We start from the raw sequence: 72089 nt of genomic DNA on the forward strand, positions 1-72089 counted from the left end.
ACAGGATAAAAAGAAACAGTAGGGGGGCATGAGTTTGGCATAGTGGTAGAGTGCTTGCCTAGCTTGCGCAAAGACCCTGGTTCGATTCCTCAGTAACATACATAGATCAAAGCCAGAAATGGTGCTGAGACTCAAGTGGTAGAGTTCTAGCCTTGAGAAAATCCAAGGACAGTGCTTAGGCCCTGAGCTCAAGCCCAGCACTGGCAAAAAAAAGTAAACAGTAGGGCCAGGAGCAGGAGTGGATAGTGAAACTCATTACAAAGCCCCATTCTGTGGCTTGCTCCACTGATCCTATTCAGAGAGCTTGAAGACTTAAAAAATTATCAATTCACAAGGTCACTGTTGACCTGTAATGAAAAAGGAAAATGCAGTGTACTACTTTAATTATTCTGTGGATCTACTTCTAAGCTTTCCTTTATTAGCTATCATTTTGATTGACCATTTAACATAACAGTATCTGTTGAGAAAATTTCAGTTAAATGACTTTTTAGAAGTAAATTGGACTACTTACCTTGCTGGAGTTTGTATCCTTAGCTCTTCAGCCTCAGAGGACTGAGCAGCACACTTCTTCAAAAGAACTAAACAAGGAGTCTGCAGAATAATGGGATGAACAATGAGCCAGTGGGAGATGTGGGGATCACATTCTGACAAGATGCTTGAACTTCCTCTCTTAGCAGGAATGGGACAGGAAAATGTGAGAAACATGTATATGACATGAAAGATCATGAATACAGGGGCTGATACACGACTTGTATGGCCAGTATGTCTTTTTAGGATGTAGAGCCATTGACCAGGAATCCAAACACCTATGTCCAGTCACAACTTCCTGACACACAGAGTGATAGCTAGGGTGCATAGTTCACCCAGGAATTTATTGGGAATAAAATCAAAACAGGAGGACAAGTCCTCAGTTCAAGCCCCAATTCCAATACCAGGAAGTACATAAATGACAGATAGAAAAGACAGACTTATAGATGATAGATTGTATTATCATATCTGCACATAGGTATTTGTATTCAGGGAGGAATTATCTGAACATATTAGTATTCAAAGACATCAGCAATCTAAATTGTTATGGAAGTCTAGGAGATAATTTTGAAACTTTTTGTATGGTGACAGTTTATATGACTAGTTTTTATCTTTATATTCATCACTATTCATTGCTTCAGAAGTTTTCTGTGAAATGCTGTGTAACAATTAAAAGAAAAAATAAATACTTGACCTTTCTACTATAAAACTAGCCTCAGGTATCTTCAGCTAATCACAGTCCTTTACTTATGATATTCAAATATCTATTGCTGAAGAAAGCACATAACCCTACATTCCTATACATGTTCTTTCTCATGATCTTTTCTTTTGTTCCAATTAATAGCACTGCTGAGAATTAGTCTCTTCACTAATAACACTTTTCTATGTTTTTTAATCTGCTTACTTCAAAAAGGCGAAAAAGCAGATTACATTGAAATGCAAACTTGCCTGCTCTTGTTTTCTAACACAGTGAACTTAAACATAGGGCCTAAATGTTATCCTTTCCCTTTTTACAATCAAGGCTACCGTTCTACCATTTGAGTCATAGCTTCACTTCTGATTCTTTGCTGCCACTACTGGCTTCAATCTGATCCTCAGATCTCAGCTTCCTGAGTAGCTAGGATTCCAGGCATGAGTCCCTGGTGCCTAGCTCAAAGAAAATCTTTATACATATGTCTTGCCACTGAGCAAAAGATCAACACAGAAAAAAAAGCCATATAGTATGACGCTAAATGAAAGGACCTCCAGGATGTAGAAACAAAAGCCATATCATGAGTGATTGTTGTCCTTGATGTACTATGTTATCTCTCATCTGTTTTACTGTCCCTTGGTTATCTCATATTGTTATAATACTTCACCTTATTATCTGATATATTTTATATATGCTTAATTGGTTATTTGAAATAGGAAAGGGAAAGGGGAAAATTAAGTTGTGAGAGGGGAGGGGGGAGGGAAATGGGAAACAGGACATGAGAAAGGGTATCAATATTTGTGAAGTAATGCACCTTCTATCTTATGAATATAATGTAACCCTACTATTAATTACAATAAAAATATATGGAAAAAAAAGAATTGTGCTTGAGAGACAGCAAGGGAAGAGATGACATTGTCCACAAAGGAATGTACTTTTTACTTGATGAATATAACTAACCCCTCTGTACATCGCCTTTATAATGACAATAATACAAAATAACTAAATTAAAAGAACCATAGAAGGAATCTGTAGAATAATGATATAAACAAAATGAGCTGTGGGGAGTTGTGAAGATCACATTCTGACAAGATGAATTTCCTCCTTCAAGAGCAATGGAATATTAAATGTGAGAAGCCTGTATGTGAAATGAAAGATCATATATACATGGGGCTCCGATAAGCCCTGTATGGCCAGTATGTCTTTTTTAGGATGCAGAGGCCAATGACCAGCAATCCAGTTGTATGTGCAGATACAACTTCCTCAGACACAGAATCATAGCTAGGGCGCCTATTTCGCCTAGTATTTCAGTTAGGAAAAAGCCAAAACAGGAGAGCAAGTCCTTGAGTTTAAGCCCCAATGCCAGTACTAGGAGATAGTATCTGCACATATGTGTATTTATATCCAGAAAGGAATCATCTGAACATATTAAAATTCAAAAGCATCAGCAAACTATCTGGTTATAAGACTAAGTTAGTGGTTAATTTTTCTGGATGATGGCGGTTTCTATGGTTTTAGTGTTTCTTTTTCTTTATACTCATCTCCTAAATTGTTTTATGAAAAACTTTTTGCCAGTCTTTGGACTTGAACTCAGGGCCTGGGCACTGTCCTTGGACATTTTTTGCTCAACACTCGCACTCTGCCACTTGAGCCACAGCACTACATCTGGCTTTTTCTATGTAGGTGGTACTGAGGAATTGAACCCAGGGCTTCATGCATGCTAGGCAAGAACTCTACCACTAGGCTATGCTCCTGGCCCATTCTCCAATCTTTTAATTAAAACAGATTATTTTCTTTGGGCTCACCTACAACAATCCCCTGTGGTTTGGTTCCCAGTTAACTTTTCTACTAAAAATAAAACCTACTTCCACCCATCACACCGTGCCCTTAAATCTCCCCTTATATCCCTCTGTGCCATGCTATACAACTTTTAATTCCTCAGATGTCCTGTCCAATCCCAACGTGTGCCAAACCAACCTCTGCATTGTCAAGTCCCTGGCCAGTCCCAATGATGCCGCTTTGGGTGCAGCTCCTCCTTGACCAGATGTATGGACCCAGGCTTTTCCTCCCCCTGTAAACTGGTCTTTCCAATTCCACAGTACATGCTGTACTCCCACACTTAGTTCAAAACTGTAAACACCCAAGCCCTAAACCCTCATCCAGGCCAACAGAAATGGGCCATTTTTCTCCCAGTTCTTGAGGGAGTAAACTTGGTGTCAATTATGGCATCCTTAGGGCTATCTGGTGGGAGTCCCCACCAATAACTGGGTGAACACTTACTCTCCTCTGTTGAGGGTTCTCCAACGCCCTGTGCCTTTTACAAACTCAAATAAACATAAAAAAAAGCTGAAGTGGTAGAGAGCTAACCTTGAGTTAAAAAAAAGCTTAGAGGGCCCGGGAGTTTGGCCTAGCGGTTAAAGTGCTTGCCTAGCATGCACAAAGACCCGGGTTCGATTCCTCGTTATCCCACATACACAACCAAGCCGGAAGTGGCAGAGACGAGACACAACCAAACCGGAAAAGTGGCAGAGACAAGACTGCGACGGCGACAGAGAGCAAAAGAAGCGAGCTGAGCTGAAGTAAACAGAGCCCAACCGAGTGGTGGCCGGAGTGAGCGGGGCCGGAGCGAGCAGGACCGGAGCATGCGGGAGCGAGCCAAGCAAGAGCCAGCGAGGCCGGAGCGAGCGGGGCCAGAGCGAGAAGGGGCCGGAGCGAGCAGAGCCAGGAGCAAGCGAGAGCTGGCCGGGCCGGAGCGAGCGGGGCCAGAGCAAGCCAGGAGCAGGGCCGGGCTGGAGCGAGCGGGGCCAGGAGCGTGCGGGAGCGACACGGGCCGGAGCGAGCGGGGCCAGAGCAAGCCAGGAGCAGGGCCGGGCCGGAGCGAGCGGGGCCAAGAGCAAGCTGGAGCGAGCCGGGCGGAAGCAAGCAGGGCCAGAACGAGCGGGCCGGAGCGAGCGGGGCCAGAGCAAGCCAGGAGCAGGGCCGGGCCGGAGCGAGCGGGGCCAAGAGCAAGCTGGAGCGAGCCGGGCGGAAGCAAGCAGGGCCAGAACGAGCGGGCCGGAGCGAGCGGGGCCGGAGCGAGCAGGGCTGGAGCGAGTGGGGCCTGAGCTAGAAAGGGGGCCTAGCAGGGCCGGAGCGAGCAGGGCCGGAGCGAGCGGGGCCTGAGCTAGAAAGGGGGCCTAGCCGGGCCGGAGCGAGCGGGGCCGGAGCGAGCGGGGCCAGAAAGAGAAAGGGGCCAAAAAAAATAAAAGAGTTGCTTATGTAATCATGAACAAAAGAACTAGAATAAAGACTGGGTTTGGCTTTATGGTGGCCTCCTTCAAAGCTCACTAACTTGGGCCCAGCACCCACACCACACACACACACACACACACACACACACACACACACAAAAATGCTTAGAAACAGCACCCAGGCCGACTGAGGTCAAGCCTTTAGGGTACAGACAGACAAACACACACACACACACAAACTACAAATGGATACATAGAGCAAAGTCTGCTGTACAAATAACTGGCTCAGGGACTAAAGCTTGAGCTAACAGGAGATGGTTTTTACTGGATTCCTTCCTTCAACTCCACTCAGTCAGGTAAATGAACCCAGTAGGGTGACTCAGGCCTGGGGGTGGGATGGGCCACGGTGAGCCAATCACCACAGGTTGCTTCTGATTGGCTAATTGTAGGAGCGTCTTCATGAATCGTCCAATGAGAAGTGTCCATGGCAAGAGGCGCGCGCTGCGGGCGTGAGTGGGGCTGTCTCCTCCTGAATTCAAGCCCCAGAACTGGCCAAAAAAAAGAAAAGAAAAAAAAATGTAACAGTGGCCCACACTGGCTTTGAAACTTGATCTTGAGATTTGGACTGATTCCAAATTTTTTGTAGATTGTGCAAAGCCTGAGCGGTATGAAAACTGAACTGGACATCTAGTTGGGGTTGGATAACCAACTCATTGGTGTTGTACACAACAGATAATAGTTATCAAAAGTCATGACAAACTCCTATAGTACAGGTTATTGCCTTCAAAGAACAAACACAAGTGGTGTAACAAAAGCCATAAAAAACCTAAAGGACAGCCTCTAGGCCCTGAGTTCAAAGCCCCCAAAGAAGTTGAGAATATACAAAGTTATTCCTGGTACAGAGATCCTAAAATATCTTGAAATCTGATAACCAATTGGAGTGTCTTTGATTCTTTTCATAAGCTGTTTTCAAATACTGTCTGAATGCATGGGAACATGAACTCTGCCAGAGTGCTGCCTCTCTGTAGCATTGGCAGGCTGGGGACTGGCAGCCTGGCACCCCTGACTCACCCCTCTTAAACTCTCAATACTCAAGAAGCTCAGTTTGAAGCTCTCTTTGGCATGAAAGTCCATATCTCCAATTAATCACCAAAAAGGCAGAAGTGGAGTCATGACTCAAGTAGTAGAATGCCAGGCCTGCACAAAACAACTTAAGGAGCCGGCCGAGGTGGCTCACACCCGTAATCCTAGCTACTCAGGAGGCTGAGATCTGAGGATCACAGTTGAAAGCCAGCCCTGGCACTAAAGACCATGAGACTCTTATCGCCAATTAACCACTAGAAAAGTGGAAGTGGTGCTATGGCTCAAGGGGTAGGGTGGTAGCCTTGAGCTGAAGAGCTCAGGAACAGGGCTCAGGCCCAGAGTCCAAGCCCTACAATGACAGAACAAAAACAAAAACAGCTTAAAAGGGATAACACTAGGCTGAGTTCAAGACCCACAGGACTGGCTATCTGATAGGGAAAACATGTTATAGATTGGCCCCTTTAGTGGATAGTGACTATATAGTGAGATGGATTGGGATAAGCCTGAATGCTGTTACAACTGAATTGTCAGCTGCTGGGTAATTAAATCATGTTCCCAAACCACAACATATTAGTTGTCACAAGTGATAACAGATAAGTAGAACACAAGTCACAGCCTTCCCAGGTTGTAGGGAGTGTTTCATGACTGGTTGATTTTAGGCCTCTGGAAAAATCTTTCATGATGGTAAGAGTGGAATAGAAGGCGGTGTAGAGGAATCAGAGTTCCATTTCCTGGCTGCTAAAGTTTTCCTCAGTGTCCCATAGGATGACCTGTGCTGTGTTGTACCAGCCCAGTGCTAGTGGTCTCTAAGGCCTTGAAGCATTGCCGTGTTGGTTTCCATCAAACCATGAGCCACTGAGGCAGCTTCTCCCAGACCCTTTTCTTTGTCTTTTTAGTATTTTGTTTTTGTCCGTGTATATGTGTGTATACTAGTCCCGAGGCTTAAACTCAAGACCTGGGAACTGTCTCTTACCATTTTTGCTCTAGACTAGTGTTCTACCACTCAGCCATAGCTTCAACTTTTTTTTGATGATTGAGATATAAGCCTTAATGGACTTTTGTATCTTGTCTAGACTGGTTTCAGATCTCACACCTCAGCCTCTTGAGCAGGTAGGATTATAGGCATGAGCCACTGGAACTCAACTGAAATGCTCTTTTGCATCTACATTTCAGTAGGTTCTATTATGATGTGAGTGGAAGATGGAAAATTTCTTATTCAGGACTTGAGAGTATAGGATGAAATAGATTTCTTCAAATAAATTAGTTGTTCATTTCAGGCTAAATTTACATAATATAAACAAGTGTGGATTTACTGTGTAGGTGAATACTAGTCCATGTTCACTCTGGTGTGTCTTTCTAATCTTTTTCTGTATCCACACTTGCCAAAAGATGAATTACGTAGACATTCTTTATATATATAAATAGTTCTGTTCTGTTTTTGTGGTATCTTTGTTCAGTTTGGCTATCAGACTAATACTGGCTTCACAGAATGTGTGGCAAAGTTCTTTCCTTTTCCATTTTATGGAACATTCTTGATTCTTCTTTAAAGGACTTGGAGAATTCAGTAGTGAGCACATTTATTCTTGGGCTTTTCATTACAGTGAGACTATTACTGTTGGAACTATTATGACCAGCACTAAGGGGCTCAGGTGCTTTCCCTGCAGGTTTCACTTCTTTCAGATCTCACCCATACAGAGGGGAAGCTAGGATTATAGGCATGAGTTACTGACCCCAGGAGATGGGAAATGCTCATTTCCAGGCAGAACTGGCCAAAAAAAAAAGATGGCTGGTGAATGTTAAATTGTTGATTAGGCAACACAATATATGTGTTTCTTTTGTTGTTATTGTTAATAAGTTGAAGCTCATTTCCAGTTCTGTGGCTTTTAACTCTTGCTTTTGGAATTATTTGTGGAATATTTTAGGAGACTGTGAACTTTGAGGATGTGGCCATCAATTTTACCTTGGAAGAATGGGCTTTACTAAGTCTTTCTCAAAGGAAGCTCTACCAAAATGTGATGGGGGAAACATTTAAGAACCTGGCCTCCATAGGTAAATATTCCCTTACTTAACTGTGAGCTGTTCCTGCCCTTGGTAATGCTGCATGATTTAGAATGAAAAATGGAACATGTAGATGTATATATGACTGTAAATATACCATGATCTCATTATGCCATGAAAAGTGAAGTAGTCATAATATTGTTTCTGTAATGTTGAAGGAATCAATGGTTTCTGTGTTTGTATTTTAGAAAAGAAGCAGGGACAAGAAAATAGTGAAGTTAACCAAAACTCCAGGGAAGAAAAAAGGTAATTGCACTAAGCAGAAACAATACTGTTCTTTCAAATATTGTAGGGTGGCAGGAAATTTTTAAACTAAACAGATAATGCAAATACATAAGGATAGAAATTGACTTAATCTTAGGACATTTTTCTTTTAACATGTATACAAGTGGAGTTCCAAAATTTGTAAATTCAGAAGTCTAAAATATGACACTATGGAGATCATTTGGAGAAGACCATGAAGGCACAGGAGATACTTTTTAATGGTTTAGTGCTTTAAAAAAAGTTCTTAGTTTGTCTGCCTTTTGTTTTTCAGAACTATATTTTTAGAGAGGCTCTATGGATCTGAAGAAGAGAGTCCGTTTAATGAAGCCTTCCAACAGAATGTAGAACATACCATGAATAAGAAAACTCTACCCAGACTTGCATCTTTCAAAAACCATATGTTTGGAGAAACCATCCTTGCTCCTTCACCCATGGGTATGCCTTTCAGAGCTCACACAGGACAAATATCTTTTCAGTATCAGGACATATCAGTATATGTGGACAGCCACAACACTCATAAAGAATATGGGAGAGCTTACAGGAAATTCCATCAGGGGAAAATCAGCTGTGGAATGCACAATGAGGAAAATCCATTTGCAGCTAAACAATGTGAAAAGTCCTTTAGCAGTTTTTTCACAGACAAGAAAAAATTGACACTGAAGTTAAACACTGCTGTGAAAGTATGCATTGTAGAAGATCTTGCCCTCATTCTGGTATTCTTCAAGGGCATGAAAGAATCCACCCTGGTGAGAAACCCTTGGCATATGAGCAATGTGGGAAAACCTCTTTTTCTAGTTCTCTTAAAGCACATGAAAAAATTGACACTGTCAAGAAACCCTATAGATGTAAGCAATGTGGAAAAACATTCGCTTTTTCTGGTGCCCTTCGAAGACATGAAAAAAGTCACACTGGAGAAAACCCCTATGAATGTATGCAATGTGGGAAAACCTTCCCTTTCTCTAGTTACCTTAAAGAACATGAAAGGATTCACACTGGAGAGAAACCCTATGGGTGTAAGCAATGTGGGAAAACATATGTTTTTCGCAGTTCCCTTGGCAGACATGAAAGAAGTCACACTGGCCACAAACCCTACACATGTAAGCAATGTGGGAAAACATTCATTCTTCTCCATTTCCTTCAAAGACATGAAAGAATTCACACTGGAGAGAAACCCTATAGATGTAAGCAATGTGGAAAAACATTCGCTTTTTCTGGTGCCCTTCGAAGACATGAAAAAAGTCACACTGGAGAAAACCCCTATGAATGTATGCAATGTGGGAAAACCTTCCCTTTCTCTAGTTACCTTAAAGAACATGAAAGGATTCACACTGGAGAGAAACCCTATGGGTGTAAGCAATGTGGGAAAACATATGTTTTTCGCAGTTCCCTTGGCAGACATGAAAGAAGTCACACTGGCCACAAACCCTACACATGTAAGCAATGTGGGAAAACATTCATTCTTCTCCATTTCCTTCAAAGACATGAAAGAATTCACACTGGAGAGAAACCCTATGGATGTAAGCAGTGTGGGAAAACATTTGTGTTTCCCTGTTCCCTTCGAAGACATGAAAGAATTCACACTGGAGAGAAACCCTATAAATGTAAGCAATGTGGGAAAGCATTTGTTCTTCCCTACCTTCTTCACAGACATGAAAGAATACACTAAAGAGAAACCTTACAGATTAAGCAATATGGGAAAATATTTGTTCTTATTATAGCTCTGATTACCTAGAGTTATAGGATGAGCCCCTGGCTCCTGGCTGTTTTTGCTCTTTTGAAACAGGATCTCACTATGAGTGTAACCCTGGCTAGCTTAGGGCTAGTGATTTTCCTTCAAGAGGAGAAGCTGTTTCCTCTGTATCCTTACAGTTATCATTGCTATTTTGTATCCTGGGATGAAGAGAGTTCTTGGCATAGACTGCTCTTTTTCTGCAATAATAAACCAATCTAGGAACAGAGCCCCGTGATCCTCTGTACCCTGAGCTTTGGGAGAGTGTAAGTAGCTGTTTATTTAGATACAGGCATCTCCCAAGGTCCCCAGCTGGGGATGGGATCCCTGAGATTTCCAGAAGGAAGTGGGCAGATACCAGCAGCCTGCCTGGAAGATACCAGTAGCTGAGTGAAGGATGGGTGGGTGAGGAGGCATGCCTCAATCTTTCCACTCACTGTAGATCTCACTGTCCCGGGCTGATATGAAACAACAGCATAAAAATATTGCATGCATTTTGTATTACTGAACATGTAACTTTTCTGTGCACACACACACACACACACACACACACACACACACACAGATATGTGTGGCACCAGTAATACTGAGGCTTGAACTCAGGACTGGGCATTGTCCCTTAGCTTTTGAACTCAAGACTATACCTCTACCACTTGAGCTACATCTCCAGTTCTGGCTTTTTTGCTGATTAAATGGTGATGACTCACAGACTTTCCTGTGCACCCCTAACCCCTCCCTGCTTTGATACTTAATCTTCTGATCTCAATCTCCTGAGTAGCTGGAATTCCATGTGTGAGCCTCCAGCACCCAGGTTTACTTTGTTTGGATATATTATACCCAAAACTGTAATAGGAACAGCACTGTTTGCATCAAAACAGGCTGGGAGCTGGTGCCTCATATCTGTAATCCTAGTTATTCAGGAGGACTCAAGATCTGAGGATGGTGGTTGGAAGCCTGCCCTGGAAAGAACTTTCATTGAGACTCTTATCTCTAATTGACCAAAATGAGGAGGGAGGAGAGAGAGGTAAAAAGGAGGAAGAAGAACAGACAAAAGAAACATAGAAAAAATGCAAGTGCCATAAGATGAGCTAAGGCTTGAGTGGTAGAGCAGTACCCACCCCGGCGCCAGGCCCAAGGGGACCCATGTGGGGTTCTGTGCCTCCTGTGCTACACGGAAGGCTGTGGGCCTTGAGGGGCCCTGAGGAACTGGACTCGGCCTGATCCTGCCAGGTGCTGAAGGGAGCAGCATGGCAGAAAGTTGCTGCATTCTCCTGAAGTTCCCAAGTACATCCACTACCCATAGAGCAGAGCAAGGCAGTTTCCAGTCTAGGAACCCAGGCCTCGTCTCCCACTGTCCCCTATGCAGAGTGGGTGTGCCTGAGAGCGTGGGGGCAGGGCCCAGAGGAAGGGAGTGGGGACAGCACAGCCCCAATGCCAGGGCCTCCAGCCAGTCTGCTAGGGTATAGGGGCATCCTCACTGAGGACCGAGCATAGGACGGGTGAGCTAGATCCTGCCAATCACTGGATGCCATTGGGAAGAGAGGAGACAAGTTGAGCTGCTTCCTATAAATTACTCCCAAAGCTGCAGAACTCAATCTGCCAAACTCCAGTTTTATGTTTTTCTTTGGTGGTCTTCGGGCTTGAACTCAGAGCCAGGGCTCTGTCCTTGAGTTTGTTGTTTTGTTCAACGCTCTCACTTTACCATGTGAGCCACAGCACTACTTGCAGCATTTTCTGAGTAGTTTGCTAGATATTAGTTTCATGGCCTTTCCTGCCCTGGCTGGATTTGAACCACTGTCCTTAGATTAGTCTCCCGAGTAGCTCTGATTACAGGCATGGGCCACCATTGCCCATTTTTAGGGTCTGTTGTGTATGTGCACACACATGTACGTATGTAATCACTGAAAACTGTTCCTGGTCATGGATGATCATTATCTGGGTGGTCGTGACCCACGCCCTCATTTGCACTGTGTTCCCACAGGACCCTGTGGACATCTCTGATGTAACATTTAATGCCCACGTGCCTGATTTCTCCTCCAGTGACAGGGACATCTCATTCCAAACATCTAGAATAGGATCAGAATGAAGATAAGTGAACACAAAATTAAAATCATAAGTGTATTCTGAGTGAATTAAACTCAAGTATTTAATGAGTAAGTAAAGTGCATATGCATTTGATTAATATAGCCATACTATTCAAAGGACTTGTATGAAACTGGAACCTGGTAAAATGAGGTAAGTAGGGCTGGGAGAGATGGGAAAGGAGACATTTATCAAGGTGTAGTGTACTTATTAACTGATTTGGTTGAATAAAAACTTCTTTGCACAACTACTTAGAAATAATCACAGAAGAGGGAGCATCAGCTCCTCTCAATCGCACTCTCACTCATCTTGGGATTCCCCTGAGATGGAAAGGTGGTCAGATGTTAGAACTCTCACAGTGACAAGGGGCATGACACTTGCTTGTTGTCTACTTCCTGACCTTCCCTGCATGATGCCTTGAGGCCTTCTCCCTTCTGGCCTCACTTGTTCTCCCTCACCTGGACTGTAGTCCTCTTACCCTGGCCAAGCCTTTCTTCATGCCATCCTTCCACATCCCTGGGATATTAGTTTTCCAACTCTGCCATTAAATGCTACCACAAGGAAATCCAAACAGCAGAAATATATTTCCTCAGACTTCTAGAAGCTGTATGGGAAGCTGAGGTTGAGAGTATTGTAATTCTTGGTTAGCACAGGCACAGCTAACAGAGGAAGTGGAAAATAGGATCACTGTGGAGCCACACTAGAGGCAAAAATCAAAATACCTCAAAATATCCATGTGGAAAAAGCTTCCTGTATGACTTATCAGTTGAACTGGTAAAAGAAAACTTGAGGCCCTGAGTTCAAACTCCATTGATCATTTCCCCTCCCCACCCAATACACATAGATGAGAACTTGGCTGAGTGTTTCAATGGAGGGTTGTTGGAAAATCTGTGTGCCCATCCATCTATCTATCCAGTGATCTACTGATTGGTCTATCTCCCTGTTTTGGATGTGGGCGTATTTCAGATTAATGAGATTTGCTATGTGCCAGTAGCTCACACCTGTAAACCTAGTATTCAGGAGGCTGGGATGTGGGGATTCAGTTTGAAGCCATCTCAGTCAGAAAACTCTAATACTCTTACCCTTAGTTAAGCAGCAAAATTCCAGCAGTGGCACGATGGATCATACAAGCACACTGCTGATTAGAATAATGAGACATGGGAAAGGGAGGGAGAAATGCTAGTATTGAAATTAGTATGCACCTAATTCCATAGGGCATTTCCTTTTTGTTTGTTTTTGGGGTTTTCAGAGATCAAGTTTTTGGTCTGAGTGGGAGACGTAACCAGACTCTATATAGTAGCCATCTTTACCACACAGCTATGTCCTCCTCCCAAAGCACTGTTTCTTTTCATCAAATACCTTTGTAAAATATCTCTTTGCATTTGAACAATTTGATTTGGGGTGCTGAACAAAGAAGCTTACATTGGATTGGGAAAGACATATCCATTTCTTTCCAAAACACGTTCCAGCCTTCACTGGTTCTCTTCCAAGTTTGAAAATGAAACTCATCTGTCATTCTAAAACTGATTTAATTCCTGGCTTAAACAGTCATGGAAAACAGATGTGTGAAGAGAGGACTTCTTATAAGCAGGCTCTTCTGAAAGCAAAAACTGAGAGGCAAAGGCGTGGAATTTGACATAGTCCACATCCTGCATAGATTGTTTTCCTAGAAAGCACTTCAGGCTGCATGTGCACCTGGCTGCAGCGACTTGACCATCATTTAACCTTGTATTTCTACTACTTAACTTCCAAAGAGAAGAGGAATTGTCAGGGTTTTTAGTCCTCGGTCCCTCCTGACCCGCAGAAGAGATAGGGAGAACACGTCCTGACCAGGACGAGCCGAGAAAGGAGTGGGCCGACTGACTGCCCGCACCCAGCCCTCCCTCACCGGAAGACAATCAAACACGTCAGGGAGACCCGTCAAGGCAGGAACTCATTTAATGAGGAAGTACATTCAGCTAATATAGGTTGCAGGGGCCTATCAACACAAAGGTGGGCAGCATGGAGGAGGTCCACATGTTTACTCTCACTCTAGGTCTCAGCAGAATGTGATTCACAATACCAACGGTATAGCTCAAAGTTAGGCATGGTGTTCATACATGACAGCTCATTTCTTTGGGTGGTTATCTGACTCAGTGATGCAGATTTATGGATCAGCCTGACCCTGCACTCTGCTCCCAACAAGGAACAATTATCTTTTGACCTGTATATTGTTGCCTATTTAGTTTCAGAACTGAAAACAAGGACATACTGATACCGGCAGCCTGTCATGTGTATTCTTTATTGTTACACTACTCTAAATTATTTAACAGTCAGATGACAAGTACATGGACTCTGCAGATCTTTACATCAGCACATACGTGAACATCATCACTCATTTAGATGGTACCTGTGAAGAAATTAAACAATACACAGAAATTTAGTATGAGTAGTGTAGAAACATCATTCTATCTACAGGGCTGAGTATTGAAACCATGGCATGTGCATGCTAGGCACACAGATCTGCTATTCGAGCCACACCTCTACCTCTGCTATCTGTGCCAGGCCTCTCTGCAGTACTGAGGTTTACCTTTAGAAGCTTGTGCTAGAGGAAGCCTGAAAAAGCTTTTGGCAATGCTGCTTCATCATGTGAATCTCTATTGTGCCCTCAACATGGCCAGGAGTGGACTGGTGACCCACTGGCTCAAATGGATGATAATATTACCGGGAGGATGCACACACACATACACAGTCCTGGGACCTGAAATCAGGGCCTGAGCATTGTCCTTGGGCTTTCTCAAGGCCAGAGCTCTATCACTTGAGCCATAGCACCATTCCCAGCTTTTTCTATGTATGTGGTACCAAGGAATCAAACCCAGGTCCCTTGTGCATGCTAGGCAAGCACTCTACCACTATACCAAACTCCTGTCTCAACTCCCTAAATTTTGACTGAGGATGTAATTTCATTAGAAAACCATCACTGTTCATTTAGCAGTTATAATCATGCCTGATGCCAAGATTTTAACACTTTACCCTCAGTAAATGATGTCTATACACAATTAATTCAGTCAGAAACCTTGGATTCAGATTGATAAGAAAAAGTTTCCATGGTAGATGTGGTGGCTCCCATCTTTAATCCTAGCTACTCAGGAGCACCTAGGCCCCAGAGTTCAAGCCCTGCAATCGATGTGACTGACCAAAAAAAAAGTTATCATTAAGTGTATAGAAAGGCAGTCAAGTAGCTGGGCACTAGTGGCTCATGACTGTAACCCTAGCTACTCAGAAGGCTGAGATCTAAGGATTGAAGTTCAAAGCCAGCCAAGGCATGAAAGTCCATGAGACTTTTTTCTTCTAATTAACCACCAGAAAACCAGAAGTGGCACTGTGGCCCAATGTTGGAGAGCACTAAGCTTGAGCTGAAGAGCTCAGGACAGCGCCCAGGCCCAGAGTTCAAGCCCTATGACTACCACCACCAAAAGACAGAGGGCTCAGAGTTCAGGCCCCATGACCAACCAAAAACAAAAAGTCTTGGCCAGGAGCATAGCCTAGTGGTAGAATGCTCACCTAGCATGGATGAAGCCCTGGGTTCTATTCGTTACTACCACATACATAGAAAAGGCCAGAAGTGGAGCTGTGGCTTAAGTGGTAGAGTGCTACCCTTGAGCAAAACGTGTCCCAGGACCGTGCCCCGGCCCTGAGTTTAAGGCCTAGGACCGCCCTTACCCCACTTCATCCCCCCCCAAAAAAAGAAAGAAAGAATATCATGTGCAAAATAAGGCAGAAATCCTGAGAGTAAGTCCACTGGCAATTGTCAACAACCCAGAAAATAGGAAAAAGGGGACTTCATGGATAGATTCTTTTCTACCACCCGAGCAAAAACCAAATGGTAGCAGGCACTTCAATATGAAACCTGTGTTCCCCAGTGCCGTGATGTAAGTTGGTAGTACAGAAGCTACTTTCTCTGATCCTTTGTAACTGCAATCCTAGAAAATGTGAACCCATTGGAATAGGGTCTCATACACAAGGGATCCTAATAGGGTTTTCTAAGAGTTCTCTTCACTGGTAACTAGAACAGCAAGAACTCCATCTCCACACTGGTGTCTTGGTCATTTACTCAACTTGCAAAAGGACAGAATGGCACAGACAAAAGCTGCACTGCTGTGACATTCAAAATAGTTCCCATGAACTTGTTGCCTTGTCTCTGTACATCTTTTATATACATCCCTATTTATATTTGGATATCTGTCCTTTTTAAGCAAACCTCTCCCATCATCACTGTGTTCTGGTTCTCTTGAGAACACAGAAGGATTAAATGATTCATAGAAAAATACCATGTGAATTCATACACTTACTTTTTCATCCAAATTAGCTATAATTCACTAACAACTTTATAAACTGTACATGCATGGGAATATTTCCTGCTTTTTCCATGAAATGAGGCCTCTTACTAAATTAAATAATGACCTCTGCAAAACAAAGTTTTTTATGCATAATCAACCAAGAGTTCTTTCCTTATGAACCTATATAATGTTTACTGTGCTTTTGCTGCTTTCCTTATTTTCCATTTCATTAGCTATGTAGGAACTCAAGCTGACATACCACGTGTATTTCTGCTTCCAGGACTCCTCTGCTCCCTCCTTGCTGGTGCTACTCTTGGCTGCCTCTGATTTTTTTCCCCATACCTGGGGCTTGAACGCAGGGCCTGTGCTCTGTCCCTGAGCTTCTTTTGCTCAAGGCTAGCCCTCTACCACTTGAGGCACAGTGTCACCTCTGCTTCTGTTTATTTGGTGCTGAGGACTCCAACCTACGGCTTTCATGCATGCCAGGCAAGCATTCTACCACCAAGCCACATTCCCAGACCCTGCCTCTCTGATTGATAAAAGGATCTGCAGTACTCCCATCCAGTGTGATGGTGGGTCTTTCAAAGTAACTTGAGTTGTGTGGTGCAAAGAACGGATTCAGACTCCATTAAGCTATGTTGTACATAAAATCTGTTTCCATTCCCTCCAATAAGTGTTTATTGCATATAAATCCTGTGACCATCTTCATTTAGTCTTGTAGTTCCTAGGACTTGACTTCCAAAGAGAACAGGAGCAATTATCTTTTGACCTGATCTGTTGTTGCCTATTTACTTTCAAAACTGAAGACAAGGATGTACTGATACCCATAGCCTGTCCTGTATACTGTATGGTTACAATACTCTCAATTGTTCCACACTAAAATGAGCAGCATATGGACTCACCAGGTGTTTGGTTCCAGACAAGATCAGAAGTCATCGTCCCTTTGGGTGCTGGTGTCTTCATTATGAAGAAATTAAACACATACACAAGAATTCAGTCTGCAGCTAGGTAAGTGCTGGTGTCTCACACATGTAATCCTAGCTACTAGGAGGCTGAGATCTGAACATTGTGGTTCAAAGCCAGCCTGGGCACAAAAAGTCTGTAAGACTCTTATTCCAATTAACAGACAGAAAACTAGAAGTGGCACTATGGCTCAAGTGGTAGAGCCCTAGCGTTGAGCTCAAGAGCTTAGGGACAATGCCCAGGCCCAGAATTCAAGCCCCACGACCATCCCCCTCCAAAGAAAATTCTGTACAGTGTAGAAGAAAATCATATTTTTTATCTACAGTGCTGAGTATTGAAACCATGATTGCATGCTAGGCACACGATCTACTATTTCAGCTATACCTCCACCTCTTCTATCCCTGCCAGGCCTTTCTGCAATACTGAGGTTTGATTTCAGAAACCTGTGCTAGATGAAGCTGCATAGGAATGAGTCTAGCTTTTGGCAATGCTGCCTCATTACATGAACCCCTTGTGTGCACTCAGCATGGCCAGGATTGGATTGATGAGCCGCTGGCTCAACTAGATAGTATTTACTGGGAGGGTTGAGGCCAGATGATAGTAATTGGAAGGCACTCACAGTAGGAGTGGCTTTGAAAGGCCATTCCCAATTCACCCACCCAATACAGTTCAAGGGTTAAAGCATCAGCCAGCAGCTCAAGAGAAGAAGCACAATGCCATACTAGTAGTGCATGGGCACACACATGTGTGCAAACACACAAGTTCATGGAAGTAGTTTTGGCTGTGAGTTTAAGGACTTGACACTCAAGTTGCAATAAAAAAATGCAAATCATATGAGACTGTAAAAAATGGTACTAAAGAGTACAATCAACAAGATGAGGGAAAAAAGGGAAGAAAATAACACAAACCTTCATGGTTCACTTATGTGAAGCACAGAGCTCACCAAACTCACAGGATGAGAAAGTTGAATAGTGAGTTGCAAGCTAACAGAAAAGGAGGAAGACAGGGTGGCTTCTGAGCATGGAGGTTCAGATTAAACAAAATGACCCAAAGTTGCCTCACAGCACAGGCAATGCACCTAACACTACCCAGCTGTACAAAAACAGATATGCTGGCACATCGTATGCTTTGGTTTTTATCCTAAGTTTTAAAAAAATCTTAATTCTGGGAGGTCTTTTTTTTTTGCCAGTCCCGGGCTTGAGCTCAGGGCCTGAGCACTGTCCTTGGACTAGAGCTCTACCACTTGAGCCGCAGCACCACTTCTGGGTTTTTTTCTATATGTGGTACCGAGGAATCGAACCCGGGTCTTCATGCATGCTAGGCAAGCACTTTAACCACTAGGGCAAACTCCTGGTGCCCTGGGAGGTCTTCTTTTATGACTAGTTCTCACTCCTTGCTGCAAACCTGTATCATTCTCCAATTCCTAAAACGCAAGGGAACTTTTAACGTTCACATAAGAATTTGATTTTAAAAACAGTTAAATTTGTTTCGTTTGGTATTGAAGATGCTTTTTAAATCATTCTCCTGAGGCCAAACAGGTATGGCTGAAGGGCTTCAAGTCTCTCCAGTAAGAGGTGGTGGAAAACTTTAAGGTTAGTATAATGAACCGCATCAAAGGACATGGCCTATCCTCTCTTGTTTGCTTTCAAGCAGCTCCTTCTTTACTCTCTTTCTTCCTAGAGCAGTATCAAATGTCTTTCTCACCTGTCTCTCATTGTTCCATTTCTCCATTCTCTTCCTATACACTGGAATAGGCTATTATTCCTCTTTCAAAAAGCTGTGGAATAGAAAGACTATATTCTCTACAGGTAAGGAGACTATTGCTTTCTCCTGCTCCAATCTTGTGTGTCCAAGTGAATGAGCAAACTTTTCCACCTCACTAAAGGTAAAAGATGAAAGCCACCGTGGAGCTCCTCTAGGCAAACAGATGATTTCAGCAAAGGAAGTTCTGGGGCTTGAATTCAGGGACTGGGCACTGATCCTGAGCCTCTCTATGCTCAAGGCTGGCACTCTTAAAATTTTAGCCACAGCATTACTTCTGTTTTCCTGCTGGTTACATTTCTACCCAGGCATGCCTCACACTGTGATCCTCAGATCTCAGCCTTCTGAGGAGCTGCAAATACAGGAGTAAGCCGCCAGTGCCTGGCTCAAATCTAGTCTTAACCAGCTGATCTAAGCAAAAGACCAACATTTAGAAATAAAAACTGGATAAATTTTTTTTCATCTTGGTGTTCTAGATTGGGCTGTAATCATTAAAATCAGAACACAGAGTCTGGTCATTTTCTGTCTCTTGGACCTAATGCATGTTTCACATCATTTGTGCCAATAAGATAGTCATCAGCGTAACTGTGCTCTTGGTATAAACAACTCATTCTTCCTTATTTTTCTTGGTCAGCCACAGGGCTTGAACTCAAGAGAATGGATGCTGTCCATAAGCTTTTTTTTTCTCTCAAGACTAGCATTCTATGAGGTAACTGACAGCTTCATTTCTGGCAATTTTGGTGGTTAATTGGAAATAAGAGTGTCATGAACTTTGGTGGCTTTGAGCCATGGATGGGGGAGAGAGAAGAGAAACAGAAGAGAACAAGGAGGGGGGAGGAAGAGAAAAGGGGAGAAAGATAGAAGGAAAGGAAGGAAGGAAAGAAGGGAGGCAGGGAGAAAGAAAGCAAGAGGAAGCAAGCAAGCCAGCCAGAAAGAGAGAGGGAGGGAAGGTGGGGGGATGAAGAGAGAGAGAGAGAGAGAGAGAGAGAGAGAGAGAGAGAGAGAGAGAGAGAGAGAGATGGAGAATAAGAAGAGGAAGAAGAAGAAGAAGAAGAAGAAGAAGAAGAAGAAGAAGAAGAAGAAGAAGAAGAAGAAGAAGAAGAAGAAGAGAAAAAGAAGAAAAAGAAAGAAAGAAGAGGAGGGAAGGAAAGCAAGAAAACAATCACGGAAGCCATGAACAGCCCCGGAGGAACTGGAATCAGCCTGATCCTACCTTGCAGTGAGAGGAGAAGTGTCCTCCTAAAGCTACCAAGAGCATCCATTAAGCTGCCAGCGTGGTGGTTACCAGTCTAGGAACCCAAGGCTTGTCTCCCACTGTTCCCTGCGCAGAGTGGGCGTGCCCGAGAGCGTGGGGGCGGAGCCCAGAGGAAGGGGGCGGGGACAGCACAGGGCCTCTGGCCACTCTGCTAAGGTCTAGGGGCTTCTTCACTGAGGGAACAGCATAGGATGGGTGAACTAGATCCTGCCAACCACTGGGTGTCATGGGGAAGAGAGGAGACAAGATGAGCTGCTTCCTGTAAATGAGCCCCTGAACTGTAGCACTCCTCTCCTAAAGTACACTTTTGTTTTTGTGTGTTGGTCCTGAGGCTTGAGCTCAGGGCCAAGGCTCTGTCCTTGAGCTTGTTGTTTTGCTCAAGGCTCTCAACCACTTGAACCACAGCTCGACTTCCAGATTTTCTTAGTAGTTTGGTGGAGATACAAGTCTCATGGCCTTTCCTGCCCTGGCTGGATTTGAGCCGAGGTCCTCAGATCTCAGCATCTTGAGTAGCTAGCAGTACATATGTGAACCACTGGCCTCCATCTGGAAGTCTGATTGTGTGTGTGTGTGTGTGTGTGTGTGTGTGTGTGTGTGTGTGTGTAACTATCTAATATGTTATTCACTGATGATTATTTTCAGGGTGGTGTTGACCCATGCCCTCATTTGCACTGTGTTCCCACAGGACCCTGAGGACATCTCTGTTATAACATTTATTTTTTTATTGTTGGAGTGATGTACGGAGGGCTTACAGTGACATTCATCAGGTATTGGGTACATTGCTTCTTTTTGTGTTTGTGTGGGTGGGTCATGGGTTTTGAGCTCGGCCTGGGCACTGTCCCTGAGCTCTTCAGCTCAAGGCTACCTCCCTACCCTTGAGCCAAGCCCCACTTCACGTTTTCTAGAAGTTAATTGGAAACAAGAGTCTCAGGTCCTTTTGTGCCCGCACTGGCTTTGAACCTTGATCCTCAGATCTCAGCCTCCTGAGTAGCTAGAATTATAGGCGTGAGCCCCCGCTCCCCCTCTCCCCCAGTGTACCTTGCTGCTTTTTTTTCAATATTGTCTCCAATTTATTATCTTTTCCACAGTACAAATTTTTCACAAACCATAAGTCCTTTGCAGTTATTCAAAGTCTGTAAACAAGGGTCTGAATCCCCACACTCCCCACCTCAGTTTCAGCTTGTGAATGTTTTAAGTCCTTCAATCAAGCTTTAGCTCTTCCATTCACATAAGGAATCAAGAGGTTTCTCTCCTTAAATTATTTATATTTTTATCATACAGCCTGAAATGTAGTAAATCCCAGTGAAAGCCCTGGGGAAAACAAAACATGATCTTTACAGCAGGACTCGAACCTTTATATTAAATGCATTTTGAAGAAGCGTCCCATAATAAAAGCATGGGTTTTCATTTCCAGAAATCAAGTCTATTAGATTTTTTTTCCAGTCTGGAAAACAGTAGTGCAATTAGTTTTACTTCTTTTAAGTTATATAGTCCATCATGTAAATAGCTCTGTGGAAAGATAAGAAGATGCTCTGGTAAACAAGAAATTTTTGCAAGCCCATGCTGGCTTACTAGTCCATTAAAGCTTGTAAGTCCATAGTGGCTTTCAACAAAATATTGTATATACATCAACATCAAAAATGCAGAAATAAATAGGCAGGAAATGACTGTAAACTGTCTCATCTCTTCATGATTTTTCAGTAATTGGCTTGATGAATTGGCTATGTAGTCACTTAAATAAGCAGACAGTAGACAGTTGCCTTGCAGGACATTCCACTATGGCATCCAGTTTCAAAAGCCCCAATGGAGTTAATTGCAGTCCTAAAATTAAAACAAAAATAGGGAGTAGAGGATGGATGGAAAAAAAAGTGTACAGGTGCTACTGAAATGGAATCCCAACAAAACAGCTAGGTAGGTCACTTAGACTTCTTAAAAAGGCTTTTGATTTTTGATGGCTTTTTGCTTTTCTCTCCATTATGACAAAGGTCATGGGGGATGCTGCTTATCCTGCTAAAACTTGGGGCTTCCTGAACTGGTTTGCTTTCGTTGCCAGTGGAGGAACATGATGTGTGACGAGGTTTAGGCACTGGGATGCCACTAGAGAGCTGGTTCATGCTACAGGACTTCTCCAAGATGCCGTTGTACACTTTGCGTGCAGGACTGAAGATCATACTCTTCGTTTCTGTCAGACCTACACAATCAGGAGAGCCCAGGGAGAGATCTGCCGTCACGGGTGAATCTCCTCTGGAAGAATCCCCTAGGGAGAGCTCATCTCTGGATATCTTCCGAGGAGACACTGGTTGGTATATCTCGAGGCTTGGGGGAGGAGACTGCTTCCTTCCAATGGAAGAGTTCAAGGAGTCACATTCTGAAGCTGTGTCTGGCACTTCCCATTGCCTCTAGGCAGTGAAATAAATGGCCTCCTCCTCTTCTTCATTCCGATAGAGTGCAGGGCAACTTGACACTGAGAGGATGTCTGGATCTGGGGAAGGCAATGAGTGCTGGGGATGCTGAGGCAGGTGAGGATGATGAGGATGGGCTGGATGAGGAGCATGTGGAGGAAGCTGGGCTCGCTGGGACTGTGATGAAGAGGGCACAATGCTAGGGTGAGAGCAACACAAGCTGCTGCTTCGGGCTAAAGATCCAGCAGGTTTAGCCACAGTCCCAGGAAATGGAGACACAATTGGGGGTGTGTCTTCATCTAAGTCATCAACCCCTCCAGCAATTGGGTAGGGTGGAATGGAAACTCGGGGCAGCACTACCCAGCTGTGATCTGAATAAAGGGAAGAGGTCAGGCTGGGGAGTCCCGAGTTATGGGCTATCTGAAAGCCACAGATCTTCTCAATCTTTTGGCAGCGAAAAAGTCGTTCTCGTAAACAAGTTGTCAACTCTGAGAGAGCTTTCTTTGCTTCCAGAATCTTGTGATCTACTTCATCTAGGGAGGAGCTATGAGCAACGTGCAGCGTCCCAAAGATGGTGCTTCTCTTCTTTTTAATTTTTTCTGCCTCATCCTCAGCGATAGCTAACTGCATTTCAGCATTCTGTCTTTTGATGTTGTAGTACTGTACTTCTACTTCATGGGTTAACTGAAGCCATTTTTGAAGAGCATCTGGAACAGACCAGCTGCTTTGCAGTTCAAATTCTTTTTCAGCCTTTTCTAGAGCCATGCAACCTGCTCCAATTCCTGCTCTGCATACTGACGTCTGCTCAGTTCACACTCAGCTCCTTCCCTGAGCTCTCTCAGCCGACAGGCCTCCTCCTTGGCATAATTGATTTCATCCATCATTTTGCGCTCTAGATTTTGCTTCTCGACAGCAACATTTCTGTTTTCTTCCTGTGCCTTTTCAAGCCTCTCTTGTAAGTCCATAAGAATTTGTTCTGCAGTTTGTAGACTCTCTAAGTCTTTCATCATTTTTGCAACATGTTCTTTTGATGTCTTATTCTGTGTATAAGCAAACCAGCATCCTCCAACACCAATTAGAATAGAAACTGTGAGAATAAAATCCTTCATCCAGTTATGGGGTGGACATGTCAGAGGTCCAAATAAAGCCACATCCAGGGCCTTGAGCTGTAGTTTCTCTCTGTGACTCCGGTCATTGATTTTCAACTGAGAAATAAATGAAAGCTCATGTACTGCGATCCTGGGAAGTGTTGTTCTTTGACATTATTGTCTCTAAAATTCTTCTCATATTGTGGGAGTTCCACAAATTCTATCAACCACTGAAGGGGATCTTCAAGGGTCCAGTTATGAACTTCCGATGCTTTCCATGGCTTCCACAAATCCTCAACAGTAATAGGCTTGTCTTCTCTGTGCAGATGGCTATGCGTATTAGTCGCCTCTTTATACTTCCTATCTTCTCTGATAAATTCCGCGCTTTCATCTACTTCAATCCCACCATCTTTGTCATCATCCATTTGTTTATGGATCGTCTGAAGAGCTTCCAGACTAAATCTATCTTCTTCTGTGAAGCATGGTGGACTCAGTGCCATGCAGGGATCTGTCAGCAGCGCCAGGCAATCGCCTGCCACTGGCGCTGGAGAAGCGGCCGCCCAGTCCTAGCCAGTCGACCTTCGCCCACGGAGGTGTCTGAGCACCAGGTAGCATCCGTCCGTGGCTCCAGCCACCAGGAGCCCGAACACCAGCAGCGCAGCCCAGCGCAGCCCAGGCAGCCAGCCCGAGGCAGGGGCCGCCGTCCGGGAGGGATGCAGGGCTAGGGGACCTCGTGGTGGCGGCGCCCTGGCTGCTGGCCACTCGCTGGCCCTGTGAGGCTCCACCATGGCTGGCGACTCCGCAGGCCGCCCCTGCCACCCCAGACACTGTCTCCCGCAGGAAGCCAGTCTGGTCCTCGGGATGCCAGCGGCCTCTGGAGCTCGGGTCGCGGTGGCGTTCATTGACTCCGGTTATTTTTTTTTTTATTAGTGAAAGGGTTACATGATATTTGCCAGATAGAAGGTGCATTAATTCACATACATTGATACCCTTTCACATGTCTTGGTACCCGTTTCCCTCCCCCCCCCACACTCCCCACCCGTCTTGGTTTTCCCCCCTTCCCTATCAAATTTCAAATATCTAAATACAAATAAATTCAATATATCAGATAACAAAGTGAGATACTATACCAATATGAGATAACCAAGGGACAGCAAAGGAGATGCCAGTCCAGGGTGTGGACTCAGGGCCTGAGCACTGTTATGTGGTAACTAGGAATTGAACCTGGGTCTTCATGCATGCTAGGCAAGCACTCTACCACCAGACCAAATTCCCGGCCCCTCATTTTGGTATTTTTTAATGGCAGTCCTGGTGCTTGAACTCAGAGCCTGGGCACTGTCTTGAACTTTCTCAAGGCTAATGTTCTACCACTTGCGCCACAGCACCACTTCTGGCTTTTTCTATGTACATAGTACCAAGAAATTGAACCCAGGGCTTCTTGCATGCTAGGCAAGCACTCTACCATGAGGCTATACTCCCAGCCCTCATTTTGGTATTTTGTGCCTCTCTCTCTCTGTCTCTCTGTCTTTCTCTCTATTTGTCTCTCTGTCTCTGTCTCTGTCTTTTGCAGGCCTGGGGCTAGAACTCACAGCTTGGGCATTGTTCTTGGGCTTTATCAAGGCTAGCACTATATCACCTGAGCCACATCACCCTTTCCAGCTTTTTTTTGGTGTACGGGATACTGAGGAATTGAACCTAGGGCTTCATACATGCTATGTGAGCACTAGACCATTAGAATACCACTGCTCCCAATCCCGGCCCTACTGTTTCTTTTTATTCTGCTAGCTTACTTGTGTCAAATTAATAACCAAACTGTTTCTGTGTGTCCATCTTACATGATACTCAGTATATATTTAAATGATGAAGGCCTAGGTCATTGAAGTAATAGCTGAAGGAAAAATAAAAGTATTCCAATAAGAATTACATTGAACACTTGGAGGAAATATACTTTTGTTATTTCTTACTTAAGGATCAGTGTTTCTTTTGCTGTAAATACTATGATTTATCTGACTTTACAGGATGTGACTCAGTATATTGCATCAGAAGAGCAAGACAGTTGTGAGGAAACATATCCAGCCTTTGGTATGTTCATTATTTATATTCTATCTTCTCGTATTATTTTCAATAATATAGCCAAAGGAATTTACTTCCAAGACTATCCTGAACAATTAATAGGTCAAATCAGCAACTGCTATAATTATTTTTGCAAGTATGAGTACTTACTAAAACACTTAAGAAATATCAGCATCAGCGGCGCCAGGTGGCTGCTTGGGGCTCGGCAGCCCCTGTCCGGGGTCCTGGCCGCATCCCCGGCAGACTGGCCCTGTGGCCGTGGGGGGCCTGCGTCCCACCTACCTCGAGCCGGCCTGAGGGTGGGCCGAGGTCGCGGGAGACCAGGGAGAACGTGTAGACGTGTAGCGGGGATCGCCAGATGACTCACCTGCTGTGAACTTCGATGGCTCCTTGGAGTCGGCAGAGGCCCGGGCTGGTAAAACCCTTCACAAGCATGGATTTGATCTGACTTATTCAAACATTTTAACAGCCCCACGGTTGCCAGGACTCTCAAATAGGCTTTAGCTCTTTTCACAGCCCCAGAGACTGGTGAAGTTCTGCTCAAGTTTCACCTCAAAACCTAATCTTCTGCAGACCTAATTAATCTCGTTTTCTTTTAGAATGCCAAGAGCAATGCCTAGAGGGAATTAATAATGTTTTTAGTATCCCAGCTTGTGAGATGCCTAGTGATGTAATTAACCATCTGGGGTGGTAAGTCAGGAAACTACAAAAGTAAAAACACTGCAACGTCAATTAAGGTGATCATGGAGCCGAAATGTGATTAGCAGAAACCCAATCAATTTTATTTTAGACTGTTTGGTGGACTACCACAAAAGAAATGGTCAGCTGAAGGCAATGAACTCCCATTTTGTCCAGAAAGACAAGATGATAAAGAGCTCCTACAAAACGAATGCACATTATATGGATCTACGGTTTATCACATGGCATCTGCCATGTACAAGATAGCAGGGCTACTGGAACCCATGATAATAAATGGGAAAAAGAAGCAAAAGTTGGCAGAGCCCAGCAGAACCCAGGATAGTCCAGGGAGAGGGCTGCCCTAGCTTGTATCAGCTGCAGATTTCCTGAAGAGGAAATAACATTTATATGCCATTAAAGAGTACTTGCCTCTTCAGTCTCCAAAACAAAAATAAATATCAGCATCATATTAAGTATGATCTTTAGAGTTATGCTCAAAATGTATGATTGATTTGTGCTTCTGATAATAAATATGCCTCATGTGATAAAAATTTAAATCCAAATCAAAGACTGACTAATTAGTCAGAATTAAGAATCCTATTTTGTCATTAACCCTTAGCTTCTTATCAAAGGGAAATAATTCTTAATGGCTCCCAATTCATAATTTCATATTAAAATCATTAATGCCAAAGACTGGAACAGAAATATATCATGTGGTATACGTACCTTCAATGTGTGGATTGAGGGAGCGAAGAGTCTGACATGTGTCTGAAGGAGATGATTGGGAAGGGTGCTGAATATTACAAAAAACCCAGAATATTTCATTTTAATGAATTGGATCAGAAAATACAACCACATTTTTATAGACTGATATAAATATAGCTTAGCATAGATTCACACTGGACTTTCTGCTGTGAGTATACACAGATGAAAGACCCTGTATAGACTATAACCAAGTGGAAGAAAACCATTAATCCATATATCCAATAGAAACTTAGAATCATGGTTTCATGCCATGTTAAAATTGTGTTGTGTATTCAAAACTGAATCAGTTTCCCTTTCTGAATATTTACCTATGGAGACACCATCAGGAAACAAACCATGCATGTTTGCATTGTATTGACATGACAGAGAAGGAATCTGTCAGCAAAGAATTTTTAGCTCTAGAACCCCTTCCAGTGAAGATGTTGAGAAGGATTTACATTTCCTTTGTTCCTGAGATGGAAGCCAGAAGGAAGAAAATTCCCTACTCAGACAACAGGTTCCCTAATATGACATGGATCCTCCATGGAAAGAAAGCTGACAGACGAGTGAATCTCTAGGAGGATCATCATCCAGGGAGACAGAGCAGAGCATGCCTAGGTTCATCATTTTATCCTGACAGTCAGGGGTTGAGCAGGTGTCAGTTAGAAAGATACCCATTATCCTGGCATCTACATTGTTATAATGAACAGAAAAGGAATGACAGCAGGAGGACAAGGAGATTTCTCACATTTAAGAAGTAGCTCTTCTTGGGCTAGGAGTTTGGCCTAGTGGTAGAGTGCTTGCCTAGCATGCATGAAGACCAGGATTTGATTCCTTGGTGCCACATACACCGAAGTGGTGTTTTGCCTCAAGTGGTAGAGAACTAACCTTGAGGAAAAAGCCTAAAGACAGTGCTCAGGCCCTGAGTTCATGCCCCAGGACTAGCAAAAAAAAAGACGTAACTCTTCTTACCATATACAGCTTATACTTTTGTTAATCAAGAGGCTGGGAATTGGTAGGTCCAAGTTCAAAGCCAACCCATCACAAAAGTCTGGGAGACTCCCTATCCACAATAAGTAGTAAAAAAAAAAGGAGGCAGACAGTGTACCTCATGAGGTAAAGGCCAAGTGTGGTATAGAAAGGCGAGAAAGGGTAAGAGAGGCCCTCAGTTTAAAGGCTGAAACCAGGTAAATCTGAAATCCAAAGAAAGAAAGATAAAGGGATTAAGCAAGCAACTGTCCTTTTGCCTTTTTTTTAAAGCTTATTATACTTTTTTTATTCACAGAGGAAAGCTGTAAATGGTATTTTCTTCTGTTTTTGGCTGTTGGGCTTGGATTCTGGGCTTGGGTGCTGTCCCTTAGCATTTCAGTTTAAGGCTACCGCCCTACCCCTTGGCCACAGTGCCATTTCCCATTTCCTAGTGGTTAATTGGAGATAAGAGTCTCACAGTCTTCAGGGTCTTTAGTGCCTGATCTGGATTTGAATAGAGATTCTCAGATCTCAGACTCCTGAATAGCTAAGATTACAGGCATGAGACACTGTGCTTGGCTGTAGTTTCTTTCTTTCTTTCTTTCTTTCTTTCTTTCTTTCTTTCTTTCTTTCTTTCTTTCTTTCTTTCTCTTCCTTTTTATTTTTGCCAGGCTTACAACTTGAACTCAGGGCCTGAATACTGTCCTTATGTTCTCAAGGATAGTGTTCTAGCCCTTGAGCCACAGCACCACTTCCACCTTTTTCTATGTATGTGATACCGAGGAATCAAACATGATACGTGATATGGGATAGGCAAGCACTCTTACCAATAGGTCAAACTCCTGGCTCAAACATAGTATTTAAAGCTAATGTACAATCTAAAATATATCAACAACTCAAAAAATTGAATCACTCCAAAACTAACCTCCAAAGTAACAACCATCCCATTAAAAAATGGGCCAAAGACTTAAAGAGAGTCTTCTCTGAAGAAGAAACAAAAATGGCCTATAGACACAGGAAGAAATGCTCAACATCTCTGGTCATAAAAGAAATGCAAATCAAAACAACTCTAAGATTCCACCTCACTCCAGTTAGAATGGCCAGGATGAGGAAAACGAATAATAACAGATGCTGGAGGGGATGTGGCCAGGAGGGATCACTACTACACTCTTGGTGGGAGTGCAAACTCATTCAACCACTATGGAAAGCAGTGTGGCAGTGCCTCAAAAGGCTAAACATAGAACTCCCCTATGACCCAGCAATTCCACTACTTGGCATTTACCCAACCATCCAGAAACAAGGGCATACTAAATCCACTAGCACAACAATGTTCATTGCAGCACTATTCACCATAGCAAAGATATGGAACCAACCTAGATGTCCCTCAGTTGATGAGTGGATCAACAAGTTGTGGTATTTGTACACAATGGAATTCTATGCTGTTGTCAGAAAGAATGACATCGCCCCATTTGTTAGGAAATGGAAAGACTTAGAAAAAATCATATTAAGTGAAGTAAGCCAGACTCAAAGGAACTTAGGCTCAATGGTTTCCCTCATTCGTCATAATCAGTAGAAACCTTGGGCTCTACTAGCAGAGATCTGCAATAGAGCAAAATCTTGATACGTAAGGACATATAGTATGAAGCTAATTGAAAGGACCTCCAGGATATTGCAACAAAAGCCATATAACGAATGATTGTTGCCCTTAATGTACTATGTTGTCTCTCATCTCCTTTGCTATCCCTTGGGTACCTCATATTGTTACAGTCTCTCACTTTGTTATCTGATATATTGAATTTATTTGTATTTGGTTATTTGAAATTTGATAGGGAAGGGGGGAAAACCAAGAGGGGTGGGGGGTGTGGGGGGGAGGGTAATGGGTACCAAGACATGTGAAAGGGTATCAATGTATGTGAATTAATGCACCTTCTATCTGGCAAATATCATGTAACCCTTTTATTAATTACAATAAAAAATTTAAAAAATGAAAAAAAATAAAGCTAATGTACAGAAGAAAATTTCCATTGAACTCTCTCACATGATTTACTGCTTTCTTGCCAGAGAAAGCTTTTCCTTAATAAATAGATTAATACCCTCTTGGGTCCTTTTGTATCTAGGAAAATACTTGCTTTTCTTCTTGTTGTTTTTGCTTGTTGGTGATGATCCTATGGCTTTAACTCAGAGCTGGGCACCTACATGTTTTTGCTCCTGGTTAGCACTCTCCCATTTGAGCCACAGCTCCACTTCTAGTTTTTTGGAGGTTTATTGGAGATAAGTCCCATACACTTTGATTCCTAAGCTGATTTCAAGCAGGGATTCTGAGACCTCGGCCTCCTGAGTAGTTAAGATTACAGTTGTGAGCCACTAGAGCCCAGCTGATGATACTTTTTCTTTTGCTTAATTCAGTATTAGGATCCCTCTGATCATATCAATATCATCTTTTGAGACATAAGCAATTTTTCTTCTAGAAAGTGTTTTCACATTTTATTTCTAGCCCAGTGAAGATATTAGTACTTAAAATATGTATTTGATACTCAACTATAGTAGTTTAAGTTAAATAAAGAATAAACACAAATACAAAAGCTCTGATTTTCTCTGTATGATGACTTCAGTGTGCAAGATGGAGTTTTAATACCTGTGAAAACTACTTTTAAAATATTTCCTCTGGCATCTGTTAAACCACATCTTGTAATTTTTTGGGGGTGGGTCATGGGTCTTGAACTCGCCCTGGGCACTGTCCCTGAGCTCTTCAGCTCAAGTTTACCACCCTACCCTAGGTGTTGTCCTTGAGTTCTTCAGCTTCCCTACTCTTGAGCCAAGCCCCACTTCCTGCTTTCTAGAGATTAATTGAAGATAAAGTGTCTCAAGTCCTTTTGTGCTGGGGCTGGCTTTGAACCTTGATCCTCACATTTCAGCCTCCTGAGTAGCTAGGATCTGATGTAAACACCTGAGAGTCTTTTATTGCAAGCTTGAGCCTGGGCTCCTAATCATCAGCCACACAGCAGGTTAGAATTGAGAGCCCCGACCCTTCAGTTAGTAGGGATTTTTTTAGTAATTTGACCATAAGGCACAAGCTGGCCATATGCAAGAGGCCAATAAAATTGTAACATTTCCACCTGGTTTCTTGCCTTTGTTCTTCTGTCAGGAATTTACAGCCCACAGCTTACTCAAGAAATTAGGGGGAAATCTAGAGAGGGGTCTCTTCAGTCTACTAGATTCCTTCTTAGAGAGGATACTTTCTGGCACTAATTTGATCACTGTGTGTGTGTGTGTGTGTGTGTGTGTGTGTGTGTGTGTGTGTGTGTGTGTAGTAAGGCTTGAAATCCAATCCTCAAAAACTTGCTTGGTTGTTTACTTATGGCTGGCTCTGTACCATTTGATCCTCTACTTTCTAGTTTTTTGATGACTAACTGAAGGTAAAGATCTTCTATATTTACCTACCCCTGGTAGCTATGAACCAAGATCCTCTGAGCCTCTTGAGTAAATAGGATTATAAGAGATGAACTACTGGCATGCATATCTATTGGCATGGGGTTTCTTTCTTTTATTCACTTGTAAGAAATGTCAGAGGAAAACAAATGACTTATAATTAGGACTACTCAGATAAAACACTGATGTTTAACACATGGGTTAACATTCGCTATGCTCATCAACCTTCTGTACGATTTCAATCTTTTATATCTGTAATGTGCAATTAGATTTCTTGAGCCCTATTTTTGGCAATAATTAGATCACTTACAAGAAAGTTGGTTCTTCCTCTCTTGGTTTTATAAATTTTTGGATATTTCAGGGCAGGATTTATGGAGTGTTAATTTTGTCCTGCTGTAGCAAGGCATCTCTGATGTCCTCTGTTCTGTAAAGACATCACTTGCAGTGTGTGAACAATAGGTAGTTTCCTGTCATCTCTTCATGTGTTTTATTCCTCAATGTCAGGCTCCTTTCTGAACACACGTGATCCACTGCTCTGTTACATATGCAAGGGGGTCCTGTGTAGCTCTCCTGGATTTCCCTCATACCACTCTGAACTCTCCAGTGCACTGTCACGTGACACTCATCCTCCTCGCTTCCATCAGCCTGTTTCACTCACCATTGCATCTTGGGACCTTGGAGTATGCACCACCTAGCTCCCTTCTTTCTTTGCCTTGGTCTGTGCATTCACTGACTTCATTCTCTCAAATAGGTTGTCTTCAAAGTGCTTTAATGTGGGTTGCTTGAATATTTTTGGATTGGCTTCATACAGAAACAGAGCTCAGTGCAGCTTACTCCACCTTAGGTAGAAACAGACTGCCATGAAGCATCAGTAAATATTGTTGACTGGATAAATGCCAGTTCATAGTCTCTCTTCTTGCTTCCTTTTTAGTGTTTAGCTATCAATGTAGCTATTTTCTTCTGGAAAGTACTCCTGTGCCTAAAGAAGGTCAATTCCTAGGAGAAAATGCATTTTATTCCAGCATCTAGTGAATCGATAGTGGCCATTTTTCTACCTTTCCATTGCCCTAGTCTCTAAGCTAACCCAGAACAAGGATGTAACTCATCTACCTACAGATCTTCATATAGTTGTTTCATGAAGTAGAACCTCTTTATGCACTTGGACAGAGAGTGGATGAAAAAATATGTGTTCCTTTATAATAAAAAAATAACCCAACCTGACATAGCTTTTTCCCTTGTTTTCTTTCAGGTTGGTTATTTCAGCCAGAATGCACTTCATTCATATGTAAAATATGTATGAGTATATGCTTGGGAAATATGTTGAAATGCCAAGACAAGGAGCAAAAAAAAGCAAAAAATATGTTATCACAGTTACAGTGTGAAGAGCAGGAAGGAGAATTTTGTCATTTTGAGGTAAATGCCTATCTATATGTAGTGTTTGACAGTTTGGGACAAGTTAGTTTACCACTGATACATGTAATGATTAAAGGCATATTTCTTAAATCATAATTTTAATGACTTCCTAAAAGGAGAATATACTGAGATCTCATTGTAAAGCAAAACATTTTGAATATGCTATTTGTTGATGCTGCCAGAAAGAATATTCTGTATATAAATAATTTTATATGTTCCTATTTAATTACTTTCAATAAATATTTTTATGTATAGGATTACAAAATTAAAACATGAGTTTGATCAATATCTCAAAAATACTCATAGAAAGAATCTTCATTCACAGCTCCTCAGCACTCAGCCATGTTATGACATATTTCCAATATTAATAACACTACGGATGCAAAGGCATTTTTCATTTATTCTTTTGTTCTGGTTCTCAGAAATGCAAGTTCCTTAGGAGTTCTTTATTGACTAATGAAATGCTGGTATTTGTCCTTGGCAAACCTCACAGGACTGTGGACAGCATGAAGGAGGCCATTGAAGGAATTTCCTTGGTGATTGCACACACTCAGTCTCTTGCCCATACTCCTGTCACAAGGCCTAGCAGTGAGGGCTATTCTACAGAAAAACTTCCACGTGATGCAGAACTGAAGGGAAGTTTCTCTCTTGGAGAAAACCATGTGACTTCTTCCTCAATGCATACACTTCAGTTGAGAGCCTGGACCAGTACCTGAGCAGGGTCAGTTGCGTCAATGTTTTCCACTGGCTTGCGGTATTTGAATGATTATTCTTCAGTTTTTGACATCCTGACTTGTTTGACTGCCTTGTATGTATTCAGTTAAGATTGCTACCATTCAGTGTTCATAAAAGAATTGGAGATTTTGGCATTTTTTAAAACCTCTAGGTCTCATTCTGAATTGCTACAGGTTTTTTTTTTGGTCATGGGACTGGGTGTTGTCCCTGAGCCCTTTCAGCTCAAAGCTAAAGTTCTTGCCTTACCCTGGAGCCCCAGCGCCACTTCTGATTTTGTAGTCGTTAATTTGAGATAAGAGTCTCATTGACTTTAGAGCCTGAGCTGGATTTGAACCGTGATCCTCAGATCTCAACTTCCTGAGTAGCTAAGATTACAGGCACGAGCCATGGTGCCTGGCCAGCTGTTTATGTTTGTTTGTTATTGTTATGTCTTTTTTCTTCACAGTGGGGCTTCCAGTATCCTCCATACTTGTGTTCTCTATTCTTGGGATAATTTCAACAGTTGCTCTGACTTTATTAATGTTTATCAGATAGTATACTGAAGAGCATTTTATACATGTCCTATACCTTCTCTTGTCGTGTCCTCACTCCCCACTGCTGCCCTTCCCGCAAAAGGTCCTCTTGTACATTCCTATTATTCATCTTTAAAGTCTAGATTCACAAAATGGAGAGAAAATGTGACATTTGGCTCTCAGTGTGATGTATTTGGCTTAGCATGATGAGTTCTCCTGTCCATTGTCCTCATAATGATTTCACTCCATTTTTAGAGGAGACTCATTCCTCATTTTGTCCACATATAGCAGTTTTGTATATACTCATTGATGAGTAGGCAATAGTTTTGATTCCTGTGTTTCAACATTTTTGTTGTTGTTGTGAGACCTGAACTCTGGGCCTGGGCTCTTTCCCTGAGCTCTTCAGCTCAAGGCTAGGGCTCTAACACTTTGAGCTTCAATGCACTTCCGTTTTTCTGGTGATTAATTGGAGATTACTGTGCCATGTATTTCCTGCCTATGCTACTTTGAACTGTGATCCTCAGATCTCATCTCCTGACTAGTGAAGATTGCAGGTGAGAGCCACTGGTGTCCAGCTTCAACTCTTTTGAATAGTGCTAAAATAGGCACAAAGGTACGATGAGAAAAGTTATGTTTTGTGTAACTTGACTCCATAAGCATATTTTAAGTTTCTGTGGAAGCGGCATCTGAACTGGTTTGGAAATGAACACTGCTGTCTAGACACATCACTGGCCATGCTCACCACCTGTGTGATTTCACCTCACAAAACCTGATTGTCCTGCACCTTCTCAAGCTTACCCTCCATGCTTGAGCTCATATGCTTACAACTGAATGTCAGCAGATAATTTTATGGACCTGTAAACTTTAAAAATGAACTCTGTTTCATGAATAAAATTGTGTCCTTTGTTCAAACACAAAATCTTTTTCTATGTGGTTTTGTTATTGTAATATATAGTGGGTTTACAGTTATATTTGCCAGATAGTAGGCACATTACTTCTCACACACTGATACTCCTCATGTTTTGTCCTCATTCCCCTTCCCCACCCGATCATCTTGTTTTATCCCCTTCCATTTCTTATTTCAAATGAACAAATAAACGTATGTACATTATGACTGGCAACAAAGTCAGATATTGTAACGATATGAGATTAACCAAAGGGCAACAAAAGAGAAGAGAAATAACATAGTACATTAAGAACAATAATCACACAAGATAAAGCTCTTCTTTCCATATTCTGGAGATCCTTTCATTTAGCCTCATCCTATATGGCCTTATGTATCTAGGTTTTGTGCGATTGTAATCCTCTACCAGGAGAATCCTAGGTGCAAACACAAAATCTCTAAATTGTAATTTTCTTGACAACACTTTTACATTAATTTTTTAAATAACATTTATTGCTGTAAGTCTTTTGGGTGTGATGGTAGATTTCACTTAAGTTCTAAGCAAATAATTGGATTTTACTATGCTACAGGTCAAACTTCCTGTGCCACACTTGTGAGCTCTATACCTTTGTCTTTAAATTCTCACTGTCTTGCCATCACTAGAATGCCTGCTGGATAAGTGAATATTAATAACTTCTATGTTAGGTATTGTGGGAAACTAATATGAGTCTGGGGTCTAACAGAGTTATACTCGAAAGGCCTATATTGAAGACAAAGGGTGAAGAGTACAATCTGCCTGCCTTCATGCAAGGGTGGAGTGACCTTTTTGCCTAAATTCTCACGGGTCATGACAGTGTGCTTTGATAGTATTCCCAGACTTGTTTGGTTACCCTCTCCCTCTAGGAGATAGATTTGCTGAAAATAACTTGATAGTTGAGACTGGATGATTCTTTGTACAAACAATAAGTCTTCTGAGAATTCTTGTTATTATTCAAATATGGAACTGTAGCTTGATTGCCAACATAAGCAATTGCTTTCTGTTCACTTGTACTAAGGTATAAAATAGACAAGCTGTTTAATAAAGTTGTCAGATGCAGCAATTGCTCTGGCCCTCCCAAACCCCTCTGTCTCTGTCTTATTTATCTTTTAACCTCTCAGCCCTACTCTTCGAGGACCCTTGGCCGGCTGGCTCCGGCAAGGTATGGGGAGTGTAAGTTATCAATGTGTTTCTCCTATTTGGATTCTGCGCTTACTGTTCTTCTCTCATCTATAGACATCATGTAACCATTTCATCCCACCTTATGATACAAACCCGGTAAGTTTCCGTGTATGCACACCTGAAAATGCGCAGACTGTGACACATGCCAGCCACTGCTGGGTGTGTGAGAGTACATTGATGATGGTTTTGCTGTTTATCCAGTGTTTGAATATTTCTACACCAAGATTAAAAATTACAGAAGCAAAATATTTATTGGAACACATAGAGAAATATGTTATCTGTCCCAGTTGTTAAAGTAGCCATTTCCATCCGTGAGCCTTGGCTCAGAACTCTGATGGGATTCTCTAGATGTTTGAACATACAGAGAAGTCACACAGGCCTGTGTTAAAAATGAGATTCAACCATGTCTTCCTACTCAGCTCATTTCCACACTGGTGCCCAAAGCATGTTTTGATATATAATTCATGAGATCCGGCTAGGGAACACGATGTTTAGAAATCAACAGGGAAATTTGAACTTTCTTCAAGTTAATGAAGAACATAATACTGAGCAGCACACTCACTTCAATATGGAAGTTACAAGTTGTTTTCCAAGAGGTACAAGACATGGGAGTATGGGCAGTATGCCTGAGATACAGGAGGGGAGTGGGGGTTGGTTAATGCTATCGAGATGAGGTTGGTCAGATGCAGTAGCCCTTAATGTTTTAAAGCAGCTTCCACAAAATAATGAAGTAGAAGTAAGGCAACTTATTTGAACTAATCAGATAATTTTGAAACAAAAGTAGGAGTAATTCTGAATCTTTTCTTAGCAGCAATCAGTGACATGTGGCTAAGGTCACATAGAAATGTCAATGATACAATCAGATCACTACCTTAATTTGCAACAGCCAAAAAGCATAATATAGCTAAAAAACTAGAAGAAAGGTTGATGAACAGTTCTTTCCTTATGACTATACACTAATGTTTCCTGTGGTTTTGTGGCTTATTTTCTAGTTCACTTGCTATGTGGCATACAAAGCTCATTTATCATTGCATCTCTGCTTCCATGATGCTTCTGTTCCTCCCTGCTGGCACCACTGTTGGCTCTCTGTCCAGCCTATTTGATTGATAAAGGATCTGCAGAACTCCCATCCAATATGGTGGTGGACCTTTCAATATAACAGAGTTGTGGGGTACAGAAAACTGATTCAGGCTCCATTAGCTACTCTGTATCTGAAGTTTGTTTCCATTCCCTCCAATAAGTTTGAGCTGCATACATGTACTGTGGCCATCTGCATTTGACCTTGTAGCTCCTCCTACTTGACTTCCAAAGAGAACAGGAGCAATTGTCTTTCCACATAGTCTACTGTTGCTAATTTTCAAGATTTAATATAAGGCTTTACTGTTATTGATAGCCATTTCCAACTCACCAGCATAATGCTGGACGGGAAAAGCACAGTTCAAGACTTCAAGCATTAGCAAGGAATACAGAGTCATGGGGCATAATGCCATAAAAGCAATGTGCATGCATGCACACACACGCACACAACACACACCCATTATAATTTCTTTGAGAATGTGATTTCACTAAAATACCCAGTCACAAAACTATAATCAACGATTTTTCTTGACATAGTTGTGGTTCACATAATTGTCCTCATTATCCATGCTAAAGAATGAAATTATAGTCAAATACCATGTAAATTCATTCGACTTACTTTTTCACACACTTTTACTTCAATTTATCTAAGCACCATTTTAAATGGTGCTTATGAAGAAGGATATTTCCTGTTTTTTTCATAGACATGAGACTCTACAAAAGCAAAGTTTTATGCTACATTGATGAAAATTTCTTTCCTGGTTAACAAACCCAATGTTAAATGTCCTCTTGTTTAAGCCATTTTAAAGCTAACATACTTTGTAGGAACTTATGTCCTTACTCCACATCTAAAATTCTGCTTCCATGTTCCCTCTTCTCACTCCTTGCTGTGCTAATGCTTCCTGTCTGACCTGCCTATCTGATAGGGAAAAGGAACTGAAGGATAGAAGCAGGACCCTCATCAAATGGGGCAGTCAGAGTAGGAGAATTCTTTGGTATTAAGTGTTGATCCTGGGTTTGTTTGCTCCTTTGTTTCTTAGGGCCTTCTCACTTCAGTGGCTTGTGACTTCCATATATCCATTGTGGCAATCTTACTAAGCATTGTGTTTGTTAGTAGTTGATTTCACAACAGACCATAAGCAATTATCTTTTGTCCTTTTCAATTGTTTTCCATTTATTTTTTGTTGTATGAGAACTCAGTCAGTGAAAAACAGAGAAGCCAGATTTTGAGAGGCAGAACTGGAGTCTTTATTGGAGAGCCAGTGACTGCAGGGAGACTTCTGTTCAAAGACCTGCAGCCTAGCATAGAGCTTGCACAAAGCTTTTAAAGACAAAAAAACACATGATTTGGGTGAGGAGCAGTCATTCTCTGGAGCCAATCTTCCCTAAAGCCAAACAGCATGACATCTCCATATTCTCTGAAGACAAGCTCTCCTAAAAATGGCTTGTTTCACTTTGAAGGTTTTGTAGCTGGATGAAAAGCCCTTATCACCCAGCTTGGTGCCAGGATGGATGAGAGAACAAGGTGATGGTGTGGAGACCCAGTCTCCTTATTTCATTTTGACATCTGAAAAAATTTCATGCAGATATTTATGGGCTGTTATGCATCCTGTATATTCTTATCATATTCCAAAATGATTAAACACAAATGACAAGTTAACTCAACAATGATCATGTCTAGTTGAGGAAGTGACAGTGGCTGCAAACAAGCTGTTTTCACCATTAACAAATTCAACACATACATGAAAAAAGAATCTGGAAGTAATTATGGAAGAAATCGTACGTCTGTCCATAGTGTATTGTCCATAGTAGTGTACCAATGGCCTTGAGCGTGTTTGGTATGTGCACTGTCACTTGAGATCCAACTGTAGCTCCTCCTCCCCACCACTGTTTTTGTTGGGTACTCAGATGGCAATTCAGGGGCCTGAAATAGACAAAGCTCTCAAGATAGAGTCACTATTTCACACGTGCTTGTTTCTTCAATGATACCTTTGTGCTTTCTCCATACTTTTGATCTTGAGCATCCTGCTGTCTGACATGTAAAATAGTTTCTACTCTTATGCCTGAGGCCAGGGGAAACAATTTTGAAGGAAACTCAGGGTAGACATGTGTCAGCATACAAATCCAATTCTTCAGCAAAATGGTGCCTGGAAGCATGGTGCCTGATTTAGTGCTTCAGCCATGAGGTAGAAGGTAGGATATCTGCAATGCCCTAGGCCAGAAGTTATAGTGGAAGAATACAGACACATGTGCACACACAGAAATACCTCAGGACTCTAGCCTTTCCCATGTTGGCCATGCATGCACCACATTATCTCCTGTTTATCTCGCTGGTGTGTAACTCCTATGACCCCTCTGTTCATCTGTCTCTGTTTTTGAGGTGGTGCCACACCCAAGGGAAACTGTAGACCTTCTGGCTAGTCTCTTCCCCTTCTGAAGATGTAGGAATCAGAATTTGACAGTCAGCTGGAGAGAGCTGGGGCACACTGGGATGCCTTCCATCCACTTCCTTGTTCCCTTTTTGACCTCAATAATCATATGTCCTTGTATACTCCCTCTGTGTCCTTACTGAATTCCATGCACGTCCTCACCACACTCATTTCCCTTAGCCTCACCCTATATGGCCGTAGGTTCATTGCTTTTGAGCTAATGTGATTCTCTGCTAGGAAAATCCTAGACATATACTAATGATTACAAATGAAGGAAACCTTGGAGCATAGGTTTCTTTGGGTCTGGCTTACTTCACTTAATATGATTTTTTTCCAAGTCTTTCCATTTCCTTAAAAAATGGGGTGATGTCATTCTTTCTGATGGCAGCATAGATTTCCATTGTGTATATATACCACAATGTCTTGATCCAATCTTCAACTGAGGGACATCTAGATTGGTTCCATATCTTAGGTATGGTAAGTAATGCTGCAATGAATATGGTGGTGGTACTAGGTTTAATATGTCCTTTTTTATGGACATTTGGGAAAATGCCCAGGAGTGGGATTGCTAGGTGATAATGGAACTGTACATTAAGTCTTTTGAGGAATTGCCACACTGTTTTCCAGAGTGGTTGAACAAGTTTACACTCCCACTCACAATGCAGTAGACATCACTTCTGGCCACATCCATACTGGCAACTGTTGCTATTCGATTTCTCGATACTGGCCATTCTAACAGGAGTGAGGTGGAATCTCAAAGTTGTTTGGATTTACATTTTCTTTTTTTCCTACTCCTGGGCTTGAGCTCAGGGCAAAGAACTGTCCTTTGGACTCTCTCAAGTCTAGTGCTCTACTACTTGAGCCTCAGCACCACTTCCGGCTTTTTTTTCTATGTATGTGGTACCAAGGAATCAAACCAAGATCTTCATGCATGCTAGGCAGGCACTCTACCACTAGGCCAATCTCCTGAGCCCTACATTAAGGACAGCAGTCACTCATTATATGGCTTTGCGTTCCTTATTCTGGAGGTCCTTACATTTAGTGTCATTCTATTTGACCTAATATCTCTGGATTTTATTCTATTGTAAATCTCTGCTAGGAGAGCCCAAGGTTTTTACTGATTATGACAAATGGTTATGACAATGTCTACTGCCATACCACCCTGAATGTGCTCAATCTCCTCTACTGGCCATTCTTATTTCCTCCTCAGAGAAGTTTCTCTTTAAGTCTTTAGCCCACCTTTAAATGGGATCGTTGTGTTTTTTTTTGAGGATTTGTTTTTAAGAGAGTCAATATTTTGAGCCATTAGTTTATTTTTGATATGAGGTCCTTGTCTATTGTATGGCTAGTGAAGTTTTCCCACTCTCTGGGCTTTCTATTTAACTTGCTAGCTATATGCTTTGCATTCAGAACCTGCCCAATTATTGCAATCCCATTTGTCCAAACTTTATTATGTTGTGTTTCTGTGCCTTTATTAACCTGTGCTAAGGAGCCCTAGTGTGTCTCTTATTTATTCCTGTAAAGTTTCCAGGGTGTCGGCCTTTACCTCAAGGTCTTTGATCCATTTGGAATTAATTCTGGTGCAGGGTGATATATAAGGATCCAATTTCAGCTTTGTACAGGTGCTTAATCAATTCTGCCACCACCATTTGTTGACCAGGCTATCTTTCTTCCATTCATATTTTTGCTCCCTTATCACAGATTAGGTGGCCATGGGTGTGTGCGTTATTTTGTGGGTCTTCAGTCCTATTCCATTGGTCCTCTGGCTGGTTCTGGTACCAATACCATGTTGTTTTGATTAGTATAGCTCTGTAATGGAGTCTGAAGTTTGATATTGATATTCCTCTAGCGCCAAACTTTCAGTCTTTCAGCTCTGTGTACCTTCATGCTGCAGGAAAAGAAATAAAATGTAATCTAATAGAATGTAAGAGAAGGGCTACCTCCTTTCCTTGAAAATCTGTTCAGGGCACTTTCCCCAATTCTCCTTGCAGGTCCTGGAAACTGCTACCCACCTAGGAAAAGAGAAAGGTCATGTGGTGGGTATCCTTGTGACCAACATTCTTCTTCCCATCTTTCTCCTTCTCCACCAACCAAGGTGTTCAAAAGTCATTGTAAAGAAAACAGGAAGGAGAGTAGTAATGTAAAGAAACAGAGGGAAGTTAATAAAGAATGCCTTGGGAAAGGAAGCAAGGAAGAAAGGATTTGGGAAGTAAGAATTATCTTAAATGGTTGTTTCCAGGTGAAGAAAGGAGGAAATTAAGAGTATTGCTGGATTGAGTAAGGAGAAGCTGCTATGAGTATGTCTTGGTTTGAGAAGGTAGAGCTTATTAGTAAAGTTAGTGAAGATGGTATGCAAGAAGAGGAAAATGGGAGTTCCCACACAACCCTCCACGGAACTACTGCTGCCACAAGTTTCCCCCAAAGGAAGCTGGGGAGAACTGGTCAGGTAAGAGGGGATGTTGGATTCCATACAGAGTCAGTTAGTGCTTCCCCTTTCAAAATTAACCAGAGCCCAGATATCAAAAGTACAGACTTCATAAGCATGCCTATCTAATACTCATTCCTATCTGTCTTTTAACTGGGAAGGAACACATATCTACCACCTATTAGTTCTATTTATACTGAGTCTACCATCCATATTCTTTACTCCAGAAAATGACCAAGGCCTCCCACCGGGCCCTTACCATTCTAATCCAGTCACAGATTCTGACTGATTATTCTTAACAAGTCCACCATGCTGTCCTCTAGCCAGTGGCCACATGTCAGTCAGGAGTAGTTAGGGACATACCTTCCAATGCAGAACTACCTACAACATAGGAGACAGGTACCAGCCTCATCATTCAATACTTTCTTTTCTAGCCTGAACAGATGGCTGTCCTTTCTTCTGCCATTTATGGGTGCTGTATGTTTGGTCTTTTGTTTTTATCTGTACAGCTCCTGCCTTTTAAGTCCTTTAGATTTCATCCAGAGACAAGTAGGTGCATTCACCACAGAGGAACTGTTACTACTGTCTTTTCCTGGATGGGATAACATTTCTGCCTTCTACCCCTGAGGTGGATGCCCCTTGTTAGTAGGAAGTAGCCAGAGGGAGTCTGTGCTCCTTTATAATGTTCAAAAGGCTGGGATGATAGGTTGGCCTGGGAAAATGGCACCTTCCCTGATTCTTCTCTCCTTGACAAACTGCAGCAAGACTCCTTCCCCTTAGTTCTCTCTCCTAGCAAAAGTGCACCTGGCCCTCCCTAGAAGTTCTGTTACTCAAGTTAAGTTTGGGGGACTAGATTGCCCTCTTAAGTTGGTGATGGTATTGAGAGTGTCTCCAAACCTCCAGAGAGCCACAACTGAGTTAATGATCAGACAGCCCATTGGCCTGATCAGGGTTTATGTTTTCTCAAATACATATATCCTAGTACTTTACCTTCCTTTTGTAGAAATCATAAGTAGTTCATGTCAGCTTCTGGAAGATTTGTTTGGGGTCTTTTATCTCATTTTCTCAATGAGATCATGCCAAATGGCTGTATGTCCTTTCTCTGTCTCTACATCATGACTCTTTAGTAGATGTAATGGTTTGGGTAGCTCTGCCCAGTATGTTGGACTCTCATAGAAGGAAATTTTGCCTAAAAATCATCACAATTGGGTAGCTGAGTTGAAATGGGAAACCAAATAGCCAGCAAGTACGTAGTAAATAGTCGACACTGAGGAGGTGGTGTGGGGAAGGGTAAAAAGAAAGAAATGCATCATTTAGTCATGGCTAAAATGTTATTATTGCTTAAGAAAATACTCTGGGGTTGGTAGTGTGGCCTAGTGGTAGAGTATTTGCCTAAAATACAGATAAGCCATATTCAGTCCCTCTGTACCACATACACGTAAAAAAGCCAGAAGTGGTACTGTAGCTCAATGGCAGAGCAGTAGACATGAGCAAAAAGTGTCCAAGGGCGGTGCCTAGATCTTGAGTTCAAGCTACAGGACTTTTAAAAAGAACAAAAATAATAAAGTACTCGGTCATGGGTCCCAGTAAATCCCTCAGTAGCCACAGTAGGCCATAATTGCTAAAACATTTCAGGCTCCCCTGAAATTACCTTACATAGCCACCAGATGGTGATGTGCCCATGAACTATTTTTTTTTTGCCAGTCCTGGCCTTGAGCTCAGGGCCCAAGCCCTTGTTCTTAGACTTTCTCAAGGCTAGAGCTCTACCACTTGAGCCTTAGCACCACTTCCAGCTTTTTACTATGTATGTGGTACCGAGGAATTGAATCCAGGTCTTCGTGCATGCTAGGCAAGCACTCTACCACTAGGCCAAATTCCTGGTTCAGCCCATGAACTATTGTGCACGCTCCTTCCAGCCTGCTCAAGGACTCAGAAAAGTCTGTGTGTGTGTGTGTGTGTGTGTGTGTGTGTGTGTGTGTGTGTGTGCATGTACTTGTGTTGGAGGGTTTGAACTCACAGCCTAGGCATGCCCCCTGAGTATTTTTTTGGTCTAGTACTCTGCAACTTTAGCTATAGCTCAAGGATTGTTTCTTTGGGGGTGGGCAGGGGAGATCATTAATTGGAAATAACAGTCTTGTAATCCTCTTTCCAGGATGGACTTCATACAATAATCCTAAATTTCAGCTTCCTGAGTAACTAGAGTTACAGGTGTGAGTCACTAGCAATCACTGAACTGTGGGTTTACAGATGTAATCCTGAGGCAGGGGTGAGGCAGGTGGGAGGGCTGTTGTGTGACTTCCTATTAGAATCCTTGTCTACCATGCCAAAGGGTGGAGGGTTAAAAATTAGGAATACAAGTGGTTTAGAGGCATAAGCTGGGACTCACAGGAGCAGCCTGTAGCCAACTAGTAACCAAAGGAAGGAACCTGAAGAACTGTATGTGAGCCCTGACCATCAAGAACAGAAGAACAACAGGGTTGGGGAGGCCATATACTGCTAGGGAGCCTGGGTGGGCATCAAAACTACGTAGTGTGGAAGATGAACAGAGTGTGATCATAGCTAGTTACCTGATTGATGGACTGATTCTTCATCAATGGACAGGGCCATAGAGGTCACAGAGGAGGGGATGCCTTGGGGCAACAACAGGAAGATCCTGGGAGTTCCCAAGCAAGACAGTGAGTGAAGAAAACTCTGCTTTGGCGAAATGAACCTAGCCTTGAACCAGTATCTTCTAAGCCTGATTTGGGGAAGGAAAAGCATGATTGATCTCATCTTAGTAAAGTGGACAACCTGACTCATACACTGTCGGGCACTTTCCAAAGCTACCATAAACCCTCTGCATGCAATTGTTTCCAGGAAGTATCTGCCTGGAGACTCCATCTCCCCATATCCTCACCCTGCAGACAGAGGAGTCAGGTAAGTGAGAGTGAGCTGCCCAGCATGGGCCAGCATGACTAGTCTGACCCCTCTTCACACCTCCTGCTCACACTTCCTTCCCTCAGCAGGGCCTGGATACATTGAGCAAGGCTACAAACACGGTTAATCAAAAGACAGCCCACAGATTACACAATGAGCTCAAGAATCTAAACCCCCTTCAAACCAACTCAAGAAATGGACAAATGTGATGCACATATAACACTGGTTAATAAACACACGAGTAAATGCTAAACATCTCTAGTCATAAAGGAAATGAAAATCAATCCAACACTAACATTGCATTTCACTCCAGTAAGATTGGCCAAATTCAAGAATATGAGTGGCAACAAATACTAAGGAATGGAAGGGAAATGGAACTTAGTACACTGTTAGTTGTTATTATTAAATTATTAATTCATATTGTGATTAAATGTTACTAATATTGGTTGTAAATAATTTATTGTTAGCATTAAGGCATCTTTAAATTTACAACATGTATTAAGCACGATAACAGAGGTAAAGAAAATTTTGGTAGTTCCTAAATGTTCAGTTCCAATGTGTGTAAAGAAGACTGTGACAAAGAAAAGTAAGAACCACTCATTGTTTTCCTTTCCTTCCTCCTTCCCTCCCTCTCTTCCTTCCTTCCTTTCTTTTTTCCTTCCCTGATTTCTGCATTTTATCCACTAGTTTAATTTAGCTTTAATATTCTGTTCTTCCACATAGTAAATAAAAAAAGGGAAATAAAGTAGAAGATGGAAAGGGAATGAAGTATCCAAGGCAGTTTTGCTCTTGTCTTTGTATATGCAACAGGTGATGATTAAATGTTGCAAGAAGAGAGTAGAGTCTGGCACCAGAGTTTTACACCTGTAATCCTAAATATTCAGGAGGCTGAGATATGAGGATCATGCTTTGAAGCAAGCTGGAGGAATGATATTAGAAATACTTCTCTGGAAATAAGCACTGAAATTTACAAGATGAGCTGTGATTCTAGAGGTAGATCACCAGATAAGAGAAAAAGAAAGAGAAAGAAAAAGTACAAGTTCTGGTGTATAGGAGGGGATAAGAGAGCTAGGGGGAGGAGCAGGACAGAAGGGGGGAGGGGAGGAGCAGAAGCAGGGGGTGGAAAGAAGAGATGAAGAAATTGAAAACAGAGAAAAGGGAGAGAAATAGTAGATAACAGAACAACTTTACCTAGAATTGAATTTCTCTGAGCATCTGAGTCCACCCAGCAACACACCCTAGAGTGAATTTACAAATACTATTCCCATGGGAATCAGAGCCATCGGTAGGGATGACTCCAGGGCTGCACCCTGTTGAACACAAGAGCCTTGCTTACTTGTGGTGCTAGTAAAACCCAGATGTGTTCAGGAAAGGATGAGTATTTCAGGAGACTGAAATCCAAATGGAGAGGGAAACACTGATAGGCAGAGGGGAGGATGGGGGAAGTGGGTCACAAGACCATCTGAGGGAGACATGTCTAGGGGGAGGAGGTGCTGCTCCACCTTGAAACCCGCCACTGCCACCATTGGCTGCGTGTCCTGGGGAGGGCTGGTGGCAAGCTCTTCAGCACCCAGGGGGGAACCAGGATCATCTAGGGCTGCAAATTCCCTATGCAGTGACAAAAAAATCACCTGTGGCCAAAACTCACCACAGGAAGCTGCCAGTCATTCCTGGGGTCCCAGGTGTCACCAGTGAGGAACCCCCGAGGTAGCCAGTCAAAGCCATCTGGCCAGCAGTCCAGAAGATGCACCAATAAGGGACCAGGCATGGGATGAAGCGATGCTCCTGAGCCGCTCAGGCTCTTGTCAGGAGGAGAGTTACACCAGCCAGGACTTAGGAAAGAAAGGTACCCTCCTGGGCCTTCAGTTGTCCTGTGGACCACCAGGCCCTGCTGCTCACACGCTGGGGGCCGGGGGTCTATGAGAAAGGCAGGACCCATAAGTGGGCATGGGCTTCTGCTGGGGCCTAGGGGGGAGCTACCGGGAGATAGGACCTGGATTGGACATGGACTTGCTCTGGGGGATGGGGGCTACAGGAAGACAGGACCTGTACAGGACGTGGACATGCTCTGGGGGCGGGTCTACCTGAAGACAGGACCTTGACTGGACGTGGACTTGCTCTGGAGGCTGGTCTACCTGAAGACAGGATCTGTACTGGACGTGGACTTGTTCTGGGGGCCGGTCTACCTGAAGACAGGACCTGGACTGGACGTGGACTTGCTCTGGGGGCGGGTCTACCTGAAGACAAGACCTGTACTGGACCTGCACTTGCTCTGGGGGCGGGTCTACCTGAAGACAGGACCTGGACTGGACGTGGACTTGCTCTGGGGGCGGGTCTACCTGAAGACAGGACCTGTACTGGACCTGGACTTGCTCTGGGGCGGGTCTACCTGAAGACAGGACCTGGACTGGACGTGGACTTGCTCTGGGGGCGGGTCTACCTGAAGACAGGACCTGGACTGGACGTGGACTTGCTCTGGGGGAGTGTCTACATGAAGACAGGACCTGGACTGGACGTGGACTTGCTCTGGGGCGGGTCTACCTGAAGACAAGACCTGGACTGGACGTGGACTTGGGCAGGGGCGGAGCCTCAACCAGGATGTCACCGGGTCTTGACGGCCATTTCCTCCAGCTGCACCTAGGGGACTAAGTTCTGTCCCCATGGCCTTCCTGGGGAAGGAGTGGCAAGACTCCTTTTCACCCTCGGGTTTCTCGGCAACCCGGGTCACCTGTCCTGCCGGCAGTTTTGAAGCAGCCTGGAGCCCAGGAGCACCCGGCAGCGGCCTGCGTGGGAGGCCTGGCCCTCAGGTCCACTTGGACTCTCAGAGCCCAGGCTGCGGAAGAGGTGACCACTGCTTCTGGAACCTCCATCCTACAGGGGCTGCCGGGCTGGCCGAGTGGTGGGGCCAAAGGCCCAGACTTGCTGTTCTCCAGGCCTAGGAGTTGGTGCCTGCCTGACCCAGTGGGCCGCCTGCAGTGAGAGAAGAGGCATCTAGGCAGTGCCAGACTGGGGGATTTGCCTGGTGGTCCTGCCGAAGTTATTCCATGGCCTGGCCTAAATTGCTGCAGCCCCAAGAGCCCCAGGGTTCTGGAAACATGGGGAAGGGGCAGGAAGGACTGTGAGTGAAGGGATGGATGCCAGCTCCTCTTCTTCCCCAGATGAAGAGCAAGTATGCCAGATTGTCTCCCTGTAGCACCTGTATTCAGACTGTGGTCTGCCTGGACTGGCTTCCAGAAGATTTGACCCTGGCCATGCAGCTGCTAATACTGAGTCCTGAATTAAGCAAGCAGAAGAGGTGATGGAGGCCAGGTTCAAGGATGAGGGAACGCATGAGGGTCAGGAACAGGATTTCTGGAGGCCATCGTAGTTGTCCAGGAGCGGTCTGTGTGTTGAAGCAGAGCATTCAGTCTTCACAACCTCAGGTATTAGTAAACTGTGCATTCATGGAGAGCCTAGCATGCATCACTTGCACCATCAGATGGGAACTAGTTACCACCCTTAGAATCGACAGGGAAAGTGGATTTTTCTTCATGTTCACTTCAAGCTAATTCATCTACCCTGCGTTTCACTTTTTTTAACATTGATTTTTACATCCTATTTCAAATGTCATGTTAAACAAAGGGAATCTCAATATACCGTCACTGGCTCATAGATTTTAGAATATAAATAAAATTAAGCTGAGTCTTTGTATGGCATAGATAATATTAATCTACATAATAAAACATTATGTCTATAGAGTATATTGCCCATCATAGATTTTTATGTCTATGTAGTTACGTTTATATATGCAGGTTAATGTACTTTCTTTACATTGTCAGAGTGAGGAAACTATCACTCCATATCACCCAGAGTGAAACCCCATACCTAATAGCAGTCATATTTCCTGTTCTTTTCCTGACTCTCCATCAGAGCTATAAACAACTACCAATGTATCTGTGTATTTGCTTTTTCAGACTTTTCATGGATTGTTTTTCTTTTTTGGGGGGGGGGAATGTGAAAACATTTACTATCAAATTAAGAACAGGCGGCAAAGGCAACCTATTCTGCGTTTCTCAAAAGATAGATGAGAGGCCAGGAAGCACAGATCTCGCCCCGGAGTAAAGAATTCAGAGTCAAATGTGCATAACAGTACTCTAGCAGGCTGTGAATTTATACAGGAGTTTACATGACTACTGCTAACAATACAACTTATACATCTGAGAAAGAAATACATGTCTCTGAAACAAATATCCCCGTGGTAAGCCACATGTGCACGGTGGGGCCACCCAGGTGGCAGGAGTGAAGGCTGGTGCCCACCGCCATCCTCACCCCCAGCCTCAACGTCAGAGGCACACCTGCACACCACCACAGGTGCTCTTACTGCGTCTTTTGTTTACATGAGTGTGGCACAGTCCCGGAAGGGATGCCTGCCCCTTTATGTCCCGGATGCCAGTGCCAGCGTCAGCAAGTGAGTCAAGGTTCCTCTCAGCACTGCTGCCTCCACTCTCCAAACAAGCTGCACACAGGAAGAAGACAATAAGGACATCACACTGCTTGACAAAGGCTGTCTTCATTCCCCGACAGCAACGGGGACCCGCTTGTTGATTCTGCACACACAAGGTCAACAGCTCTCAGCTATGTACCAACACAGACTTTGGTCTCAAACGTTAGTCCCAGCCAACTCCTGCCTTTTCCAGAACCTACAATTAATTCAAGTGGCAAACAGATTAGTTCCCCACATAATCTCTAGGCTTCAGAATGTTCCAAACTGGGATTTATTCCACATACAATGTCATGATATGAAATAAAGTCCAAAAAATTCTCAAGTTTCATTTATTTCAAGGCACTTTCCACCAGAAGGCATAAAAATGAAAAGAAAAAGCTAATCTGTACAATACAACCATGTTTCAATAGTCACCAGAGTGAGATCCCAAGGAGGCAAAGAAGGAAGCCATACTGAAACTGACTAACTCGGTTTGCTTGCTGCAGTCGAAGACTACAGCCCAGGAAGGGCAGGCGGAGCAGCCCCCAGCAGGGACTCACGCCCAGTCCACTGGCGATCCCAGGAAGAGACCCCAGTGTCTGAAACCGTCCAGGCATTCTGACTTTGGCGGATCTCAGCACTGACTGAATTGTAAATAAAATAGCAATACTTTGTCGTATAACCACTCACCAATACTTCATGAGAGCCCCATTCATGACCCCACTGACTGTGGATAATCCTGTTACTCTGTCTCCCACACCTCTGAGTGTGAGAACAAGTCAAACTGATTATATAGTTAGTACCTATGTAAACAATCTTAATATACACTAATAAGATAATGTCAGTTATCTGGTACTTTACTTTATCTCTCCCCAATGTCTGCTACATTTAAACTACTAACTACTTGAAGATTAAAACTCCCTTATCAACTACCTTAATTTTATCCTGAAATCTAAGGAAGGAAAGAATCCCTCTAAAAAAAGATCACAGCTAGAGATGGCTGCTGAGACCTACCCTGCCTGGAGCCAAGGGTAGACTACCAACAACATCCTGTGGCCTGCAGGGCAGCAAAGGGTCCCTCTGGGGACTGGGTTGGTTACAGAATGCCCATAACAGCTGCAGCTCCACATCTTTTATATTCACTCTAGCTAAGCATGAGTATGGCCAAACCTCCTGAAGCCAAGAGCCGAGGATACCTCACTCAGTTCCAAGGAGGTGGGAAGTAAGTCCTCTGGGAGAACGGCTGACAAGATACTGAAGGAACATGCTCAAGAAGGCAGGGCACATTGGGTACAGTGGTTCCACCGGGACCCTAGTCGCTGCAGAGCAGACTGGGAGGCCGTGGTTTGAGACCAGACCAGGCAAAGCTAGTGAGACTCCCTCTTAACCAAGAAAAGCTGAGTGTGACTGGTGCCTGTCACCCTAGCTATATGGAAAGGGTACACAGGAGGACTGAGGCCAGCCTGGCATAAACAGGAAATACTATTTTAAAAAATGACAAAACCTAAAAGGATAGCTGAATGCCTGTGGCTCACACCTGTAATCCTAGCTACTCAGGAATCTGAGATCTGAGGATTGCCATGCAGCGCCAATCCAGGCAGGAAAGCATGTGATCTCCAATTAGCCATCATAAAGCCGCAAGTGGATCTGTGGCTCAAGTGGTAGAGTCTTCAACAATAAAGCTAAGGAACAGCATCCAGGTCCTGAGTTCAAGCCTTAGTACTGGCACACAAAACAAGCATGAAGGGCTATAGCCATGGATCAAGTAGTAGAGCACTTGCCTAGTTAGCTAGCACAAGGCCCCGAGTTCTGACCCCAGCACTGCCTAGAAACAGAAAGCCAGCACATACAAAGGAGTGTGCTAAGAGGCCAATCAGCTGTCAACTAAGCAGTTCGGTATTAGCCAACGAGCAATCATAGCCCACTCTAACCTAGCTCGTTGGTATGCCTCAAGCTGCCCAACAAGGCAAGCAGTCCCCTAGTTCCAGTGTCTGGGAGGCTGAGGCCAGGCGGGGGAGGGGGGAAAGATGGCATCTGCACTGCTTACATTCCCACCAGGCTTACTGAAGGGGGTCCCTGCTCCAGCAAGGTCTCCACACACATCTCTGCCCTGATCTACATATGTACACACCATCGCCCAGCAGAGACTAGTGCCATGCCACACCTCACGGCCACACCTCCCACCAAGTGAGGAGCAAATAACTGAAAAAAGCAGGACATCTGCAGCGTTGCTGACAACTGGAGTTGAGAACTACTCTGCCAATCTCAGGAGCAGACGAGAAAGGCTGACAGGCCTTGTGTGACAGCCTCGGTCCTAGTCCCCACCAGCACCCAGGGCTGTCTTGCTGTCACACACACAAACTGGTCGAAGTCACTCTGCAGCTGTCACCACTGTATCAGCATAGGAAAGTACACCAAAAACAAGGGCTGCTTGAGATGATAAGGACTTCTCATGGGACTTTCTTAGAATCAAAGAGAAACCTTTATTTTCAACAAAATTACCTGTAAGAGATGGCCCACTGGTCTGCTATGAACAGTCTCTCATCACATACAGCACCAAAATATATATTTAAAAAAACAAAACCACACAGCCTGCCCCTCACACACACATCACCCCCAAAGCCATACAATCCAAACCAAAAGGCATGAACAAACCAAACTCAATACCTGCACACACAAGTTGTCTTTGAATTAGGATTTACAAATTTATATTCTTTCCTATGGGAAAAACACACACACAAAACAAAAACAAGATGGTAAGGAAAAACTTGAAGATGAAGGCTTGACAAGTCTTAAGAAAAATTTAAGAAAACATAGTCTGTCTACAAGCTAACAGAAAGCCAAAGAATGATCAGTGCTTTTCCAATGTTTTGGGTGGGAGGCTTTATGGCTGACTGATAACCACCACCAACGCAGACTTCCAACGCAGCCTTCCTGGCCAAGGAGCTCATGGGCAGCCAGAAACACCAGGAGCTCACAACAAGGAAGGTCGGCCCGTCCAACCCTCAGGTCGCGTCACAGTGCACACACGGCATCAGACTCCAAGAGCCGGGGTCTTTTGCTGTGGGTTTGCCAGCATTTTAAAAGGGTGGCTTTCCCCCTTTCAAAGGATGCTGGCTCAAAAACAACATGAAGTACAAGGGGAGAAAGGTTCTTTACTGCAGTGAGGCTCTGTCAGTCGTGGCCCGAGAGAGGCGAGTCCTATGCCGGTGACTGCGGGGGTCCAGGCACAGGCTCTGCTTGGGCTCCTCAATCACACCTTTGCTGAGGTCTGTCATTTTGGGATATTTTACTTTCTTCTGGTCCAACTCATTCTGAGCCCAAAGTAGCAGTTTCAGTAATTTTGCCAGCTTAGGTGTGGACTCAGGATTTTCATAATCTAGAGCAGCTTGGTTAACTTCACTCCACCCCTTTTGCCTCTGCATCATGTGAAGGAGGTCTCCAAAGGGAGACTCTTCAGGGCTGTCGAAGGCCAGCAGGGCCGGCTTGCACTCCATCTCTGTGAGGCACTCTCTGCTCTCCTCACCCTGCTTTGCCAGCCGTGTCTGGGCGAACTCCAGGGCTGCCTCAGTCTCACAATGGCGGATCAGCTCGGTCAAATGCTGTTGCTGCAGATGAAAATAAAGATACCGGTTTGAGTCCAAGAGCTGTGGGTGGAGGCTGTTGATCAGGGCGATGGCTTCTTGAATCTGACCCTTCAGAATCATCTCCCGAATCTTAATTACTCGTTCATCAAGGGTTTCCAAATCCACACTTGGTTCAATCCCAGATTCCATTCGAAACTTCTCTGCTGCTTCCTTGAAACCCTCTGTGACTAGGTAGTTCATGATGAGACGATTCATGTCTGCTCGTTGAACATGCAAGTTATTGAGCTTTTCCATCCATTCATCTTTCGTTATTTCATCGGGTTTTTCTGCATAACTCATTCTGACTTATTTCGTGCAAATCCCGCCTCCCGCAGGACACGGCCGAGGCGGCGGCTCCCAGGTCGGGGCAGGGCGGCAGCCTCATGGATTGTTTTTCTTAGTATGCTTTGGAAGTTCCTCCTGGTTGTGGTATGTATCTATATATCTACTCTGCACTCTTGTGGAAGGTCAATACCCCATCGCATATACATGGCATATTGCAAGCATTCGTTTGTGTTGTTACTACTTTTTGGGTGGTTTCAGTGATACAGCAGTGAACATTTGTGGATAAGTGCTTTCATTTCTCTTGCGTATGTACACAGCTTACATTAGAAGTATTGAGTCCTGTGGTCACTGTGAAGATCTGCCTCATTACATGCATTTTCCAAAGCAGTTGCATCACCTTGTATTCTTGTTCCCAATTCTTCCCCATGTCTCTTGTCAGCCTTCGGTATTGTCTGTGTTTTTGGGTACAGCCAGCTGTATTTCAAATGTTTTCATTGTGAGGAAAAATTCATTCAGTTCTATTTCCCCTCAATAGTATTGCATAGAGAATCTGAAGTATTCTGAAAAACTTCTTTCAGTATGTTGAGAGATTCCTTTCTCACCATTCCTGTGCATATGGACACATAAGTTACAAATAATCTTGTATTAGCTTATATTAATTTTAAGGTGGAGAATTGGATTGCCTTTTTTTCGTACATGTATACAATATATTGTAATCAATCTTCCTTTATTACTTTCCCCAAATTTTTTCAACAGGTTTCCTTGCTCTGTCAGAATTTTTGCAATCAAACTAGCTATTTCAATATTTACCCACTACTTTTATTTTACCCACCCTTCTCCATTTATACTTAAGTAGTCCTTTAGTCAAATTCCTGCTGTATATTTATCCATATAGGCCTAAACATGAATATATATATTCCTTTTAGTTTTTGATTCCGCATATGAATGAAGACCTAATTTTTGTGAAGTTAGTTTGTTGGGTTCTATGAGATGTTCTCAAATTGCCTCCCATTTTGTTGCATTTTTAGTTTGTATGGCTGTGTAATATTGCAGCTATACAGACATTAATATTGAGCACATCAACAGTCTTTATAAAAATAAGAAGTCATGTTTATGTCTACTCTTCCTACACATTACTTTCTATAACTAGGGCAAATTCTGAAGTGGATAGATCGTATTGACTTAACTGTTTCAATTTTCCTTGGTATTGACATTGGTTTCAGCATTTTGGTATAATGAGAATTACTAATTTTGTTTGCATACTTATCATTTTGTAATGATTAATTGTTTAGCATTTATGAATAGTACCATGGGGTTTAATTATGATATTCCTATACATATGTACATTGAACTTTGAATGAGTTTCTCCTGTCCTATTCCTTTTTAACCCATTTGTTCATAAAGCATTTAATAGGTTTCTGCAGACTCTCTCCATATATAGGTGAGTGTCTGTATGAAACATCATCTTCCTGATACCTGGTTTCCATCTCCCTCTCTGACTTATTTAATCAGCAGGTTTCCCTTTGTTGTGTTTTTGTTTCACTTTGTTTTTTTTTTATTACACATATCCCATTTTTACCATTGTTTATTATCATTACTTTAGATCTAGTTTCCACATGAATGGAAATCGCGCTATTTGACATCTTGAGCTTGGTTTATGTCAGTCAACATGATGATCCCAGTTGCATTCATTTGCCTAGAGACAATGATATTTGACTCTTCTTCATGTGAATCAAACTCCATTGCTTGTAAGTATTACATTTTTTCCTTTTGCCAATCCTAGCACTTGAACTCAAGGCCTGAGCACTGTCCTTGGGATTTCTCAGGGCTAGGGTACTACCACTTCTGGCTTTTTCGGGCTTTTGTGTAGGTAGTACCAAGGAATGTAACACTGGGCTTCGTGCATACTAGGCAGGCACACTACCCCTAAGCTATCCTCTGGGCCCGAGTGTTACATTTTCTTTACGCATTCATTGGTTGTTGTTTACCTTGGCTGAGGCACAGCCTAACTGTTGGGAAGAGCACTACAATAAAAATGGGTATTATAAATGTTTAACTGTTTTAACAACTTACACTTCTCCGGATGTATGTCCAAAGGTCATATAGCAGCATCTGAGTTTTATGTCTAATCAATCCTTTGACTCTTTATGCAAAGGTCACACAGCAGGATTATAAGTTTGCTCTATTTTAGCCTATCCCAAGTGCCCCTAAATAGGAGAATTTTAGGTCAAGCCCTAGAGTTTGTTCTCTTGGCTTGCTTGCTGGTACTCAGCCACTTAAACCATACTCCAGCGTGGCTTGTTGCTGGTCACTTTGGAAGATGAAGTACCATGGTCTTTCCTCCAGGGCTGGGGGGGAACTGTCATCTATCAGGTTACACTCTACTGATTAGCTAGGGTTAATGGAACTAGCCAACATAAATAAATAAATATATATGTATAAATACATTTATGTTTATACACACATATATACTGATACATACACATATATACATACACACTTATATGTGTTTGTGTATATATATTTGTATATATATTTACATACAAGTATGTATATATTTATAGCATCGTATATGTATGTGATTTCCACAGTGGACACACGAAATTACATGCCCACCCACAGTAGTGTATTGTATAAAGGATATTTTCCCCATGTCTACTCTCACAACCTCATCATCAGCATTTGTTGTTTGCTTTTATAATAATTGCTATTCTCACTGTGGTGAGATTGCAGTCTCAGGGTCACTTTGCAAATGAGGTGGAAACTGTTTATACTTCTGCAACCTGAAGAAGTCATTTGCTAATTTATTAATTGGTTTTTGTTTGTAGAATTGTGTATTCTTCATATTAACCCTTATGTGTTTTATAGAGGACCAAGATTTTCTCCTATTGTGTAAATTGTTGCATGAATTTATGGTGTCATTTGATGTGCAGAGACTTTTTAATTGATTGGAATCCTATTTGTCAACTAATTCTTGTTTTTATTTTCTTGAGTCCTATCCAGGAGATAATTTCCTGTCTCTCTTGTTCACTGCCACCCTGTGTTGTTCTGTAGTGATGTCAAAGTTTCAAATCTTAACATAAATAGCTTTGATCCATTTTGAGTTGATTTTAGAACTGTATAGAGAGACTATGATTGTAGGTTCACTCTTCTACATGTAGAGAAGCAGTTGTTCAAAATTGTTAAACCATACTTTTAATTCCTTTTTCCAATAATTGTATGAGGATGGCTGTGTGCATTTAATTTTGAGTCTTCTATTTTGTTTTCTTAGTTTTCTAAGGACCATGTTGTTTTTATCCATGTAGCTTTACAATCTTTTAAAGTCTGGTAGTATAAAACCTTTAGTGTTTTGATCTTTTTACCCAGGATTATTTTTACTACCTGGGATATTTTATGTTTCCCTATGAATTTAATGATTTATTGCTATGATGATTTCAGGAAAAAAAATCACTGTGAAGTTTGGGTGAAATTTTCCAGAGATGTGAAGATTACTTTCAGAAAGGTTTAAAACTGATATTAGTAAATAATTAACATGAAATAATGATACATGTTAAGGCTTTACTGTAACTATCCCTTAATTATAATGATGAAGTATTATTAATATAAATTCCGACAATTCAGTTTTCCATGTTTTAATGCCTTTATCCATTTTTTGAAGGATTGATAGAGTATGCCCCTCTAGTTATTATTTAGGGTTCCTACTAGGTATTGTTTTAATAAAGGCTGGTATTATTTGAAGAGCTTAATTTTTAGTGTATATTTACTACATAAAGCAGTATATCCATAATATTTGCCATGTGTTTACACTGCATTTTAATAGGAAGAATCACATCCTATTTCTCTTCCCATCTACCATTCCTCTGTTCATTAACAGCCTTTTTATTTACTATAGTTTCATTATATTTAGCCTCCATGTTGGTGTTTCTGTGTATATGTGTGTGTACAGACATATATATATATATATATATAATATACGTGTACTGGTATGCCTTTAAAGTTTGGATTCCAGCAATAATTGAAAATGTGATATTTTCTTTTTGAGCTTGGTTCATCTCAATCACATGATCATCTCCAGGACTGTCCACTTTAATGTAAATCACAGGATGTTAGGGTTTTTTTAAAAAAATAACTGAGGATTTATGGAAGATGGCATGGAACTGAGGACCCAGACATTAACCCACAGACCTATGGTCACCTAATCTTTGATAAGGGAGCCAAAAAAATAAAATGGAAGAAAGAAAGCCTCTTCAACAAATGTTGCTGGCAGAACTGGTTCAGCACCTGCAGAAAACTAAAGTTGGAACCTTCTTTTTCACCTTGCACTAGGATTAATTCCAAATGGACCAAAGACCTCGAAGTAAAAGCTGATACACTGAAAACTTTACAAGAAGGAATTGGAGATACTCTAGGTCTCCTTGGCACAGGTTGAAACTTTCTTAATAAGGACCAAGAAACACTGGATAATTGGGACTGCATTAAACTGCAGAACTTCTATATGGCAAAGGACATAGCTAGCAAATTAACTAGAAAGCCTATAGAGTGGGAGAAGATCTTCACTAACCATAGAATAGACAAAGACCTCATATCTAAAATATATGAACAGCTCAAAAAATTGAATCACTCCAAAAGTAATCTCCAAAGAAAAAACCATCCCATTAAAAGATGGGCCAAAGACTTAAAGAGAGACTTCTCTGAAGAAGAAATAAGAATGGCCTATAGACCCATGAAGAAATGCTCGACATCTCTAGTCATAAAAGAAATGCAGATCATTTGATAGGGAAGGGGGGAAAACCAAGACGGGTGGGGGTGTGGGGGGGGGAGGGAAACGGGTACCAAGACATGTGAAAGGGTATCAATGTATGTGAATTAATGCACCTTCTATTTGGCAAATATTATGTAACCCTTTTACTAATTACAATAAAAAAATAAAATTAAAAAAAAATGAAATAATATATCAGGGCATTTTATATCATCTTATTTTTGTGAAATTGTGTTTGAGATTTGTCTAAGATTTGTTCGTATTAGTGATTTGAGCATTTTTACTGATCTTACATGAAAACGGTACAGTTTATTTCACACATAAACACCCTTCTGTGTAAATTATAATAACTAACATATAGAAAACAATTGTCACACTAATAAAAAGATGGTACAGGCAAAAAAAAAAGAAATGCAGATCAAAACAACTCTAAGATTCCACCTCACTCCAGTTAGAATGGCCAGGATCAAAAAATCTATTACCAGCAGGTGCTGGAGGGGATATGGACAAGTAGGGATCTTTACTACACTATTGGTGGGAGTACAAACTCGTTCAACCACTATGGAAAGCAAGGCAGTCCCTCAAAAGACTAAATATAGAACTCCCCTATGACCCAGCAATTCCACTACTTGCCATTTACCCAATCAAGCAGAAACAAGGACATACTAAATCCACCAGCACAACAATGTTCATTGCAGCACTATTTACCATAACAAAGATATGGAACCAGTCCAGATGTCCCTCAGTTGATGAGTGGATCAACAAGATGTGGTATTTGTACACAATGGAATTCTATGCTGCTGTCAGAAAGAATGACACCGCCCATTTGTAAGGAAATGGAAAACTTTGGAAGAAACCATATTAAGTGGAGTAAGCCAGACTCAAAGGAACACAGGCTCAATGATTTCCCTCATTTGTCATAATCAGTAGAAACCTTGGGCTCTCCTAGCAGAGATTCACAATAGAACCAAATCCTAGATTCATAAGGCCCTATAGTATGACGCTAAATGTAAGGATGTCCAGGATGAAGAAACAAAAGCCATATAATGAGTGATTGCTGTTCTTAACGTACCATGTTATCTCTCATCTCTTTTACTGTCCCTTGGTTATCTCATATTATTACAATATTTCACCTTGTTATCTGATATATTTTATATATGCTTCATTGCTTATTTGAAATAGGAGAGGGAAGAGTGGAAATCAAGTTGTGCGGTGGGAGGGGGGAGTGGAATGGGGACCATGACATGAAAAAGTGTATGAATATATATGAAGTAATGTACCTTCTATCTGGTGAATATAATGTAACTCTTATATTAATTACAATAAAATATATGAGAGAAAAAATAACGGAGTCATATTCCATCGTATATATGTACTACAATTCTTTATTTAATCTTTAGTTCCTAGGCACTTTAGCTGAATCCATCATATGCTTGTGGTAATCGAATTGAAATAAACATGGTATGCATGGGTTTTCCTGTATATTCATTATATTCCTTGAGATATATCCCCAATAGCATTATGGCAGGGTCCCAAGCTAAATCTATTTGTAGAACCTACATCCTTCACCAGGGTGTTTCAAACCTGCACCTAGTATTCTTGAATTAGATGGACCCACGTTTTCTTACTCTCCCTATATCTGATATTATTCAGCAGCGTTTTCATTAGTAAGATTGTGATACTGTCTCCATTCACAGATACATTCTATTGCAGTAGTTTTCAACATCTATCATTCTCGTTTCCTCATTTCCTTCTCATCTAATAAAACATTCCCATAATAATGAAGATACTCCTGTATTTTTGTATATGATCCCATGTATCCTTTTACATATGTTTTTGCACATATGAGAGGAAACATGTGATTTTTCCATTGTGAACCTGGCCTGAAAACAATATAACTTCATCTTTATGGATGAATAATACATATTATGTAGCTATACCCCATTTATCAATTCATTTGACAGTTTTGGGTCAACTGTTTCCATATGTTGGCTATTTTAAACAGTGCTACAAAGATTGTGTGTTTGCTTGTGCTTCTATCATATCCTGATTTACATTCTTTCAGATACATGACCCAAAATGTTATCACTGTATTGTGTGGTAAATGTATTTTCAGGTTTTTGAGGAACCTCCGTATCAGTTTCCATAGTGCTTATACTGATTTCTGTTTCCTTATCATTTGTTGTTGTTTGTGTTGTGAGTGATTGCCAATTCTGACTGATGTTGGAGAAGTTCTCACGTTTGGTTTGTATTTCTCTAAGGGCAAGGAATTTTTGAAGACTTCTTCCTGATTGTATTCTTTCAAGATATGTCTCTTCCGTGTGTTTGTCCATTTGTTGGGTTACTGAGTCCCTCTTTGTGGTAATTTTTTTTCATAGAAATCTCCAAGGAGTCATATCCAGGGCATTTTAGCTTTATTTCATTTAATTTTCCTCTGTTACTGTATTCAACCATAACTGTGATGTATAGTGTTAAAAATGTTAATTTGCAGTGATTTATTTCTTTTCATTACTTTTTGAGGGAGGCAGCTCTTGCTTTGTGTCTGGTCTGGATGAGCTTTGTGCACTCACCTTGCTGGGTAGGATAGGCATGCAACAGGGATCCCAGCCATTGTGTCTCCCTTGGAGCTAGGATAATAACAGTTAGTTCAGATGTGCTTTCAAGAACTAGTATTCCTTGGCTGACCTTGAACCACAGTCTCCAGTCTCTGCTTCTCAATAGATAAGATGGCAAGCTACAGCCACCATACCCAGCCATATAAATTTTCAGTTCTCTTAAATGAGAGCATGAGCGATTCAACTATTCCTCCCCAAGTCCTCACTATCGCTCTTGCCTAGTGGACCCCAAGTGAATATGGGTCAGAAAATATCCAGCATTCTAGTCATTCTATCCAACCGACAGTGGAAGACACAGATCAACGTAATATATTTATCAGAATACATAATAGGTGATAAGAGGATTCTGAGACTTCTCAACTTGTTACTGACTGTAGGATGGAGGAGGAAAGAGAAAAACAGAGTACATCAACAACATTAAACTAGAGAAAAGGGGACAATGCTTCAACTGAGTCCCTGTATTCTTAAGGTTAGTCACCAAGAACTTTGTACTTCTCCTTAAGAACCAATCAAGGAAGGGCAAATTTCTATCAGTTCAAGATTTTCCTCCCTTTGTTTGTGCTTTCCTTTTCATTTGATGCAGTATAATATTTTAGTATTCTTTCCAGATATTCTTTCTATTAATGAAACACCCTGGTTCTCTTCACTAGGTGGGCAATTTTCCTTTTACCTATTCTCAGTAGGGAATTGGAACTAGTATTAACACTTATTTTTAATTAGAGTTTGTAAGAGTTTAGTAAAGCTTTTTATTTCAGAAATCTCTTTTTTGCCAGTCCTGGGATTGACCTCAGGGCTTGAGCACTGTCTTTGGACTTTCTAAAGGCTAGAGCTCTACCACTTAAACCACAGTACCACTCCTGGCTTTTTCTTTTTCTTTTTGAAATTATGTTTTGTATTTTTAAAACTCTTTGAAGAGCCAAGTCCTAAATGTAGTAGAAAACCACCTCCCAAAAGCTCAGTCCATTTTAAGATGATGAAGACATACAGATGAGTGACAGTTTGAGATGTCCTCCATATACCGTATGCAATTACAATGAAACCCAACATGATTTTTATTCATAATTCTGATGTGTTGAACTCAGAAGGAATGCCTAAGCAAAAGTCTTTGGCTTAACTCACTGTAGTGACATTAATACAGAATGGACATCTTGGATCAAAGATAAGAGGCTACTGGGGAACCCCTGGAATGCTTCAATATCTCTTATAACTGGATTTGACTTAGCAGGAATAAATTTTTTAAAAAAGAATCCCTTTGTAAAAGAAAGTTTATACAAAAAATTTCTAAAAAACAAAGAACCATAGATATAATGTGTTCAGTACAGGAGAGAGAATGAATCTTAAAAGCTTAGCTCACTTCTGGTTTAATTTTACTAATCTAGGCCACTCTTGAAAAAAGACCTCATATGAAGGGCTCTGAAGTATGGTCTTCAAATATATTGGATATTAAGTTTACTAAGTAAATCTATGTCTAGTATATGACATATAGTATGCTACTCGTAATAGGATTATTTTATGTAATTAAACTGGGTTTGGAGGCAAAAATAAAATTTATTTCAATGCAGAACAAATTTTTCATGTTTCTATTAAATGTGTCATCACAAACAACAATGTAATGGTGTTCTATGACTTGGAAACATAATGTAATTTACAGTATTGCCAAACAGAATTCCACAAAAACTTTATAGCACACCTTATGTGACTAGCTCAAAGTCCTTAGTTCAACTAAGTGATATGGAAGCATTTTGGTAAATATCTGCAAACCAATACAGCAGTGAACAGTTCCTAATACAAAAGTCCATTAAGAAAAGTCAATTTTGTAACATTTTACATAAAAATAAAAGTAAAAAGGGCACTGCTTCATCAGCACATTCTTCACTTCTGTCTGGATGAGAGGCCAAACTTACTGTTGTCTCTTCAGTTCATCTTGTTTTCCATTTAGTTCTTGATCAACTTGTTTTATGCATTCTGGTATGCCAGCGTATTCCATGGGAACAAGCTCTACTAGTTTTGCCAAATTAAAAACATATCTAATTTTTGGCAGAACTTTGAGCTAATAAATGGTTTTGTAACACCCCAATTCTGGATTTTTTCTAGGTATGAACCAAATAATCAAATCCAGGTCTTCATGCATGCTCTACCACTAGGCCAATCTCCCAGACTCTTATTTCAGAAATCATTTTTCAAGTTTGGGTTAACAGAAAAATTCTCCACATTAAATATAGAGGCAAAAGAAAAGGTGAGGTATTCTATGTGTTGAAACTATTTTACTGTAGTGTTCGACTTTGGTCTTATGTCCTTTCCAATTTCAGTCCATTGTCTTTAAGGAGAACTGGTATGCCTTTAATTCTCGAACATTCCATTCCTCATTCTGCAGTGATGTAAAGATGACCAGTGCATTCTGTTTGGGGTTACCATAGGAGCAACTATATGAGTAGAGTTTGCTCTATAAGGTAAGGGTCTGAGCAAGGGCAGTCTGTCTATCATAGAGTTTGCTCTCTATGACATTGGACTTTCTTCCCATCCTTTCCATAGGGATTAAAGTAAAAAGAATGAGTTTTTTGAGGGAGGGCTTGTTGGATAATGTGAGGAGGAGAAGGGGCTGATTGGAGGGGACTTGGAGGAGTGAGAGCTGACTGGGGATCTTTCTGGTTCTTACATATGAAGGCTTTGCCTTGTAGCTATCTGAATAAAGTGTGTGTGTGTGTGTGTGTGTGTGTGTGTGTGTGTGTGTGTGTGTGTGTATGGGGACTTGAAACTGGGGCCTGGACACTGTTCCTTAGCTTTTTTTTTTCTCCAACTCCTACCACTCTGCCACTTGAGCTACAACTCCATGTACAACTTTTGCTGGTTAGTGGAGATTAGAGTTCCACGAAGCTTTTTGAGGCTTTGAACTTCTTGTCTTCAGATCTCAGCTCCTGAATACCTGGGATTTCTGATTAGTCAATCACCTAAAGCTCATTTCCTCTGAAGATTTATCTTAACAAACTGGGTTTAGGGGAAGTGATGAACCAAAAGGAACGAAAAGAAAAAGAAAAGAAAGTTCTTAGCCTGAAAGGTAGCAGGAAAATCAGCTATGATTTAAATTTGTGACAGAGTTTGATCCTCCTCTGTGTCTAGCTGTTTACAAACTGAAAGGCTGGAGACAGTTTGAGTCCGTCCTTTTGCCTAATTATTTTAGGGTACCTGAAGCTCCTCACAGTTCTATCACAGCTCCACAGCAGAAGCAGGGCTGGCTACAAGACTTGCTCTGCCTTGACCTCTTCTGGCTCCCATGGCTAGGGCCTAAGGACTAGGGACTGCAAGCATTGGGAGTTCTGTTTCCTTTCTGAATGAAATGGTATGGCTGGATACAATGTGCTTTACAAGTGTCTGCTCCAGATCTAAAAGTCAGAACCAGTATTTTACCTAAATGTATTTATTTATATATTTTTACAAGAAGAATTTTCTTATTTTCATGTTACTTTTTCTTTTGAAGAGTGTAGGAATGTATTACATGTGTCTGGATGCCTTAGTGGAAATATCATATTATTATTATTATTGGACAATTTTGAGTATGTGGGTGTGCTTGTGCGTATGTACATATGTTTTGAATGTGTGGTAACACTGGGGTTTTAATTAGGGGTCTTAAATGCTTTCACAACTTTTTTTGCATCCAAGTTTAGTGAATTATGACATCTGCTACAGGTCCAATTTCAGCTTTATTTCATATATTTTTTTTCATATATTTTTTATTGTAATTAATAGAAGGGTTGCATTACATTCGCCAGATGGAAGGTGCATTACTTCACATACATTGATACCCTTTCTCAAGTGCAGCTTTTTTTCCTTTTAGATAAGTGGAATCTCCTGGCTGTTTTTTTAGGTTTCTTTCAATTGAGATCCTCAGAACACCTTAGTAGCTAGGATTATAATATATTTTTATTTCCCATTGACATTGTATTATCTTAACATGTACCCACTCAGTGAAATATTATAGAATGTACAATATTTCTCAAACTTTTTATTTCTTTTTTATTGTAATTAGTAAAAGGGTTACATGATATTTGCCAGATATAAGGTGCATTAATTCACATACATTGATACCCTTTCACATGTCTTGGTACCCGTTTCCCTCCCCCCCCACACCCCCCACCCGTCTTGGTTTTCCCCCCTTCCCTATCAAATTTCAAATATCCAAATACAAATAAGTTCAATATATCAGATAACAAAGTGAAATACTATACCAATATGAGATAACCAAGGGACAGCAAAGGAGATGAGAGACAACATAGTACATTAAGGACAACAATCATTCATTATATGGCTTTTGTTTCACTATCCTGCAGGTCCTTTCAATTAGCTTCACATTATATGTCCTTATGTATCAAGATTTTGCTCTATTGCAAATCTCTGCTAGTAGAGCCCAAGGTTTCTACTGATTATGACAAATGAGGGAAACCATTGAGCCTAAGTTCCTTTGAGTCTGGCTTACTTCACTTAATATGATTTCTTCTAAGTCTTTCCATATCCTAACAAATGGGGCGATGTCATTCTTTCTGACAGCAGCATAGAATTCCATTGTGTACAAATACCACAACTTGTTGATCCACTCATCAACTGAGGGACATCTAGGTTGGTTCCATATTTTTGCTATGGTGAATAGTGCTGCAATGAACATTGTTGTGCTAGTGGGTTTAGTATGTCCTTGTTTCTGGGTGGTTGGGTAAATGCCAAGTAGTGGAATTGCTGGGTCATAGGGGAGTTCTATCTTTAGCCTTTTGAGGCACTGCCACACTGCTTTCCATAGTGGTTGAACGAGTTTGCACTCCCACCAACAGTGTAGTAGTGATCCCTCCTGGCCACATCCCCTCCAGCATCTGTTGTTATTCGTTTTCCTGATCTTGGCCATTCTAGCTGGAGTGAGGTGGAATCTTAGAGTTGTTTTGATTTGCATTTCTTTTATGACCAGAGATGTTGAGCATTTCTTCATGTGTCTATAGGCCATTTTTGTTTCTTCTTCAGAGAAGACTCTAAGTCTTTGGCCCATTTTTTAATGGGATGGTTGTTACTTTGGAGGTTAGTTTTGGAGTGATTCAATTTTTTGAGTTGTTGATATATTTTAGATATGAGGCCTTTGTCCGTTGTTTGGTTGGTGAAGATCTTCTCCCACTCTCTAGGCTTCCTGATTAGTTTACTAGCTATGTCCTTTGCCATACAAAAGCTCTGCAGTTTAATGCAGTCCCACTTATCCAGCCTTTCTCTGATTTGTTGTGATTCTTGGTCTTTATTAAGAAAGTTTCGACCTGTGCCAAGGAGGCCCAGTGTATCTCCTATTCCTTCCTGTAGAGTTTTCAGTGTGTCAGCTTTTACCTCCAGGTCTTTGATCCATTTGGAGTTAATTCTAGTGCAAGGTGACAAAGAGAGATCCAGCTTTAGTTTTCTGCAGGTGCTTAACCAGTTCTACCAGCACAACTTGTTGAAGAGGCTGTCTTTCTTCCATTCTATTTTTTTGGCTCCCTTGTCAAAGATTAGGTGGCCATAGGTCTGTGGTTTAATATCTGGGTCCTCAGTTCTATTCCATTGGTCTTCAGGCCTGTTCCTATGCCAGTACCAAGCTGTTTTGAGAATTATAGCTCTGTAATAGAGTCTAAAGTTTGGAATTGAAATTCCTCCAGCGCTGTCCTTTCTGCTAAGAAGTGTTTTTGCTATACGGGGTCTTTTATTATTCCATATGAAATTTTGGATTGCCTCTTCTATTTCTTTAAAGAATGGCATTGGGATGTTGATGGGTATTGCATTGAATTTGTAGATAGCTCTTGGCAAGATTGTCATTTTCACAATGTTGATTCTTCCAATCCAGGAGCATGGGAGGTTTTTCCATTTCCTTAGTTCTGCTTTAATTTCCTTTTTTAGGGTTTTAAAGTTTTCATCGAAAAGGTCCTTTACATTCTAAGTTAAGCTAATTCCTAGGTACTTTATTTTCTTTGAGGCTATTGTGAAAGGAGTTTCTTTCCTGATTATTGCCTCGTTCCTCTCACTGTTGGCATAAAGGAAGGCAGTTGATTTTTGAGGGTTGATTTTATAGTCTGCTACTCTTCCAAAGCTTTGAATCAGCTCAAGGAGGCAAAGCTGGTTGAACATACGCAAATCAATTAATATAATTCAACACATCAAGAGGAGCAAGGACAAAAATCACATGATTGTCTCAATGGACGCGGAAAAGGCATTTGACAAGATTCAACACCCCTTTATGTTAAAAGCTCTGGAGAAACTAGGAATCCATGGAACATTCCTCAATGTAATAAAGGCTGTATATGAGAAAGCTACTGCTAGTATTACACTTAATGGTGAAAATCTACAGCCATTGCCTCTAAAATCAGGAACGAGACAAGGATGCCCACTCTCGCCACTCCTCTTTAACATAGTACTAGAATTCCTAGCCAGTGCAATAAGGCAAGAAGCAAGCATAAAGGGGATCCAAGTAGGGAAAGAGGAAATAAAAAAAATCATCCTTTTTATTTCTATTACAAAATGTTTCCAAGTAGAAAATCCATAATAACTGTGATATAAACTCTCTTAGTGATGGATTTATTTACATCTCTATATCCTGTTAAGCAATGCATTATCTGTAAAGGTGCCTTGTATATCAGTGAAAGTTTGTTGATTCAAAAATTTTTCTTCTCTTGTTCTGTAACAGAACTGTGAAAAGTAATTGCAGAATGTACTTCTCCCAGGATTGGTCAACTCTGAAGAATTATAGCTTTCAAGGTTTCATAGGCTATAGATTTTAAAAGGCTCACCACCACCTAAAACAGTTCTGTGTGCATGACTTTCCATAATGTTTCGTATGTTAAGTATATTTTCAACACAATCAGTGTGAAATTCTTCTGTGTTTTCCTTCTCTTAGGTGAACGGTTTGTTACCTAGTGATACTATACTGAGATATATCCGGATTACACTGTAGCAGTGTTGACCCTCAACAAATGTAATATGTAAGTCATGGGATTCAAAGATGCTAAACCATGAGTAAAAGTCCCAAGCTTGGCTGATGAAATTGAGAATATACCTATACTTTCTTTGTTAATAAATGTCAACTCTATGGAAATGATATGTCACACATTCACAAATTAAACACATTTCTTTTTCTTTCTTTCTTTCTCTTTTTCTTTTTGTGGTCTTGGTACTTAAAATTCAGGACATTAGCACTGTCCCTGAGCTCTTTTGCTTGGAGCTAGTTTTCAGATACTTTGTGCCACATCTCCATTTCTGTTTGTGAATTGCAGATGAGAGTCTCAGGGACTGTTGGCTGCAGCTGGCTTCAACCCTGAGCCTCAGCTCTATCTCCTACAGAGGAGAACTACCAGCATATGCCAGCACCACCAGGCTTCCTTCTGTTTAAAATACTGCAGTTGAGATGCTGTGATAGGCATGCCTGAGTCCATGTAAACTGGTCTCTGGCAGCAGCTGTTGATCCAGCATGAGCAATTGGTGAGTGGATTTACCTGTCATCTGAAAGTAAAATCATTTTGAAATATGGTACCAAGACAAAGTTGATATTACTGCCCAACCATATCATGTAACTGTTATCTGTTTTGAAAATAAATACCAACGGAAAGAGGTCAAAAGAAACTTTCTCATAGGATGTTCTAAAGTTAACTATGAGGAGCTAAAAGAGTATCACAGGTCAGGCACTCAAATCACAATGACTAGTTTGAAGTGAGGAGGAATTCAGATATGAAGTAGCTAAAGGAATCAGGATAAATGTGTCAAAAGCCAGGACTATTTCACCTGAAATACCACCATCATGATGGATAGGAATCTTGCTTCCGCTGTGCAGATCTTTTTCTCCATAAGACAGGCAGGAAAGAAAGCTAATATTGGTGGAAGCAAGGAGTAAAGGGGAAACAGAATCAAACATTTAGATGATATATCAGCTGGAATTTTTTTATAATGCGTGAAGTGGAAAACAGTGAACACGGATACAAAATTTAAAAGCCATATCAGCTGGAGTTTCTACATAACGAGTGAAAGGGAAAAGAGGAGACCTGGAAGCAGAATTTGGGTGATATATCAGATTCAGCTTCTACATAGCAAGGGAAAGAAAATCTAGGAAACAACAAAACCACAGAAAACATTGGTGTAGGTTCACAAAGAAAGAATTCTTCATCAGTCTTGTATAAAAGCTTTGTTTTGTAGAGATGAACATTTAGTTAGATCCCAAAGTCTCTTTTTTAGGAAAACACAAGAAATACCCTCTTGAATATATATATATATATATATATATATATCATATTTGTAGTTAGTCTTCAGTGAATTGCAGCTAATTTGTGTGAAAAAGTACATATAGGAAGGGCCAGGTGTATGGCCTAGTGGTAGAGTGCTTGCTTAGCATGCAGGAAGCCCTCAGTTCTATTTCTTGGTAACACATACACAGGAAAAGTTGGAAATGGTGCTGTGTTTCAAGTGATATAGCGCTAGCCTTGAGAAAGTTCAAGGACAGTGCCCAGGCCCTGAGTTCAGGCTCCAGAATTAGCAAAAATTAAAAAGTATATATAGGATTTTACATAGTATTTGACTGTGCTTAATTTAATGATTAAAGCAGATCCCATCTCTATCTAGAGAGGTCAGCTATGATAGGTCAAATAATGAACATAGATAGGCATATGTATGAAGATATACAGAGACTAAATAAGTATGTAGGACCGATTATTTTCTTTGATTTTATTTTGTAGGATGGGGACTTGAACTCTGGGCCTGTGTGCTATTGTCCCTGAGCTCTTCAGCACAAGGCAGGGGCTATACCACTTGAGCCATAGCACTACTTCCGGGTTTCTGGTGGCTAGCTGGAGATTCCAGTCTTATTGGAAATTACAGTGGCAAGGCTGGCTTTGAAATATGATCCTCAGATTTCAACCTCCTGAGTAGCTAGGACTTTAGTCACTTGATCCCTGCATTATGGAAACTATTTTGAATGTCACAGCTGTGCAGCTCTATCTATGCCATACTGTCCTTTTAAAGTTGGGTGAATGATTGAGACACCAGTGAGGAGATGGGGTTCTTGATGTTGCAGTGAACAGTAAAGAGAACTCTTAGAAAACTCTGATAGGATAGCTTGTTTATAAGACCCTATTCTGAGGGGCTGTACACATTTTGTAGACTGCAATGACAAATGATCACAGAAAAAGTAGCTTCCGCAGTAACAATTTACATCACAACACTGGGGATATAGGGCTCAAATCAAAGGGCCCACAGCTACTTGGCCCCTACTCAGGGCTGAGGAAAAGGAAGTTCCTTGTAGATCCCTTTTCCCTGTTTTCCTGGTTGTGGACAATTGTCAGGCCCATGATTCCTGCCCTACTTGGCACATGCCATTCTTATTTTTTCATATATTTTTTATTGTAATTAATAGAAGGGTTACATGATATTTGCCAGATAGATGGTGCATCACTTCACATACATTGATAACCTTTCACATGTCTTGGTCCTCATTTCCCTCCCCCCACCCCCACCCTTCATCTTGTTTCCCCCCCTTCCCTATCCAATTTCAAATAACCAAAAACAAATATATCCGATATATCAGGTAACAAAGTGAGATACTGTAACAATATGAGATAACCAAGGGACAGCAAAAGAGATAAGAGATAACATAGTACCTTAAGAACAACAATCATTCATTATATGGCTTATGTTTCTATATCCTAGCGATCCTTTCATTTAGCGTCCTACTATATGGCCTTTTGTATCAAGGTTTTGCCCTATTGCAAATCTCTGCTAGGACAGCCCAAGGTTTCCGCTGATTATGACAAATGAGGGAAACCACTGAGCCTAAGTTCCTTTGAGTCTGGCTTACTTTAGTTAATCTGATTTTTTCTAAGTCTTTCCATTTCCTAACAAATGGGGCAATGTCATTCTGACAGCAGCATAGAATTCCATTGTGTACAAATACCACATTCTTTCAGTACAGTGAATACTTTTTCAAAATCTAAATCCAAGGTTTATGACTCAATGAATAGTGTGTAGATATCAATAACCTTGGGTAAAGCATTGAAGTCTAGGCATCAAGAATGATTTTAATTGTGGAAATGAACAGTGACTGGGTGTTCCAAAGAAATCATATTCTCAAAGAAATTAGGGAGAGTGTGTGAGAGTGTGTGTGTGTGTGTGTGTGTTTGTGTGTGTGTGTTTTTATATGTGTGTTTGTGTGCTGGTACTCTGGTGTTATGACATCTGCCCCTCTGCTCTTGTGCTTAAGTCTGATATTTTCTTTTCAACTTTTCCTTTCCAGTCCAATATTTTGTTGCCAATATTTTGAATTGGAAATGTCTTTTCAAAGCCATTTCCACTCTGATTTCCTTCCATTTATCATCATCAGTCCTCTCAGTAAATGTCATTATTGACTTGAGCAGTGGTTCACCAATCCATTCCTGGCCATGCTGAGGGCACAACAGGGGTGCATGTGATGAGACTGCGTTGCCAAATACTAGTCTCATCCCATGCAGCTTCATCTAGTACAGGCTTCGGAAGTCAAATCTCAGTACTGCAAAGAGGCCTGGTAGGGATAGCAGAGGTGGAGGGGTAGCTCCTGTAGCAGATCCCATGCTTGGCATGGAGAAGTCCACGGTTTCAATACCCAGCATTGTAGATAGAAAATGATAGTTTTCTTTACTTTTAAGACTCAATTTTTGCGTATGTGTTTAATTTCTTCACAGTGTGGACACTTACACCCAGAGGGGAAAGTTGTCCCAGTCCTGGCCGGCCCTGAACATCTGGTGAGTCCCCCGTGTACTTCTCATCACAATGCTAACCAATATGCAGTGTTGTAACCATAGACAATACCCATGGCAGGCACACAGTGTCAGTACAACCTTGTTTTCAGTTTTGAAAATAAACAGGCCACAATGGAACCCACCAATAAACAACTGTTCCTATTCTCTTTGGAAGTCAAGTTGCAGGATCTACGAAGATAAATGAAGATGGTCACAGTGAATATATGAAACTCACACTAATTGAATGGAATGGAATCAGATTTCACATACAAAGTAGCTAATGGAGCCTGAATCAGTTCTTTATACCCCACACTTATGTTACCTTGAAAGACTCAGCATCACATCAGATAGAGATCCTGCAGATCCTTTTATGAATCAGAGAGGTAGGACAGACAGCCACTAATACTGCAACCAAATAGGGAACAGAGGAGCTACGGAAGCAGAAATGTAGAGGATATGTCATCTTGATTTCCTACATAGCAAGTGAAATGGAAAATAAGGGAAGCCACAAAGCCACAGTCAACACTGTGTAGATTCATAAGGCAAGATCTCTTGGCCAATGTTGCATGAAAACTTTGTTTGGCAGAGGTGAACATTTATTACAATACCAAGCATCATTTTCCAGGAAAATTCAGGAAGTAT

At 41.8% G+C, this 72089-nt stretch overlaps 1 protein-coding gene and 2 pseudogenes across 1 annotated transcript; 1 reads left to right on the forward strand and 2 right to left on the reverse strand.

Annotated features, from left to right (window-relative positions):
* The first annotated feature begins 7512 nt into the window (after positions 1–7512).
* LOC150039705 (uncharacterized) lies at positions 7513–10176 on the forward strand. The gene is made up of 3 exons (XM_090327641.1): positions 7513–7581; positions 7779–7836; positions 8126–10176. Exons 1-3 carry the CDS (start codon positions 7548–7550, stop codon positions 9570–9572), a joined length of 1539 nt encoding a protein of 512 aa, XP_090183767.1. The 5' UTR covers positions 7513–7547; the 3' UTR covers positions 9573–10176.
* Positions 10177–21879: 11703 nt separating this feature from the next.
* On the reverse strand, positions 21880–24355 carry LOC150039706 (stromal interaction molecule 2 pseudogene; annotated as a pseudogene).
* A 28150-nt stretch (positions 24356–52505) lies between these two features.
* LOC150039707 (glucose-induced degradation protein 8 homolog pseudogene) lies at positions 52506–53343 on the reverse strand (annotated as a pseudogene).
* Between the last annotated feature and the right edge of the window lie 18746 nt (positions 53344–72089).

The sequence above is a fragment of the Megascapheus bottae genome, unplaced genomic scaffold (assembly GCF_031878675.1).
Source record: "Megascapheus bottae isolate mThoBot1 unplaced genomic scaffold, mThoBot2.hap1 HAP1_SCAFFOLD_204, whole genome shotgun sequence".
Lineage (NCBI taxonomy): Eukaryota > Metazoa > Chordata > Mammalia > Rodentia > Geomyidae > Megascapheus > Megascapheus bottae.

What these genes read in the sequence shown, in the direction of transcription:
- LOC150039705 (XM_090327641.1), top strand. Translation starts at nt 7,548, where the DNA reads ATGGGGGAAACATTTAAGAACCTGGCCTCCATAG. An exon ending in TAAGAACCTGGCCTCCATAG is followed by an intron (nt 7,582 to 7,778) that starts GTAAATATTCCC and finishes TTTGTATTTTAG; the next exon opens with AAAAGAAGCAGGGACAAGAA. An exon ending in AACTCCAGGGAAGAAAAAAG is followed by an intron (nt 7,837 to 8,125) that starts GTAATTGCACTA and finishes TTTGTTTTTCAG; the next exon opens with AACTATATTTTTAGAGAGGC.